At 37.3% G+C, this 72,089-nt stretch overlaps 1 protein-coding gene across 1 annotated transcript; it reads left to right on the top strand.

Moving 5' to 3' along the window:
* Nucleotides 1–12,134: 12,134 nt before the first annotated feature.
* vipr1b (vasoactive intestinal peptide receptor 1b) lies at nucleotides 12,135–63,193 on the top strand. Its single transcript, XM_066717105.1, has 13 exons — nucleotides 12,135–12,430; nucleotides 22,947–23,043; nucleotides 25,860–25,967; nucleotides 41,497–41,609; nucleotides 42,514–42,608; nucleotides 47,956–48,088; nucleotides 53,189–53,342; nucleotides 53,658–53,718; nucleotides 57,095–57,161; nucleotides 57,454–57,545; nucleotides 58,633–58,762; nucleotides 59,844–59,885; nucleotides 61,614–63,193. The coding sequence occupies exons 1-13, from the start codon at nucleotides 12,377–12,379 to the stop codon at nucleotides 61,803–61,805; spliced, it is 1,338 nt and encodes a 445-aa protein (XP_066573202.1). The 5' UTR covers nucleotides 12,135–12,376; the 3' UTR covers nucleotides 61,806–63,193.
* The last annotated feature ends 8,896 nt before the right edge of the window (nucleotides 63,194–72,089 follow it).

Here is a 72,089-nt window from a genome sequence, read left to right as displayed (position 1 = left end):
AATCCCACCCCGACCCAATCTCTCTTCAGAATGACCATCCTTTCTCCCTTCTCCCTTCCTCACAATCCTTTGAGCTTGACCCCGCTGTACCCTACTCCCAGCACATCTCCACTCTGACACGCATCTGCTGATTCTTCCTGAGCAACAGTCGACAGGTAACACTTCTCAGCTGTTCACTATTCCTGCCACCGAGCAAATAATAATCCAATCATTTTAGGCCCTGCGATAGTTCCCTGCGAATGGCCTCCATTACAATGCACAGCTCTCACACTGTGAGTGGGTAATTAGGTTTGACAGCAGAGCTTAAGAATGGTAAAATATAGCTTTGCTCAAATTTCAAACAAAATAAAGGCGATACTTCTTTTGTTCATGTGTGGTTCGATATTCCTGTGGAGGGGAGTCAATGATACATCATGAAAGACAGCACAGTGTGGGGTCTTTCTTTCATACCAGAATAAGAGCATATTTAGAATGTACTCCATATGAAAGGGTTGTGGTAAGTCATGAGTTCCTCACAGCAAGTTAGGTCTAGCTTAGTTGTAACGTTTGCTAATGTTGTATCTAGACAGAAAAATCACTTCACATATCGCTATGTTTGTTTTACATAAGAAGAAGTACCAAAAAAAATTTTGATATTTTTTTTCACTTTTTGCAGGGCATGCAGTACACAGGAGGATAAATGTGAAATAGAGTCATTTTTTCCTGTACTTTAATATCAATTTAAGGGTATTTGGAATCACCTAGAGTATAGAATTTTCTTTCCCTGAATGTGGAACTTGAATAATTTCCAATGAAATGTTGTGACTTTTCTGTTCTTTTCAATGATGTTACATTTCTGGTAGATCTGGTCAGTTTGTGTAATCCCTGTACATAAAAAGATAGGCCAATTTAATTTTTTTATATCTTTGAAGAGGTTCCGGATCTAAAGTTCGAAAACTGTAGGGAAACCGAATGGTAAAATATTAACCTACTGTATTTTCCTTGCACCATGAGCAGATTGCTTGACTACTATGTTTTATAGCCGGTAGTGATGGTTGTGTCAAACAGGTTTCCCACCAATCTAATCATTTATCAAATTAACCAAAGACAACTTCTAACATATTTCACTTTTGTCAATGTTATTTACTGGAAAATGGTGAAGTTGCATGCTGGCTTTGTGATGAAAGATTCCAACTGTGAATTTCCCAATATAAACTATCGCTGCTGTCACTCCACACCTTTATTGACTTGCCCTATGAACACCCAAATATTCTGTATACTCAATCAAAAATACTTGGACTTTCTTTGAAAGGTAAACAAGTTCCTGTCTTATGGAGGATTAGGGTAAACAGAAAGCATTCATTTTGCTGTGTGGCAGTTAAAGGTGAGGCTCATAAAGCTACTGTAATGATAAGCACATATGATAAGCATGCTGCACATGCATATGCTGAAAGCTTTTATGTTCAGTCCAGCCAAATACATGCTAAAAAAGATGTTGTTTTCTTGTTTTTTGTTTTTAAGCATTATTTTATTGCTCGACTTCTTACCATGTAATTATACCTTGGTAGACGTATTATTAGTTAAGCCAACAGATTGGAAAAATATATAAGAAAGCATGAAATTATTGTTTTTATTATGCTTTCTAAGGAAATAATATAAATAATGATAAAACACACAGGTGCTGCTTTGTTATGCAAATTGCCCCCAACATCAATAACCTGATGTAAAAACCCACAGGTTCCACTTGCCTTGCAGACAAAGCCATATGTCAGCCCGGCTGACCTTTCAATTGGTCTTCTTTTTGAATAATTCCAGGTGGATAGGTCCCCACTTGGTGCTAAGAATAGAAAACACTCTGAGATTAGATGATATGTGTTATGATGGCTCCACAACACATTAAGTAAAACAAAATTACTGCTCGTTAGCAAAGCTTTAAGTACATGTATACAGTTTTCTTCTACAATTGATTGTCTGACTTAGCAAGACTGTGAAGCAGGACTCATGCCACTGTGAAAAGGGCTATTCATTTCATGAAAGTGGATAATTTGGACTTATTTAGAACATAATTATTTATGTAATTCAGCTCTATAAATATTTAGTCTGCAAATGTATAGTTATTTATCTTTAATACGCAGTTCTAGTAGATTGGAAAGTCATCATGAAATCAACACATGCATTTAGTTCATGTTTTGTTCTAATTTGTATTTTCTGTTTTCTATTATCCATGTACTCCGGATTTTGTGCCTGCAGTTTATTACTATAAATCAATGTCTGTCGTTTTAATTACCTTATTATTATGCAATTAATAAGAACTAGTAACTTTGGAGGAACATCATAAATACCGGATTAGAAAAGAATTTGAAAATGCTCTTAGGACATTCTGATAATTTCCAACAGCTGGAACTAGAATTAAAATATGCACATTGGTGTCAGCATTAGTGTTGCTGTACTGACCAGTGGTGATTAAACCACACTCCCCAAAAATAATGTTTCTCTTCTACTGAAATTATAAAACAGACGGACACACAACCAGAGACTTTCAAGGAGCAGGGCAGAAAGATTTTAATGGTTTAACAAATAAAGCATTTCAGTTTTATTAAACCCAAGATCATCAATGTTTCGGTCGGCAACAGATCTTCATCAGGACTCCTCTGTTTATTTTTTTATGCATGATAATAATATCGAGCCCACATCTGAGATTGTCTCCAGCAGAAAAAATAACCCACTCCTTGTTGTGAGATGGAGTCCAAAATTCAAAATGATATCAGTCTTCCTAGTACTAGAAGACTTGCAGTCATTAATTAGTGGTGTTCATATACTGATATATATTTCAGAGGCTAAATATATAGTTTATATGTATTCTGCATAACAATGGTATATTTACTAACAATAGAGTAAATCAAGAATACATGAGATCAAGGATACAGTACATCACACCAAAAATGATTGGATATAGATATATATTTTTATTCTACTGTACTCTTTTAGTAAAGCTGTAAACCTATAACCTACTTAAATCTCTAATCAGGTCAGGAGAGTGTTGAGCATTGTTGAATCTCACAGGGCCAGGAATCAATCTGTCTGGGAAAAAGCCTCCACTGAAATAAACACGACTGAGTGATGGAAAATCTTACCTTCCTGGACAAGCAGTGAATGTCTGCGGGGATTAGAGGCAGATGGTAACATCTCTTTTTAGTAGTTGCATGAGGTGTTACAGCCTTTAAAAATCTGTTAGAAAAAAGTGTGAATGCTTTGAATGAACATAAACTATCCTTCAATGGCACAGACTCTATTTAATTAGGTTCAGTGTGAAGTTTATGTATATGTATAAATTCATGCTGGCACCTATTTAAAGATCTTATATAAATAAAGATGAACATATAGATTCCACTGTACTTGATGGCCTAGAGGTTTTCTATTAACCTACATGCTCCCTCATATGTTATATTATTGAAAGGTGACATTCTAGCATTTATCTGAGCAAAATTTCTGATGTGTAAATAACACAAAATAGAAAAGATCAGTTAGATTGAAAGTAACAGCCTTCAAAATGATCTCTTCCCAACAGTCTTTTGTTGTTGTTGTTTTTTTCTTAATGACAAAGCTTGAGAAAACTGTAGTGCTAATATTTACAGTATGTTTTTAACATAAGAGAGAATACAATGGCAGAACATTGTACATTTCCTCTGTGTGGTGTGGCGGGGAATGACCTTACAATGTACTGATAACTATTTGAGTCAAGAACAGTAGGGTCTACTTCCATGGGATTGTATAATGGAGACTGTAATCAATCCGTTTTCATGGTTCGGACCGGAATGTTCCAGAATATGCATGTGATTTTCATTAGTAAAGCTTTTTAAAATAAAAATGATAGATGTGCTTCGCCAAGTAATGTTTAAGGTCAGACCAACATCCAGAATTTTCCAGACATTTTAAGTGCCTGTAGTCAGTTGCATTACGCAGACCATGGTCCCGATTAAATTGAAACTTTGATCCATCCACCAATCAAACATTAAAAGCTCACCGCTGTATACAGGCTTTTGCTTCTAATAATTCACAGCTTGCCTAAAGTTCTATTCTGGTACTATCTGATTGTGCAGTACATAAAGGACTTCACATAATTTTCATTAGTCATTTGTTATTTTCCGTCAGTAAACAGCACATATATTTATTTTACCCTCATTCATTTACCCTCTAAAGTAATCCTAAACTCCAAATTACTTATCAGAAATACAAATAAAACTTAATCACAACCACAAGGTTATACGAATTTTGTGGAGGAACAATTATTTATAGGGAGCACATTGGACCAAAATGCACAAAACAAACAAAAATGAAAATCTAAACTAAAACGCTTTGGGAAGACTGTGCTTGTGTTTGATATAACATTCCAAAAAACACTGATTGTTTAGTTTAATATGAAAGTGTTTGTTAGCCTTGGTAATTAATTAATTAATTATAAAAAAATACTTTTATTTAAGCAAACAAAACAAAATCACCAGCACTTGAGCCAGAAATGACAAAACAGCACTTAAAGAAAACATTTCTCCATGGTCTCTCGCCGGCCAGCCAGCCACACTCACAACTCCCTGACCGGCTCTACGTAAGTCAGCAGTTTTGTATTCTCATACTGACCAATCAGTCAAGTATGCCTCCCAGATCAGCATACCTAAAAAGTCTCTCGGTCATTGTGGCATATCATTAATACAGTGCCTTCCTACCAATAAATTCACATTTTGATGAATTACAAAAAATGTAAACCATTATTTTTACTTGAGCTATTTTATACTGTTATATGTAATTAGGTTAAAATGTCACAAAAGCCTGCAATATATATATTGCCATATGTTTTCTGTTGCATTCGAGTTTGGACTGTGACTGGGTCACTCGAGGACATTCACATTCTTCATTTTAAACCATTCCAGTGTTGCGATGGGCTTTGGGTTGTTGTCCTGCTGAAATGTGATTTATTCGACACAGTATTGATTGTTGACAGACTCAAGCAGGTTTCCTCTAGGGTTCGCCTATATTTTGCACCATCCATTTCCCCCTCAATCCTAACAAGCAATGAGAATCTTACCTATATTGTAATCCTGCCCCCACCATGCTTGACAGCTGGGATGGTATTGACTGGGTGGTGGGCTATATTGGGCTTGTGCCATATGTCATTACTGGCTTCGCAGTGGCATCTCTGACCAGTGTCCTGCTCGCCTGGCTGCTCAGTTTCGAAGGACGGCCTAAATTGGGGTAGGGACCTTTTGGTATGAAACACATTCCACTTCTTAATGGTCTTAACCGTATTCAGTGACTGACATTTTCTGATCTGGGTTTCTCTGCCACTTTCTTCCTGACTTGTTTACAAAAAGCCTTGGTTTCATGGTTGGTTTGTCACATCACAACGCGAGTTGTGGCTTGAAATTCAATATTTAACTGAGGAAACTTACAGAAGCAGTTGAATTCACTCTAAAGTCAAGTTTAACCACATTGATTACACACTTTGCACTTTGCACTTGAACTGATTTAGAGTTGCTGTAGTAAAGGGATTGAATAGTTATGTAATTGTGAATCTTCAGTATGTATGTATATATGTATGTATGTATGTATGTATGTATGTATGTATGTATGTATGTATGTATGTATGTATCTTTGTATGTATATATGTATATGCCATTATTCTAATACCAAGTTGAGATGCCAAATGCATAATAGCAAGGCATATCCAATTGATCCTCCACAAATAATCAGTGGAAGGCATTAGGACCATGGGAGTGGCCCAGGGAAGTCTCAGCACTATTTTCTCTCTCCCGAGTTGAGTTTGGCTGAGATGGTTGTCTTTGCTCAGCTAATACAGGTAATTAAGTGTAGGGAGATAAGAAGGGACTGGGGGGTATTAGTCATCATTGGCAACCAAATCAGAAAGCCAATAATACAAATGCAGTTCCCTCCATGTTCAAAGGCCTGAGCTTATTTATTTTACATGTTTTTCTTCCCAGCAAAGTTATCCAGACATTTTATGAAGAAGTCATACAAGTCTTTAACATAAATGATAAGTGTTTGGTCTCATTATAGGAAGTAGCTTAAACTGTTATGTTCATAATTATGATTTCTACACTGATTGGCCCTTTTAGAAAATACATGACACTTAAAATAATATAATAAAAACAGATATTATATATATATATATATATATATATATATATATATAACAAATAGAGAATGCTAATATATTCTATAAAACATGAATTCATTGTTATGAGTTTTATAAAAGCACATTCTCCGACTCTTCATTTTGAAGGCTATTTACTGATGCATTTTATTTTCTCAGCAGTCGGTGGATCACAGACAGTGTTAATGCTTGGTCAGTTCTTCGGTTTGCACTGAGCCTGGGGGGAATTGGTAAAAGCATAGCAACAGATTAAAGGAAACTGATTCACAGAATGATGAATAAATGCATTTGTATTTACTTTACAGATTATAGTGTTGCTAAAATAAGCTGCTTTTCAAAGCACTCACGTGGTTAAATATGCTTCTGTTTTAAGGATACTTCAATTGTTTGTCAAAAGTAGCTATGTGGATGGAGACTACTGGATGGAGGGGATACCAGAGACATTGTTATCCCAGCTGCAATTTAGTATTATACATTATCAAAAACTAGTTTGGGATCACGGTTGTAATTTTCTTGGTTTTCAGTTTTTGTTTACAGTTGTATTTAATTTATTTTAGACTCAGTGATTGTCACCTCATTTGAATTCAGTGTTTTCCTTGCACTGAGTTTTGCTTCAGCACAGTTTGTGAATCATATGTATATCTCACGTCTACAGCACCAAATGTACACAGAAATCCATCCTGGTTCCATCACCCTACAGTTCCAACATCTGCTTCCTTTAGGACATACCAAACTATTACTGTAAATTGAAGAACATAAATTATATATTCATTCAGGAAACAGTAATACTGGTGTAATACATCTTTCTTTCTAATCTTTTCTCATTTTGCACCCACTGTTATTGTACTGTGTTCAGCATTCTCCTCCTCTGTATTTACTCTGCAAGATAGGAGCTTTATGTCAGCCAAAGATGTCAACATATATGAATCTAAGGCGTATTTTTAATGTTGTGCTCGGAGTTGTATAGCGCATGGAGAAAGACATGGTTTGGTATGACCTATACATGCCTGCCCAGTCTCACATTTTACCCATGAGGCTCCCGTTTTTCAATCCTCTCAGAAGTCTCATGACCGTGTAATACACTTCTCTCGGTTTATACGGTCTGTCCAACCATAGCCTGTGTAATGTGGTTCATCCATCTCACGGCACGGACCGACCTCTCGCCTGTTGGAGAACCCGGTGACAACTCCCCCTACGCAATTTGTCCACCAACACCCCCCCCATCCACGCTCAATAATTCTACCCCTCCTCCACATTCAAGACCCATTTTTGGAAATCTTCCAGGTTCTCTTCATGCAGGGTTGACAGCAGGTATGCTTATTTAATTGTGGCCTGGGTCCCCCTGATACATTCAGGTCCTTAAAATGATTAAATTAAGCTCAATTATGTTATTTCACTTTCATTGTAAACACTTTAAATAACAGGATTCCTTCAAATTCTAGTCTTCACTGAGCTGTACACGTGACTCTGGCAGTCATAATGTGCTTGAACTCTCTGTTCTCGATCGTCCCTGAACTGCAGCATCTAAGTCTCTCTCAGGTGAAACACTATATGATAGTTTCTTCTTGCAAACAGGTTCTCACAACTGAGTTATTACACTCTGTAACAGTAGTTTCAGACCCAGTGCTGGCAAAGAGTCGGGCTGTGCTTCAACAGCTGCCTTATAAGTATAACCTCAGCTGTAGCTAGAGGATTTTTAGTTGCCAATTTCCTCCCAAAAATGTCAGTTTGACAATGATTTATATGAATGAAAATCCAATGTCAAGTCTTTCTTTATACTTTCTCTTAATCGAAATGTGAAAAAGAGATGTGGCAGTAAGTATATACAGACATTTGCATTATACATAAACATATATACATACAAATATAATACATAAGTACATAACTTTTACATATCAGATGTTAATGATCATGAAGACAATGTGGAATTAATAAATAATAATAACAACAATAATAATTTAATATGTTGTAGTTAAATTACTGAATGCTGGGCACAGGGTACAGACACAGGGCACAGACATGGCACAGAAACAGGGCATAAATGCAAGGCACAAGCACAGGCACAGGCACAGACACAGGATACAGACATAAGAACATAAGAAAGTGTCCAATCGAGAGGAGGCCATTCGACCCATCGTGCTCGTTTGGTGTCCATTAATAACTAAGTGATCCAAGGATCCGATCCAGTGTTTTTGAATGTTCCCAAATTTCCAGCTTCAGCCAGATCGCTGGGGAGTTTGTTCAGATTGTGACGCCTCTCTGTGTGAAGAAGTGTCTCCTGTTTTCTGTCTTGAATGCCTTGAATTTCCATTTGTGTCCCCGTGTGCGTGTGTCCCTGCTGATCTGGAAAAGCTCCTCTGGTTTGATGTGGTCGATGCCTTTCATGATTTTTGGATCAAGTCCCCACGTACTCTCCTCTGTTCCAGGGTGAAAAGGTTCAGTTCCTCAGTCTCTCAGTAGGACATTCCCTTCAGACCTGGAATAAGTCTGGTTGCTCTCCTCTGAACTGCCTCTAGAGCAGCGATATCTTTCTTGAAGTTTGGAGCCCAGAACTGCACACAGTATCCAGATGAGCTCTAACTAGTGCATTGTACAGTCTGAACATCACTGCCCTTGTTCTCAATTCTACACTTTTGACAATATACCCTAACATTGTGTTTGCCTTTTTAATTGCTTCCCCGCATTGTTTGGATGGAGAAAGTGAGGAGTCCACATAGACTCCTAGGTCTTTCTCATGCGATACTTCATCTAGTTCTATTCCTCCCATAGTGTAATTATAGTGGACATTTTTGTTACCTGCGTGTAATACCTTGCACTTGTCCACACTGAATTTCAAATAACTCGAATAAATTAGTGAGACATGATCTGCCTCGTCTAAACCCATGTTGACTATTGCCAAGAATATGGTTTTCATTAAGATGCTCCTCTATTTTCTGTCTAATCATTTTTTCCAACACTTTACAAGTGATGCAGGTGAGACTGATTGGTCTGTAATTTCCTGTCTCAGTTTTGTCCCCTTTCTTGTGGATTGGTGTGACATTTGCTGTCTTCCAGTCAGTTGGCACATCCCCTGTTCTAAGTGTCATGTGGAATATTTGAGTTAGTGGCCTATAAATCATTTCACTCATTTCTTTAAGTACTTTTGGAAATATACCATCTGGCCCAGGTGATTTGTTTGTGTTTAATTCTGCTAGTCCCTTTAGTACCTCCTCCTCATTTATCCTGATCTCTCTTAGGGTTTGACTGGACTGATTGTGAATGTGTGGCATGTTTTTTCATTTGTAGAAACCTCTGAAATACTCATTTAGAACATTTGCTGCACCTTCTTCATTTTCCAAGATATTTTGACCTGTATCTGTTTCACTTCCTCCTTTATTGTCCTCTTGCTGTTCTAGTATTGAAAAAAGCTCTTTGCATTAGTTTTAGCTCCAATAGCTATATTTCTTTCTATTTCCCTCTTTGCTTTCCTGATCCCTTTCTTAAGGTCTCTTTGCAGCTCAACATATTCTTTGTATTTTGTTTCGTCTCTATCCCTTTTGTATGCGCTATACAACATTTTCTTTCTCTTGATATTTTTTTACATACTTCTATTAAACCATTTTGGCCAATGTTTTTTGGTCCTCAATTTGCTAAGTCTTGGTACAAATTTCTCCTGAGCATCAAGTAGTATATTTTTAAAATATAACCATCCATTTTCAACTGAATCTGTATCCAGTGTGCTCCAGTCTACCTCTTCTAAATGCCGCCTCATACCTTCAAGGTTTGCTTTTCTAAAATTGTAGGCCATTGTTTTTTTAAAGTATGCCTCAAAGCTAACCATATTGTGATCACAGTTTGCCATTGCTTTATAATCTCAGCCTGTCTCCCTGGCCTGGCACGTGGTACCGGAAGTATTTCAGAGAAAACTACCGTGGAGGTTCTGTTCTTTAGTTTCTTTCCTAACTCTTTAAATTTGTCTTGCAGAATCTCTGCCCTATCTTTTCCTATGTCTTTTGTTCCAATGTGGACCATGACCAGTGGATTCCCCCCAGCTTTGGCCAGTAGCCCGTCTACTAGTTTAGGGAGATCTGCAAACTGAGCACCAGGCAGGCAAGATACCATGCGTGTCTCCTTGTCACTAGAACTGTGTGATCTACGCCTGTAAGGATTGAATCTCCTACTATAACTACCTCCCTCTTCTAGGGGGGGAGTGGGCACCATGGTGCTCTGGTGCTCAACTGCACTCCCATCATCCTCAGAGCTGTCACTGTCCAACTCGGTGTCCAACAGTTGGAACCTGTTGGGCATTTCTAGCTCTTGGGGTGTCTCTAAGGTGTGTGTGCGCACTTTTCTGTGGTTATGACCTACTGTAACCCAGCAGTTCTCTACGCTGTCCTGCTCTAAGGTCTCATTTCTTTGGACTCTTGGTTTATGTCCCCTGGTCAACTGCTTGACTTTTTTGTCACTGAGAAACAGGGCAGCTCTTTCTCAACAGCAGCTTTAAGTACCCTATTTTTCTACTTGCCTCCAATTCACACCTAAATGGCTCCAACTGGATCCACCCGGCACAACTCACTTAACTGAAATCCTGCTCGTCATAGACTAAATCACTTTTCCTTCAAACTATTTACTTTCACCAACTCAGCAGCTGTACTGAATTGATTTAAATTAAAGCAAACTACAACTTAACTTAAATTAAGGCAGTTAATGCTAAGACTAGGAAGGCGCAAGGCACTAGCACAGTCACAGGGCACAGACACAGGATTACAGGCGCAGGGCACAAGCACAGACATGGCACAGTCACAGGGCACAGTCACAGGGCACAAGCACAGACATGGCACAGTTACAGGGCACAGTCACAGGGCACAAGCACAGACATGGCACAGTTACAGGGCACAGTCACAGGATTACAGGCACAGGGCACAAGCACAGACATTGCACAGTCACAGGATTACAGGCGCAGGGCACAGGCACAGACATGGCACAGTCACAGGGCACAGTCACAGGGCACAGGCACAGGATTACAGGCGCAGGGCACAAGCACAGACATGGCACAGTCACAGGGCACAGTCACAGGGCACAGGCACAGGATTACAGGTGCAGGGCACAAGCACAGACATGGCACAGTCACAGGGCACAGTCACAGGGCACAAGCACAGACATGGCACAGTTACAGGGCACAGTCACAGGGCACAAGCACAGACATGGCACAGTTACAGGGCACAGTCACAGGATTACAGGCACAGGGCACAATCACAGACATTGCACAGTCACAGGATTACAGGCGCAGGGCACAGGCACAGACATGGCACAGTCACAGGGCACAGTCACAGGGCACAGGCACAGGATTACAGGCGCAGTGCACAAGCACAGTCACAGGGCACAGGCACAGGGCAAAGTCACAGTTCACAGGCACAGGGCATAGATGCAAGACACAAGCACAGACATGGCACAGTTACAGGGCACAGGCACAGTCACAGGGCACAGACACAAAGCACAGTCACAGGGCACAGTCATAGGGTACAGTCACACGGCACAGGCACAGGATTACAGGCGCAGGGCACAAGCACAGACATGGCACAGTCACAGGGCACAGTCACAGGGCACAAGCACAGACATGGCACAGTTACAGGGCACAGTCACAGACACAGGGCACAGACACAGGGCACAGTCACAGGGCAAAGCCACAGTGCACAGGCACAGGGCATAGATGCAAGGCACAAGCACAGACACGGCACAGTTACAGGGCACAGACACAAGGCACAAGCACAGTCACAGGGCACAGACACAGGGCACAGTCATAGGGTACAGTCACAGGGCACAGCCACAGTCACGGCACAGTCACAGTCGCAAGGCACAGGCACGGCAGGTGGTATCCCCTCCCATAGAAATCTGCCATTGGGCGGCATGTGAACACAACAGAGCTCCCATTGGCCACAGCTGTGTCAATCAGACAAACCCCCTGCATTATGAATGGAGTGGGAAGTTGAGGGAAAGAGCCGACGACAGATGAGGACAGAGCGGCTGGGACTGCAGCTGAGTCTCTCAGATATCTCACACTTGTCCGGGGGAAGCTTGTCGGTCCTGCTGGCATTTGGGTTTTGCTTTTGGTTTGTTTTCACACTTTTATGGGGAGAAAACAGTCGGAATAGTGCGGTGCCTTAATTTCCTTGATTTTCTTTGTGGATTGGAAATGATCTTCACTTAAAACACTTAACAAGAACTACTTAGACCTGTTCAGACCTCAGCGACATGGATGCTTCAAAGATGATCGTGTTTATCTCTCTGAGCTGCTTCTTCACCGGTGTAAGTATCCACTGTGGTCCGTACTTCATTCAGATAACTGCTGTCTGTTAGTATGTCATTGTGTAATGTGTCGTTACTTTGTATTCAGTGATGTGAGCGTAAAAAGGGGGAAAATAGCAAAACGCACGGATGCCTGATAGGAGGTTAAATAAGACTTTGTTTTACTTAGTTTTTTTGTTTTGTTGAATTAATCAAACGCAGTGATTTACAGGCAGTCAGACAGGTGACTGAAAACTGCGCAGGTTTACTGTGGGAAACAAAGTGTATCTTACGTTTGTTATCAATAAACCCAATTAGTCATTCAGATTGGAAAGGCAAATAAGAACATATTTAATAATATTATTTAATTATTAATTGTATTTAATATACCACTGCCACCCCGCTAATATTAAACTTATTTTACAAACGCACATATTCCCACATAAAGTTGTAAAGAGAAAACATGTTGTGGGCATATTAACAAGACATAGCTGGGGTAGTAACGGGGTTTATGTCCTCTGAGACCGAGATAATCGTGTATAACCTAAAAACATGACATCCTGTTTGTACATGGATAGATAGACTGACCGCACATTCATCTGCATTTTAATACATACATACGCTGGTGCGTATAAATATTTTCATTGAAAGCATGTTTGACAGACCAGGCAGCTCTACAATTAGTAACTACTACTACTACTACTACTACTACTACTACTACTACTACTACTACTACTACTACTACTAATAATAATAATAATAATAATAATGATAATAATAATAATTTATTTTTTAAAAGAAGAGGAGAAAATGTGTAATCTTTTCAAAGGCTTTGGAATAAGAATAACAAATAAAGTCTAGTCAAGGATTGTCAATTTCAGTTTCCCCAAATACCTTACAAAGCTTGTGTCAACAGTACCTAAAAAGATTAAGAAGATTAAAAAAAAAAGGTTCAGCTTTTGGCCCACACTGCTAAATGGCAAACAGGATATGCAAATATACAAATATGCAAATGTAACGCCAGTGACTTTATAGCTATTCCTGACCCTGGTTTTACAGTGGCAAAAGACAGAAACACTTATATTATGTCCAGTCTGTTTTTTAGCAAACACCAGTCTTACTTTAACAAAGTATTCACACCAGTGTCTATTATATATGCTAGTTAGTAGCCTGCTAATGAAACATGATTATTATTATATATAATACATTCGGGAAACATATGGAGCTATTGTATGGATTTTTTAGTCAACATGGGTTTTAGTCATAGTTGTTGTCCATTGTATACAATATATTTGATTAAACATACATTTAATGAGTTGAGCAATTGTATGCTAAAGTGGACATCCATGCTGAAATTACAAAATACCTGTTTGACTATTTTGGTGCTCTAATAAATAAAATTAAAGGATCCATCATTAGTTTAGTGTGGTATGGAAAAGAGCATCATATTCTTGCCCTGTATAACATGTAATGCATTAGAGCCAGTTATTGTTTAAAGGCTGAACCAAGACCATACATGGCTCTAAGATCAGTCTACTGAAGGCATTCCTGGTAGCAATTTGTGCTTCTGTCTTATTTTAATTTTCAAAATTAGAACAGATGATTGATACAATGTTTTAAATAATTGTCTTACTTTCTCAAGAAGCTCTTTACAGTTCTAAGGATTACTGATTTAGTTTTGTTTTAGTGACGATGTGAACTTTCCCTCAAGGGATGTATTTGCAGCTGTAATGTTGAAAACTGTTGATCTATTTTTAACTTTGTTAATTTGTTAAGGATACTATCATTGAAGTCATAGTGACATACTTTGTTTGACATTTTGGATTTGTTGGGCTACTAAATGCAGTATCGAAAGATCAGTTCACTTGATGCCTTTACTTCAAGTTATAAAAGGTTTCCCCATAAACTATGGATTTAAATTCTATCCATGTACTTCACAGTACTGACACCTGATTGGTTAAAGTGATGAAAACTATACCTTTCTATTGAAACCTCTGTTTTAGCCTTTTCCCCATATTTATATTCATATAAACATCTGTTAGGATGTATATATATTTAAAACTGATCTGTTTAAAAAGCATGATGTGACTGCTTTTTAATGTGCTTGTTTCCCGAAACAAAGCTTTATCTTTACAAGTAGCTAAAATACAAATGTATCTGCAATCAAGCTTTAACTACGCAATCAAATCCAACCGCTTTAGACAGTATTCAAAATGAACGCAGTTACGGATGGTTCTGCGAATGTGTTTGTTGTGTAGAGAAGAAAAACCCTTCTGGGTGTCCTGTGTAACACATATGAAATCACCCAGTTTAGGGGTTTGAAGTTACTAGTAATGCAATACAATGTCACATCAAATATGCCACAAACTAATGTTGTAATTCGGTTTCCATGCTATTCCAGAATAGCCTAACAGATATGGGTCCACGGTTTACAAATTATAAACATTTAAAATATCGCTTTAGAATGTTGGCAAATTTAATCAGATCAAAACTCTTCCCATTTTGAAGTGAAAAAATATACCAAATAAAGATATGAGTAATTTCTATAAAGGTTAACTTCAGACTTGCTTGGTCTCACACTTTGTTAATGGTTTGAAGTGGCAAGTCTACAAAAAATTTATGAAAGATAGACTGATTAGCCCAAACTGTATGCTGTAAGCCACATAATATGAATAAAGTATAGCACTGTACATCTTTTTATGTACTTGGCCTTTTTGATCATTATCACATTTACAAATATGTTTTTGTAAATAAAGTATAGATCAACAATTCCCACTCATGGTCAATATTTTTTTAGTTACATGGGTACATTACAATACACAGACGTTACAAGGGAAAATTATCAAAGGAAATTGGGATCTGTTCCCCTTCTTAAAGGTTTAATTTTGAGTGTGTCCAGGTTTTTGCAATAGACATTTAATAAGACACAAAACAATCCTATACTGAATGTTAGTTTAGGATTAATTGTAAGTATGCACCAATAACAAATCTGAAAAGGGTTTGAATACCTTACTTTGATATCTTTGTGGGAGGTGAGGGTTTGGGGATTTAGTCCCTTTGACCATTTATCACATTTACGTTGTGACTTACTGTAAGTCTTACCCTGAGTTTTCAGCAAATCTGTATTTCCCGTAGTTCTCCGTTTTCATTTAAAATTGACCTCTGTGACAGTTGGCTGAGTGGGAAACAGGGATTGTTGTAGTGGGGTTTAAAACAATGTTAGGACTAAATCTACATCACAATTCATCTAGTGAAATATGAACTAACATTTTGGGTTGATTTTTAAAACTTTGTACTATAATGGATGTAACTGAGTATTCAGAATAAAACTATGTAACTTGGGAGTGATTTAAGGACAACACTATATATGCAGGCTAACATTTACATAAGACAATATAGAAACTGAAATAGCATAGTTCTCCTCACTTCACAATGCTGCTAATACTATTAGTAGCAAATGTATGCATTAATCAAATACAATATTACAGTGTTTTTAGAAATAAAATGTGTTTTTGATACATGCTAGAGTGTAGAGTATGCTGCATCCTTTCAGTTGAGAGTCATACAAACCGTGTTACTCCTCAGCTATGATCTACGCACCATTTCATTGCATGCTTTGTGTAGGTTCTGCTAAATAATACTAAGATGTCATACTTTTACACAAAACCATGACAACAGCCTTGGGCATGCAAGAACCATTTTGTCCATTCAGTGATAACCTTGGCTAAACAGACATTTCATTAAATAAAGTACCAATGTATGACTTGTGAAGACATTGCAGCAAGATGAGTATTTGATTTAAAATGTTACCTTTTATTCATTAATCTTCACAATGAATGCCTTGAGGCTTAACTGTTTTGAAGTGGTTGAAAGAACATCTACTATAAGGACAGACATTTAATCAAAGACTGTTCACTGTTTACATGTGTGTTATTCTATGTTTGTTAATACACATTTTCTAGGATCTTATAAGATTGTTAATTAAATTATATACTTGTTTATCAATGCTATACAGTGCCACTAGGAAGTATTCACCCCCGTTGGACTTTTTCACATTTTGTTGTGTGACAACCTGACATTTGGAGGAATTTAAATGGAATTTGATTCACTTTAATGTACACAACCTACTCAAGACTTTGAAGAGGCAATGAAAAAAAATCCTTGGTAGAACCACCTTTAGCAGGAATTACAGCTGTGAGTCTTTTGTGGTAAGTCTCTTCCAGGTTTGCACATCTGGATTATTCCCCCATTCTTCTTGGCAAAATTGTTCAAGCTCTGTTAAGCTGGATGGGGATCATTGGTGGACAACAATCTTCATGTCTTGCCACAGATTCTCAAACAGATTCAGATTCTCTAGGACATTCACTTCCTTGTGTTTAAGCCACTGCAGTGTTGCTTTGGCTGTGTGCTCTGGGTCATTGTCCTGCTGAAAGATGAATCTAATCTCCATCTCAGTTTTAGCTCATTTGCAGACTGAAGCTGTTTTTCCACAAGGATCAGTATTTAGCTCCATCCGTTTTGCCCTCTACCCTGACAAGCTGTCCAGTCACTGTCAACGAAAAGCATCCCCTTAACATGATGCTGCCATAGAATGCAATAGGTCTCTCAGAGTTGTCATTGGCCTCATGGTGGCTTCTCCAACCAATGCCCTTCTTTCCCAGGTGCTCAGTTTGGGGGGACATTTTGCTCTAAGTAGATTCTGGATGTTGCCGTATAACTTCCACTCCTTAATGATCGACTTGACTGTGCTCCAAGCGATATCCAATGACTTTGAATATTTTTATACCCCTCTCCTGATCTGTGGCTTTCCACAACTTTACCCTGGAGCTGTTTTGAAAGCTCCTTGATCTTCATAGTTGTATCTTTGCTTTGAATGCATGACCCAGCTGTGGGACCTGACCAAGATGGGTGTATTTAACCTGAAATCATGAGAACCACTTTAAATGCACACAGATGGACTCCTTTCAACTTATTGTGTGAATTCTGAAGGCAGTTGGTTTCACCTGAGCTTTTTTAAGAGTGTCAAAGGAAAGGGTAAAAGGGTAAATACTTATGTAATGAAGACTTTTCAGGTAAAAATGTTCAATTATTAGTTTTTTCACACACACACCTCCCCCCTCCCCTTTTTCACACATTAACTGTGTGGAGTAGGTTATGTAAATGAAAGGGGGGAAAATCAAATTTAAATTCATCCACATTTTAATATCAAACTAACCCAAATTCCTACTGTGTACCCTGCTAAATAAATGTGAATTTTACTGTTAGAAAATCAAGAGGTTCAAATTGTGGATGAAATGTGTTGTGATTCTTATTGAATCATTATTGTGAATCATAGCTTGACAGAACAAAAGCTTGTGGACCCAGTAAAAGCTACCCTATCACTGCTGTTATTAAACATGTGAGACAGTGTTTGATCCTGCTCTTAAAGACCTGCTGTCTGAGGAATGCGTTCAGGCTTTTATTTGGCAAATATGTGGGTGTTACCAACTAATTTTCTCATTAATTTGCTTAGTCTTGGTTTGTTTATTCTTGATCTTTGATGTCTTAGTCTACAAAATTTTGCTCCATAACCCGTTTTATGTAACAGATCATCAATCCATAAAATATACTGGAATGCCACTGCGGTTTATTAACAATCAAGACAATTTTGTCAAAGTATGATGCCTTTAATAAAATCACAACTCAACTGGAAATGGGTTTAACTGAGGGGGATGAGTGATATAGAGTGATGAAAAGCAGACTTCATGAGTCAAATGTTTGTTTAGATTACAGCTCCTTTAATTTAAATGGCAGTTCGTTTACATATGGCAGATAACGCGCATGAAAGTAACACAAGAAGCATGAGGAAAGACAACATGTTTAATGTTTTTCCAGACGTGTTTGGTTACTACATACTTTAGCTATTTGTGTCATAATTTAGTAAGACACATTGCATTTAAGTGAAGGTTTCAGATAAGATGGAGCTGGTTAGCTCATCCTGCGTGTTTGGTTGCTAGTTCCTAATTGATTCAAGAATTAAACTTTGCAAATTGATAGAGGAATTTGAATGTGAGCTACAAATATGTGGCTGGGTATTTTGTTCCATATTATCACCACTATTTATTTAAATAACTACCTCCTTTCAGTACTAGAACCTCTGTTTTCATTTCCTCATTTGTCTTCATTGTATTTTTTTAGCCCAAAGTTCATTCATGGGTTGGGTGTGTCTGTCCCTTTCAGGATTTTCAAAACTTAGATAAAATCTTATTGCAATATTTTGTGTCCAACATTAAAGGGATTTGTTTCCTTTAAACTGCTAATTACAATCCTATGACACCAGGAATTATTCTGTTGGCTAATCTTTGACATCTCTGCAAGGCGCCGGTGCCCGTTTTGAATTGTGCAGATAAAATCTGAATGCAATATTCAAAATGTGACCTTTACTGCTGTATCATTTTAACAGCATCGTGTAGGTATTTGAAAGAGCTGATTTAGTGTGGCTGTTTGTACAGTTGTTGTCAAAAGTATATCTATATAAAAAACAATACACATTGTTCTTTACTGATTCTCATTCTCTTATGCTTATTTCTCATAACACAGTCTGCCTTTCTGAGTTTGTTAACCGTAACTTTATACCCTCCATTTAGTTGTTGAAAATCTACTAATCTAAGATACCAAGTGACCTCTTTGGCTTCCTCACCTTTGCTCCATTCTATTTTGTGGATAAGATGCACACAAGCACATTCATTGTGGGTTCCTTGACAACTTGGGTTAGAAAACAAATCATTATTCATTAATTTTATTATTATTAAAGTGTTCTGCCAGAATTAGATTTTTAGCTAAAGTTGTTGCTCTGGGGTATTATTAGGCATTCACCAGTTCTGTTTTTGATTTTTTTGTCTATTTTCACTTCCTTGATTATTCCCTCTACATCCACAGCAATATTTCCAATAATTAATAAAAACATTATTCAGTGCTCTTCTCACATTTGCAAAAGAAATGTCATTGATCAGCCACACACAACAGCCTCAGGAAGGCAACTTGCTTGTAAAGTTTATTTTTCAACATGAGAATAACACTAAACACACTGCCAGACGAAACATAACTGACTTAAATCAGGAAGAAGAACAATGTGTTCTGAAATGGATGTGTGAGTCTCATTAGTCATCTTACATTTACACTCTGCAGCCGACGTTAATGTGCCCTGTGAGATTATTAGTGCTAAATGCAAAGGCAGCATTGCTGACACTACATTGCTGAAGTTGTTTGATAAAATGCCAGTGTGTGCAGCTGTGTTTGCAAACAGCTGGGGGTATTTTGATAAATACATGTTTTCAGTAACACAAAACGTGAACTATGTTGCATCTTTTTCCTGTTTGTATTTGTATCAGGCTCCATCATTCTGACAGCAAGTCTAAACATGTTTTCTTTTTGTATTATTTGCTTTGTTTTGCATTTATTCATACCTAACATGTGATGCTCCACTTCTGTTAAAGAGGTAGGCTATATCTCCTTAAATTGACATGGCATCTGCTTGATCCAGTAAGCCGCAGGGATACAACATATAATTTTTACCCATATCATTGAAAAGTCACCAGCAATGCTTTTTGGGGGTTGTAATTTTGCTGAAGTAGTCTCCATTGCCTGGATAGGGACGTGACGGACATACTGAACTGATCTGTGATTATACCTGTGTCTATATTCAAGATATTCATTGGTATTATATCAGCATAGAATACTGTAGTGTGTGAAAAGGGTTTTAGAAGAAGATTTCAGATCTCTGCAACAGTAAACATTGGGAACTGATATACATGTGGTTTATTTTTGAAATATATATATTTGTTACCAGAGTAATATCACATTCAGCTGCAAAGAATTTCAATATTATATTACACATCAGTTTAGTACCTTTTCTCCTTAAAAAGAAAAGCAACACAATGTCTTTATGTGCCACATACATGATTCATTAGTTTAGTCCCTGTAGGCACTTTTATTCAACCATTTATTTTTGTCTGTACTGTATGTGGCAAGAGTATTGGTCCATAGTGTCTGTTTATAAAAGTGTGCCAACAGTTGTCAAAGCCCTACACATAATTGAAACAGTTATTTAATACAAGGACAGCTGGCATTGTTTCTATAAGCAAATGCTATAATGTTGTCATTTTGTGCAGTATTCCTGGAGGAATGCTTGAGATCTCTCATGAGGATTTCCTGTATCAGGTCTACATTTCTAGGTATCCAGCAGTCTAGCCAGTGGCTCTATTCACCCAGTTAAACTCTTAGTCATGTGGTGTTGATTTAAAACCCCCAACACACGGGGACTGGAATGAGTTGCGTGTTCCCACCTGGCCTCATGCAGTGCGCTGTCTTGTTTAGATAACTTTCCAACCCAATTGGTAAGACCATTGTGTTGACAGCAGAGCTAACAGCAACATTTGTAATGCCACTGTGCAGGAAGCTTTATTTATACATGCTGTTGCTAATGTTTAATTGAAGACAGAGCCTTGTCTGTTCTTCCTGTGGTTTTGTGTTTCTCCAGAGTTTGTTGGAACACAAAACGCCACTGCCTAAATACGCATAGGAATATATTTGTGATAACGCTACTTATTACTCTTACCAACATGTCATATTGTAGTCCACTTGTATTTTGCTTATTACATTTAGCTTTTATGCCCATCTACAATTGATTGTTGAAAATATGAGGTAAGATAGCTGGGATTTTAATAATTTAGATGTCCCTTCACAATAATATTCACAATTACATCATATCATTGTAATGCCATGTAGCTGTTTATTTTACTTTTCAATTTTTACATTTTATGAAAGAGTTTTTTGTTTGTTACTAATGTGCACTTCAGCATGTATTGTCTCGTGAAAGGACACTGTCTTGATTTAAAAGAAAAAACAAAACAATATTCAAACTTATTTTTAATGTAACAATACCCACTGTAAACTATTTTAAATCTCTGTTTATCCAGAGGCATCTTTGTGTACACTTCGGAGTGCATATTTCGACTTGCTATTCTTATTTTAATAAACATTTTACTCTTGAATGGTAGCTCACCCAATATTTTGTTATTCAGACCTCATTTATTAGGTTCATGGCTGCTAAGGGAAATGTTAGGGCATTTTCAATGTGATTAAATCAATTTTATTTCATTTTCAGCTAAAGGCTCATAAGTATTAGTCTTCAAAACTGTGATTATCCTTTTTTTTATTCACATTTTTTCTTAGTGATGGTTGTTCTGTTTCATACTTCCCAACTTGGAAATGCCAGTTATTTTTCGGTCCCTGGTGCAGCCCCTGCACTAACCTGCAATAGGAGAGGATTTAAGACTCAAGCATGCTCTGAAATGCGATCGGACCAGTCCTCTTGTTTTCACACCGTGACGCCACAGCGCAGGCAGCGGAGCTTGATCATTTTCGGGAGGACTGATGCGGCTCTCACTGATTGCATGGCAAGCTTGCAGGCACCCAGTCAACCATCGTACTTTAAAGCATAGTCTCGATTCGAAGGGCTGGGTCTTTGCATAGCATGTATGATAAATGGAAAGAAAGACAACCTTGAATGCCTTTATGTTAAACTCCTAGGGTCTTCTCTCTCTTTCTTCACCAACACAATTGTGAGACTTAATTATACTGCTGGATTTGTTAAAAAGGCAGGACATATCATCAGGAGAGAAGGGCCCTAAAACTTTGCTCCCTGAAAGTGATTAGCTTTCTCATTTTTATTCTTAAAAGATATCCTTATTTTATTGGCTGTGAGATGGATAATCAGGCTGCCAATAAGTACGCTTGTATGGTGCTCTAGGTTTGCGTGACAAGGTTGCAAATTATAAGGTTAATACATGTATTGCCTAGGAGTATATGTCTGGTCCCTGCTGGACATAAATAGAGCAAATAAGCCACAGAAGCCTCCACTCCCCCTGCTGTACGCATTATTTGCTGTAGAAAAATACCTGTATTTATGCACTACATTTTGTTAAATGTGTTTAAATCTGGTTTGTATTGATCTTATAGGTAAATGTTAAGTGTGTTGATGTCCCTCTGTTCCCACCTCAGCCGTGATCTAAGAAATGACAGAGTAGCCGCCTGCAGCCGATGACTCCTGATTCAGACGTGTGTTGTGTTAAATACCTCGCATGATGGGTTTAAAATACAGACATGCAACCAAATGAAATTTAGAGTATTTATTTATAGACCATTCCGTTTATAGACCGTAACTTGGGATACAATAATAGCTCAGTAACAAGAGGATATTGCATTTTTTGTTTGTTTATTTGTTTCACATATAGCAATAATATATAATAATATAGCAATAATTTTACATTGAAAACGGGCACAAAATGCAAGTCCCCTTCATCAGATAATCATAGCAAGTGTTCATCTAAATAAATTCCCTATCTGTTTTAAATCTAATGCTAGGATTATTAGTAAGTAGAAATTCCCACGGCATCTCAGATGAATAAGAAACAGTGAAAGACAGTGTGAATTCCAAAGCCGAAACAGAGATTTGTGTTCCATCGGTGTGATGGGTTTTTGTGATTGGGTTTTGCAGGTGAAGACCTCTTTCGAGGAGTGCCAAATCATGATGGAAATCGAGAAAGAAAGAGACTTTTGTATAAATAAAATGGAATCAGAAAACATCACTTCAGGTAAGGTTCCGACATAAACTTGGGTTCATATTGAACACTTTTGTTCTCACAAACAATGTGGACAATATCAGAGAATTGCATTTGCTTGTTTCTCCCATACATGTGATTTTGAATCCACTCCTGAAGAACCACAGGGTCTTCTGGTTTTAATTTGACACCAGCTCTTAATTGAACATATTATTCCCTGAACCAATTTAACCATGTTCACTATAAAAAGTAGGGTAATGATGTGAGGACCTATAAAATCTGCCTTTTAGCACAACACCATAGATAGAATAATGGTCTACATTTTAGTGGTCAATAGCACATCTGAAAATAATCTGGAATTTGTATATATTGGTACACTTATTATTATTATTATTATTATTATTATTATTATTATTATTCCATTCATTATTAATCTCTTTGTTTTGTTTCACTTCCACAGCAATCTTTACTTTTAATGCTTCTCATGGAGGTTTAGTATCTTAATAAAATGAAAAAATAAACAGTTTTGATGATGTTTTAAACATGCTACATACAGATAACTGTGAGAAAGAAAAATCCTGTTATTATCAGTCAGGAGGAGAAATTATCATTCTGCATTTCAGTAACATTTAAGTATTTTCGTAAGTAATGAATTAACCTTGAAGCTCCGTATTCTGGTTAGGTGAGATCAGTCAAATGGTTTTCCATGTGTATGTATATAAAAAAGCGAGTTCTTGGAAATAAATGAAAGCAATTAAAGTAAACCTACCCAGGAAACGATCATTGTTGGGGATGAATGGGGATAATTAAGTTCAAACTCTTCCCACATTTTCCATTGTAGTGAAGGTTACAGATTTTCTTTGCAGCAACATTTCAGTGTTCTTTATCAGCCCTAACCCCCTGATCATTAATTACCACTATGTGACCCGGGGGTTGATGACAGGAAAGAACTGTCAAATGTATTGTAGTCGTCAAGTTAAAGGTGGCTGTTCAACATAACATCAGACAATTATAACTTATTTGTGAGTCAAAGGAAGCTGGAGTACTTCAAAACATGCGATATCCAACTCAAAGCCAATATCTAAAGTTATACAGGATAATGTGAACAAACAAAGGGTAAAAAACAATCCCAGCAATTTAGATGATCTTTGGTTACATTAACTTTTACAGTTTTAACAGTTTTACAAACCCTCCGCAGTCATGCAGACACAGCAGTGTGTATGTATACTGCTACACAGGGAAAGTAAAACTTTGTGTTCAATCCAAATAGCATTTATGCAAACAAAGTTAATCTTGTTCACATACCTACATTGATACATAACATGCAATATATACTGATATGAACTAAGAACAATTTCCTCCAAAACCTTTGAAATTCTAGGAACACCATCAAATAATTTTATGATGAACTTTTGAAGAATGGTATAATATAGGCTGATGGTGATGTGTGTGTGTGTGTGTGTGTGTGTGTGTGTGTGTGTGTGTGTGTGTGTATATATGTGGTCTTCTTCAAGGTTTTTACATCTCTAGGGATCTATTCTATAGCTTACTTTGTCCATCTTTATATACTTACTGAGATAGAGGTATTTTAAATGAAAAAAGTTGAGTATATATCAGCATTCATTGATACCTGTCAAACAAAGTATGTTTTTAAGCATTTAGCAAAAAACAGACTGTGCGAGCTCTGCAGGAGCCTCAGTCATGCTGGGGTTTATTGCATTTACTCTTTAGTTTATACATAATTTTTTTAAGCTACAGGGTTTCCTGGAATATTTTAATAATAAAGTGTGTTTTGCTATCCTTCCTAAAGCAGTTAAAAATGATTGAAGGTGTATGTGTAAGATAAAACACCATCCTGTGGGATCTGGTTTGTGTTTACTGCAGTAAAGGGGTTTTCTAATTGAATATGGCAACAATAGTATAGTGAGATTATAAAAGCCCACTCTTATTTACATTATTATACCATCCATACACATATCCATATCTGTCTGAAAATGAAGATTATACATTACTTTGCTGCCAAATATATATACCACATGTAAGGCCAGGGTATTAAAATTGTTATTCCTATGCATATATAATGCTTTATATTTTATAAAGTATATATCAACTTTAAAAGGAATGTAATGAACAGTTTTTAGTTTAATTTATTTAATTTTCCCCCAATCCATTCAATGTAGCATCCTGTACAATATTATTAAAATTTAAATACAATTAAAACATGTTTGTTATCTAAAAAGGATAATATGTCTACAGCTCAACAAGAATTGGGGTCAGACCATGTTCATTTCAGTATTATTCAGTTCACAGCAATGTAAAAATATGTAACAAAAGGCTTCCTCTTAAATCCAATGTATTTACAGCACTCAACTACATTTAGCAGGAATATGTATTCTAGTTCTTCAGAGACAAAGAATAGAGATCTGTCACTTGGAACATTATGGAAAATTGAAATACGGTATATGAAAATATATATTGAAGAAAGATACATTCATATTTGTGTGTGTGTGTTTGTGTAGCACACATGTATAACAAATGGCATGTGAATAACCATCTATAAAGTCCATTAAAAGCATTAAGAAATGCTGGTGAACCAATGCATGACAATTGTTTCGATGTTTTGTTGTTGTTGTTTCAGATTAATTATGTGCGTGTGGGTGTGTGTGAGTTTGTGTTTCTAAATATTGAAATGTCTGGTATAACAGGTTGAAAATATATGCATGACCACCACTCACTGCCTCTCACAGGGTTTTGGAATAAAACTAGTATAACTTAAGCATTCATGATATTGTTTCCTGTTGTTTTGGCTTCAGTCAAGTTGTCTCTAACGTGTTCTTTGATTTCTACAGGTGTCTGTGCAACATTATGGGATAATATCACCTGCTGGCCTTCTACCAACACTGGAGACGTGGTCACCTTCCCTTGTCCCAAGTTCTTAACAACTTCTAATAAAATAGGTAAATTACCATTTACATACTTTTAACAAATGAAGCCGAGGAAGAAGACGTCTGTCGTCCCAGTCCAGTGACAGTTTAACAAACGCTGAGAGAAAGTTTGAGGGGGACATGTCAAAGAGTGGGGGAGGGGGGATTGCACCAGCACAGTTAACAAATGTGAAACACAAACTGAATATCACTGACCTATTAGTTCACGCTGATGTAAACTTCGCTTTGGAATGAAACCACATCCTGTCACTACTCTAGATAACCCAATCACACAAAACAAACTGTGTAGGATGCTTTCGCAAGTGCAATGTGTGAGGAGATATAAAGTTCTTAAAATAAAATGGGTTGTGCCTGGTATTTATTTTTTCATCTTGCTAGATATTAGTATACACTTATATATATGTATAATTCATACACAATATATCACTGAAAGGAATGGACAAGGCCTCTTTAATTGGCGATTGATAGCCTTGCACTGTGTAGTGTGGATTCTTGTGAAAAAGGAAGCATGTATTGTTCGTGTAGTACATACATTTCAATATTATTTGCCTTTCCTGGTGAAGGACCCACACCCTCACGGTGACACCATGGCACAGAGCTAGGAGGAAAGCAGCGTGGTTCAAGCACGATAGCATGTGAATCGTTTCACCGCCTGCTCACAGTCCTGACCTCCTCCTCGATGACCTTGAACTGCAACGGTGAGCGAGGAAGACCACAGAGACCCGATTCTCTACTGCTCTAGAAACTGGGCTATGGGAGGAATGGCACAGTATTTCTCTGGCATCCACAGTCTAAAGAAAACCTACATCTCCCCCAGCACCGTGGGTGTGGGACACGTAGAAAGAACGGGTGTTTCAGATTTGCTTTCCAAGTTATACGAAATGTTTCTTGTTAAAATTAATTCATTAATTTGACCCACTTGGCAAAACACAAATTCCAGACCCATTACGTGATGGCAATTCCCCCTTGGTTAGATGTATGTAACCTCAGGAGAACAGCAAGTCAGTGCATTTGGATTTTGCAGTTGGCTGGTGGGTTGAGGTTTTGACTCAGTCCAGGCCAAAATAACGGTGTGAATATAAGCAATTATGGTACCTTTACATTGGAGATGTAATGTGTGAAGGAAGTCAGTAGTCAGTCGCGAGGGCAGCGTTTCTTTCACAGCTGTGGCTCATTTCTGATTATTCAAACCCAGCAACAATAAAATGCTGAAGAGAATTAATTCTCATACTTCTCTTTAAGAGGCTTATTACTATCAGTGTAATTTGGTGTTTGTTAAATGCACCATGAATGCAAATGTTAGGCTGGGAAAAGGTGGAGTGAAAAGCCCAGCACTGTACTGGTAGTTATGGAGAAGTATAAATATTTGCTTCAATGGACACTTAGTTGTTATTCAGACGGCTGATACTGTCTTCTGATTTATTCTCTAGCTATTTGGCATTGATGTCTCATAGTTTATGTATATAGACAACTTTTTTTAATGATTTACAACAAGAGTTACAACTTTCTGGGTATTAAAAAAAACTCTGAAAAGGTGGATCTGTAGTATATTTCTATTTGGTAGTTCGAATGTGGTGTTTGTATCTCTTTTTGTTGAGGATTTGTTGATTTAACAAGTTGTTTTTGCTTTAATGGAAATAAGTTTTAATTTCCTCACGGAGCCTGAGCAAACATTACATAAACAAGAAGAAAGAAAGAAAGAAAGAAAGGGGCAGAAAGAAATAAGTTTGCTGTTGAGGTTATACAATCGTATCTTTAGATAAATACTTATCTACCCAAACACTGGACATGTATAGTCTGTAATCCCACAGTAAACATCATGTCAGCTCACCAAACAAGACCTTCTGAACTGTTTCTTTGTTTGAAGGGAGAAGCCATTTTCATCAGTTTGAAAGTCATTTCTCTTTATAAGAGCTGGGCAACTGTTTTGTTCATGCATGGACAGCCATTCTTGTTTTGTTTCTTGTTATCTTTCCTTGGGACAGAGGTACTTCACTACACCTTCATTTTCACTGTAGAAAACAAATGACTGGACTGCAACTGAAACCAATAGAGCTATACACTCACCTAAAGGATTATTAGGAACACCATACTAATACTGTGTTTGACCCCCTTTCGCCTTCAGAACTGCCTTAATTCTACGTGGCATTGATTCAACAAGGTGCTGAAAGCATTCTTTAGAAATGTTGGCCCATATTGATAGGATAGCATCTTGCAGTTGATGGAGATTTGTGGGATGCACATCCAGGGCACGAAGCTCCCGTTCCACTACATCCCAAAGATGTTCTATTGGGTTGAGATCTGGTGACTGTGGGGGCCAGTTTAGTACAGTGAACTCATTGTCATGTTCAAGAAACCAATTTGAAATGATTCAACCTTTGTGACATGGTGCATTATCCTGCTGGAAGTAGCCATCAGAGGATGGGTACATGGTGGTCATAAAGGGATGGACATGGTCAGAAACAATGCTCAGGTAGGCCATGGCATTTAAACGATGCCCAATTGGCACTAAGGGGCCTAAAGTGTGCCAAGAAAACATCCCCCACACCATTACACCACCACCACCAGCCTGCACATTGGTAACAAGGCATGATGGATCCATGTTCTCATTCTGTTTACGCCAAATTCTGACTCTACCATCTGAATGTCTCAACAGAAATCGAGACTCATCAGACCAGGCAACATTTTTCCAGTCTTCAACTGTCCAATTTTGGTGAGCTTGTGCAAATTGTAGCCTCTTTTTCCTATTTGTAGTGGAGATGAGTGGTACCCGGTGGGGTCTTCTGCTGTTGTAGCCCATCCGCCTCAAGGTTGTACGTGTTGTGGCTTCACAAATGCTTTGCTGCATACTTCGGTTGTAACGAGTGGTTATTTCAGTCAAAGTTGCTTTTCTATCAGCTTGAATCAGTCGGCCCATTCTCCTCTGACCTCTAGCATCAACAAGGCATTTTCGCCCACAGGACTGCCGCATACTGGATGTTTTTCCCTTTTCACACCATTCTTTGTAAACCCTAGAAATGGTTGTGCGTGAAAATCCCAGTAACTGAGCAGATTGTGAAATACTCAGACCAGACCGTCTGGCACCAACAACCATGCCACGCTCAAAATTGCTTAAATCATCTTTCTTTCCCATTCAGACATTCAGTTTGGAGTTCAGGAGATTGTCTTGACCAGGACCACACCCCTAAATGCATTGAAGCAACTGCCATGTGATTGGTTGGTTAGATAATTGCATTAATGAGAAATTGAACAGGTGTTCCTAATAATCCTTTAGGTGAGTGTACATTAGTAATGTTTTTTTGTAAGAATATTTGCTTGTACCCAGGGTTGGGAGGGTTACTTTTAAAAAGTATTCCGTTACAGAATACTGATTACCTTGTTTTGAAAATAATCTGTAACCTAATCCAATACATTACTCCAAGTAACGTAATCAGAATACTTTTAGATTACTTTTGGAATACTTTTTTCAACTAGGTTGGGGTACTGCTGTTGTACCCTTGAGTAAGGTACTTTACCTAGATTGCTCCAGTAAATGCCCAGCTATATACATGGGTAAAATGTAAAAAATAATATGATATGTTGTAATAGGTTGTTGTAACAATTGTAAGTCACTCTGGATAAGGGTGTCTGCTAAGAAACTGGGAAATAATAATAAAAATGATGGATTGAAACTATTAATTTGTATCCACAGTACAAACAATTTAAATGTGTCAGTTACATTTTCTTGCATATTTATACTTTGCATTTTGTAGTATTGGATGCATTTTTAAACAAGTGAAACTGTATTTTGATACCCTTTACATTTGTACAAACCAACATAAATGAGACATATCAATAATGTGTTAATGTCAAAGAAGGTGTATCAGGTTCACAGTCATTTGAATGCAGGCGTTGGTTTCCGTTTACCACTACGTAAATAGGTACCTTGTCTATAAATTGTAAGTATGTTTAATGCTTATAAAGACTACAGTTTATTTTGTTCTATCTGTGGAGATACACAGATCAAGCAAATTGCTGTAATAAAGGGGATTTAAATGCATTGCATTATTCTATCCATGAGAAACACAGTCGCTGGTTTCAATACACCAGCACCGAAAACACAGATTGAAATCAATGCAATTAGGGCATTATTTTTAAGAATCAACAAGTGAGTAATGTAATGCATCTTGTTTCCCTGAATGCACCTTGTTAAAGAGCACGCCACGCCACGCCATGCCACTGAGGATTAGTTCAGTCAGTGTGTGGTCAGTGTGTGATTTGTTTTGTTTTAGATAATAAACACTTTGTATGTCATTATTTTTATTATATCTTTCAAGTCTTTCATTGTTTTATACTATGCCTGTGCTGCCGTTTTGCTTAATATTATGCTTTAATAAAAATATTTAATTATTAAATCGAATTTATTATAATTTGTATTAAAATGCATATTTTCTACTCGCATGTCAAGCATACCTCCAGATGCTTTTTCAGGTTTGAAGTAGAGCCCTAGAAGCAGACATCGCAGACATTCCATTTTCTTTCTTTGGAAGTGACCAATTGCCTGTACTTCCACGAGTTCAATCCCTGCTCACACACAATGTTGCCACAACGGCCACAGTTGTAGAGTTGTGTGTTACTATCTGGGATGCTGACTAGCAGCGTCCTGTGCCTGCTGGTTGTAGAATGGCACCGAATCACCCACTCTTTGGCTAGAGACACAATAAAAACAATGTTGCAAAAGTACTACACGTGGGCCCCTTCGGATTGTACAATTGTACAATTTCATGTAAATGATGTATAAGTAATCAGTAATCTCTTACTCTTTTAAAATCCGTAATCAGAATACTCATACACAGAGTAACAGAAATACAGTTATCGAAATTCTGTAATCTGACTACGTAACGATGTTACTCCCCAACCCTGCTTGTACCGGGTAGTGGCTGTACCGCAGATACAAGCACTGAATATGATACAGAGCCTCTCTCTTATTTCCTCCCTGTATTTCAAATTATTGTTTGTTGTTGTTGTTGATCACAATGCACATCTAATATAAAAAAATACACACCCACTACCGTTCAGTAGGATATTAGAGTGCAATGTGGAAACTGATTCTGCAACGGCTGCTAAATATCCACTTAAACAGAAGATCACTTAAAAATGAAATAGAAAAATGATGATCAATCAGTCCCATTGAGGGCTGTGTTTGTAATAAATGAGCTCTTACTCTCAGTAGTAACAATTCACGTTTACTCACAGTCCACACACATATTTAAACCTTATTAGTCCACTTACGTATCTTTGTTGGAAATGGGATGGAAAATAATTACGAATAAATTGCAGGATTTAAGTGAGGCTGATTATAGTTCAGACAGAATTCCACTTCAGTCCTCGTGTTGTTGGCTAGTATATTTAACCCCTTTACTGCCTAAATGTTGTTGACCCATTTCTGTCAGTATTGTAGATGCGCAATCACTGAAACAATAATTTTCATATCTTTTCCTAAAGAAGAAATCAATACGCTTTTTAGCTGCTCAAGTTTCTACTCCTGTGAAAGCCAGTTCATCAGTTACAATCTCCCTGAGTGGCTGTTTTCTCACAAGGGATGTGCATTACTATGAATTTTAAGCATATGCTGTTTTAGAAGTAATGTCCAAAGCATCGCAGCACAGCGAATGTTTGGGTGTAAATAATGGATGTTTTCTGAATGGTGCAGTTGTGCTTTAGGCTCTTGATATATTTTTCTCATTAATATTATCTCTGGCTTGAAATACCTTTATTCAGTGTTACTGCAAACATGCCCACAAGGGAAAGAAATATATAGGACAACCGCTAATAGCAGATCATTTACTTCTTTAGGTAAATGGCAGAAAAGTGGGTCAATCTTGTAATTCTGAGAACCTGCACTCATGTTTCTGTTCAGTCCAGATAGTTTATACTTAGAAACAGTCTTTATCTTTCAAGTCAAGAATAACACCCAAAGGGACATGATGCATCATGTTACCAGTGATTATTTGATATCAGAGCTGCTCATAGGCTCCTGTGCGCTGTCAATCAAATGGATAAGTCCAGGCGATTGGTTCACTGTGGTGGATCTCTGGGGGCTTCTTTTCTTTGTGAGTCTCAGCCTCTATTTGTATCATCACTCGTGACAGCTTGGGTACAGGGTATCCCATAGTCTCCTTGGGTATTATCCTCAACTTGACAGATAATGATCATATGCTACCCTGTTTATCTGAAAGTGAGAATGACATCCAAAGTTGTGAGGCAAGCAGAAGGGGAGGGGCTTACCTACTTGATTGACAGCGCAGGGCCTATCGGCAGTTCTGATTAAAATATTCATCACAAAATTTGGTAAATGACACACAAGCATATCCCGTAGTCCCTTTGGGTATTATTCTCTCAGATAACTATTGGTTTACTTTGTGAGCAAAACATGGCTTGTTACTTTTGTAGGTGTGCACAACACAAGAGAAACACGAAGCTGTGAATATGCTTATTTTAAATAATACAAATAAGCCAAATAAATTTGCAACTTTTTGTCTACAATGCCAAAAAGTGTTCTAAATATTTTAATTTAATAAGCATTGTTTCACTACTACTAAAAAAACATAATGTTGCATTAATGCCGACCACTTCAGCTGTGCTATGCTTGTGATGTGCAAGCCCACATATTTCTTTGTATGTCTCACTATAAACTCCTCTCACTATAACAGACTTTAAAGATTACATTCGGAAAAAGAAAGCAGTAGATTCAATAGATAAAACTGAGTCTTCTTATCCTAATGCCATTTTAATCCTGAGTATAGTACCTTTGTGTGGAAATAAATCTGCCCCGAGAAAGCTTTTATACAGATTGTAAAGTAACTTTAAAACATGTCAAGGAAAATGTGTGTGTGCTTTTTATAACTCTTAACACTAAGATGCGACTTGAAATTAGGACTGTTTTAAAACCACTTTCCTTATCAGTTTTAAATGATACATTAAAAATGCTAGCTGCTTTCTTTTGCAACATATAAAATCCATTTACTTTTTTTTTTTAATGTAGCAATTAAACCAGGCGCCGCCAACAGCCTGACTCTATTAATACATTATATATGGTTTTAACCTATTTTATGACCTTTCTACATTTTCTAATATATGTGAACTTTTTACCTTGGATCTGTTTATGCGCACACACATCATCTATCACTGTATTTGTGCTGTTAAATTCTTAAATTGAAAGCACAGCATTCTGGCTCAGCCTCAAGTTTTCCATCAAAGTAAGTGAGTTGTTTTCATTACATTAATACCTATCTCTGTGGTATTCACTTGGTATTGGTCCATGGATTTTTGGTCTTCTTTATGGAAATATTGAAGATGAGGTTGTAATGATTTCTTCTTTCCTGAATTATAACTTTTTAGTGAATTAACTGCATCCAAATACTTCTATCAAATGGAGAGCTCTTATTTGCAGAGAGTAAATTATTCTGTAATCAAACAAAAAAACTCTGCAGACATGTGTAGAAAGAAAATCTGGGTGGAAAAACAACAATAAATGACAAAAACAACACAAGGCGAGGACCTGTTGAAAGAGAAAATATACATTCATGTATATGGTGTAAATATTGGAATCATAATATTATTATCATCTTGCATCAATTAAGTACTTGTGATCTCAAGGGATGCCTGAAATATACATATTTGTATACAATACACCAGGTTTGTTTAATCCTTAGTCATTGCCTTTTACATTGTGAATATATACAGTGTGCATAATCTATTGCTTGTTTAAAGCAAGCAGACCATTTGCCAGAATTTGCTTTAGGCTACACTTAAACATTCATACTTTACAATATGATATGCGTTACCTAAAGTTATATATAATTTTTGGGCAGACTTGTATATCTTTTTATACGCAATTTGGAAATGAATGTTATTGTATGTGGACTGAGTTTATTTTAAATGAAAATATATGTTTTTTAATTATTTAATAATACACCCAATCAGAAAAACAACCTGCCAAATTACAACACAATGCATTTCAAGCCCTGTTCACACAATCAGAAGCTTCCATTTATATTCACCAGGTACTTGTCAAGTCAGAAACATTTTCAGACCATAGATAATAGATTATATGTCCTGACAGTTATCAGAGATGCCTTGCCTGGGAAATGTAGAAATACCTGAAATTATACACATTGTGGCCTTGCACAGCCCATGAGAATACAAAGATAAAAGAAAAACAAGAATGATATGCTCACTACCCAAAGGATTCAGTATTATGTCTAAAAGGAATACAGTACAGGTAAAGTGCATTGCCTACGGCTTAATTTATAGATGTTTTATGCTATTCAGAACTCTGACATTTCCATAGTATTGTGCTGGGCTTCATCAGTTTCTCTACTGAGAATAAGAAACAGATGGAACAACTGTTTAACCTACAGATATGTTTGTGTTCAGTCTTAAAGTTGCACACTTTTTGTCCATTGTGCAAAAACACATAAACGCACACAAGCTCAACACATTACGATCATAGACTTCCATATCATATAAAACATAAATACATACATTTGATTGACAATGTGTCATTTAAAGTTTTAAAATATTAATACAAATGCATGCATTTAACAGATTCATAGCCAGTGCTAACGTTTTCAAATCTGTGAAAAATCTGTGACAACAGAACTCATTGGAACTCATCTAATCACAGTCTGTTTTGAATTAAAGCGTAATTTTTCAATTAATATATTGAATGTTTTCTGGTCATGCAGTTCACTGAATCTCTGCTTTAGAAACGGTTGGCAGATTGCAGATCGCTGCTCAACACGCTGTAATGGAATTGTTTACTGAGATCCTATAATTCGGCAATCCATATGCCTCGCCGGACACCCAGAAGAATATCACCAGTGAGGGAAGCACAGCTATCCCCTGTAAATGTCTTTATTCACCGAGTACTGTTGTTTGTTTTTACTCACAATAGTCCCTCTTAAAATACTTGTTAAAACTGAACCTTGGCTTCGATGAAACTAAAACATTCGCTTCCTTCAAATTCATATACCCTCAGGGCCCAACATGCACTGCGCTCTAACGATGAAAAAGAAAACCCAAGAATGTTCAAAAACAACACGCGCAAGGATGATTAACTCATTTGTGCACTCAGTGTCTTGACAGATAACTCTAGCATTGTCGATGGCTCAGTTGTCTACTCTCTCTTCTTGGTTGATTAAAGTGCTTTAAGCAATCCTTTTCCATCTAAATGTATTCCTCAGCGACACAGATGAGATGTGACATGTGTATATGTCCTTTATTGCTGCTTTTTGAGGAAATAGCCTACATTTTGATTTCCTGTCTTTGACGTCCAGTTGTAGTACTAATAAGACATTTGTATGATGAAATGGGGCGGAATACAGCTCAAAGTTTCTAATTTAAAAAATAAATGTATAATACATATAATTTCAGTTATGCCTAAAATGTAACAAGTATTTTAATATACCTGTTTTCCTACCCTTTAAGAACTATGAAGTAATAAATGCTATCATGAAATTGCAGTACCAGAATTAAACAAAAGGTATTAGAACATAAGAGCATAAGAACATTTACAAACGAGAGGAGGCCATTCGCCCCATCGTGCTTGTTTGGTGTCCATTAATATCCTATCCATCTATCTAGGATCCTATCTAGTCTGTTTTTGAATGTTCCCAAATTGTCTCTTCAGCCACATCGCTGGGGAGTTTGTTCAGATTGTGACGCCTCTCTGTGTGAAGAAGTGTCTCCTGTTTTCCGTCTTGAATGCCTTGAAGCCCAATTTCCATTTGTGTCCCCGGGTGTGTGTGTCCCTGCTGATCTGGAAAAGCTCCTCTGGTTTGATGTGGTCGATGCCTTTCATGATTTTGAAGACTTGAATCAAGTCCCCGCGTAGTCTCCTCTGTTCCAGGGTGAAAAGGTTCAGTTCCTCAGTCTCTCAGACTAATTAACTGACAGTTTCAGGAATAATATCTCGCATAATCTCCGCAGGGTCCTCTGTATCAAAATGAGAAGCATCCAAATTTGAAGGGATTGGCAGATTTCCTGACACCTGGAGTCTACTTAATACAAGCAAAAAAAAGGCTATTACATATGGGTTAATGCATGATGTTCCGGCTTGTGTTTCTTTCGCATACACAGTGTGCATTTGTTTTGCAGTGTTTGTTCTGCTGTGGCTTCCTCTCTTTTTTCAGAGGCACACAGGCAGTTGCATGTCTTAATTTGGTAATAATAAAGAACGAATCCAGTCCATACAAACAAGTCTGTCAGCCATTGTAGGCACTTAACATGAATTGCTTTGAAGAATTGGGTTCGCAGAGAAGTGCAAGTGTTTGTGTATCAATGGCAATACTTTTGACCAGGGGTGTTAATAGTGTCAAACAGAGAAAGCACAACCCTTTCAACTCAAACATTAGCTAAATCTAGGTTTGAATCCGATGGACTGGCTGGGAACTGTGAGCATGTTACTTGTGAAAATACATTTACATTTTAAATGCAAAAGAAAAAATCCTCTTGGAAGATGTTACTGCTGCTTGGATGTGTGGGATCCATAGTTGCCAGACAGTGAAGAGATTCTGGACATGTTTATTACTGAAAAATATTCAGCAACAAAATAAACAGTATTTCTGCTGGTTAAATGATAGTCTTACTTCTGCAATGTCTACAGTGTATCGTATACAGGACTGTTTTCCCTTTCATTAATTTGTTATTGATTATATCGAGTGAGTTTCAAGATATACAGAATATATTTGTAGTCATTGAATAATTTAAAGTTTACAATAGAATACTTTTAGCAATCAGTCTATTAGATCGATCGAGACCACACTGTGTATATATATTTTCTTCTTCTAAATTTCTATCATTCCTTACATAGCCCATTCAGCTCATTCGTCAATATGATGTTATGCCATGTAAATCAAAGATTTTGCTAAAAGCCAGATCGTGATGTTTCATAGGAGAAGAGAAGGATTTGGCTGCTCATATTTATGGCCAATAAATTCGCAAAAATAAAATGGAATGTAGAAATCTGTCTACGAAATCCCTTCTCTTTTCCAGATACGTCAGCAGCTCAGGTTAAATTTTGTATTCTTTGGCATGTATTTGTAGTTTGGAGGAAAGACTTATCAGCTGTGCTATGGTCTAAAAAGAAACAACTTATAGTCAAAATGTTCCAAATTATTCAAGTTTTTTTTTTTTTTTTATCCAATCCTCCTTGCAAGAATAGTTGTTTGTACTCATCAGAAATGTCAGACCCTTTTTAAAGAGGTGATCCATTTGGTCTATATTTAGTATTTGATCTCATGCAGTACAACTGAACACTAATTGTAACGGGGTCGGAGTCATTACAGTTCAGTTTTAGCTAACATAAATGGATATATATTCAGTTCCTCAATTTAAAAAAGTATGTAGTATGCATAAAATGGGAGGATATCTCCTTTCCCCTCAGTTTGTTAATAGTTGTTTTCTGTCTCTTTTGGGGAACTTAGAAACACACAGACTTGTCTTCAGAACAACCCTGTCCAATCGCAGTTCAAAATGTCCTTACTATTGGGTCTTACAAGTTAAACTTTGATTTATGATGCATATAATATGTTTTCTCGGGATTTATTTGAAGCCATGCATTGGAGTTTCATCATGCATGGAGAGGGCTGTTCTTTTCCTTTCTTTGTGCTGAGTAGCTTTCATGATAACAAGGATGAAACTGATTACAAGCACGGGTTCCCTCATTGTTTATACAAGGTATTTCTAGACTCGGCTAAAGCATATGTGTTTCATAGCCAAAGAAAACATAGCATACTCTTCATATGATGATGATAATTCTGTCAGTATAGGTTTGACTTCATAGCTGGAACCTCAGCATGCAGAGAATGTCAAATATGCAGAACTGAAAAAGGGATGATCCATTGAAACTTTGCTGTAATCTAACATCTTAACAGGAAATCTATATGATATTTTAAAGGGGTGTTGACCATTCAGGGTAAGGCTTAATTTACAATCAAAAGTGAGTAAAATACTTTCCTGTATATCCTTTTTATGCATGTTGTGCATTAGAAATATTAAATGCAACATTTATCGACAGATGTTTCATACTGTGGTGCCTTATTCCTGTTGTACAATATCCCACTTAAATGTAAGCTAAATTAATTTTAGATTTAAGTTAGATTTCCTTGCCTAGGCATTACCCAACCATAAACATACATCGGTGGACTAGAAATACTGAAATTAGAATGATAATGGGAGGATTATATAGAATTAGGCGTGATACAATATTGTTCTATACCAGGGATTACGCTAAAGCTACAACTCTGTTCTCAGTGCAGGATCATTTTGGTTTAAAATAGAAAATATGGTCTTAAGAATTTCTTAAGGGAGAAAATGCATTTGTTATGGGTGTGGTTAAGTGCATATCCACAAAACGAGTATTTGAAAAGAATAGTGCAGTAACCAAATACTGAACAGATTATAACATGGGGGGAAGTAAACGTGGCTTCTTGCACATACTGAAAAGAGAAATATGCTACAGAACAGCATCATGGGTATTTAGAGGTCTATTAGGGGGTTTGTATTAAACCTACAATTTTAAAAACAGACTAAATCTATTTTGTGTGGTTCATGGCTTGCATGTTCTTTTAAATTGAGATCCACTTTCAAATTAATGTATTGTATACAATTTCAGATCTTAATTGCATTGTATATATTCCCTAACAGCCCAGGCAAAATATTTCAGATTGTGGTTTTTTTACAGTTAATGATAATTCTCCTTTTCCAAGTGCATGATGAAAGAAAAGCCAAGCATTGTATTATCCTAAGAGTTTGTGAACTGATGGAAATGTACAAATATATTTCACTCAGATTCTTTTCATTTCTAAATATAAACCTATTTACTAGGGTTTAACATGGCTAAATAAACCATTATACTAATTATAAATCTGATGCTTTGTTTAAAATGGTGCATTGGTTAATAAACTGTTGTAGCACCCCTCTCTCTTGCACGCTATAGATGCTTATTGACACAGCAGATATCTTTGGTGGTTAGCCTAACCTTATATTGTTCTTCCTGCGCTAACTCTTATCAGCTCTTTAACCAATAAAAAAACGCTGACAAAACACGACTGAGACTAGATTAAAAGTAGAATGATACCGCCTGGCATTCGATCTTAAAAAAAGAAAACCATGTACTAGAGAACAAATGTGTGCTTCTAACATTAACATTGTACTCAAAGGTGGTTTAAAGTATGTAACACTTCTAGCTACCTTGAGCTAAACTGACTTCCTCTTGAACATGTTCAATGTGGTGCACAAAACATCTGAGTCAAAACATGGCCTCGGCATCCAAGCAACTGCATGAACGTCTCCGGTTATTTTCAGGTCCGCCTATTCATCATGTCTTTAGTTTGTAGCTGTAAAAAAACAAAAACAACTTATTGACCTTTAGTAATACTTTAAATCATTCCTCATCATCTTAAGGCAACCCGCTGTGACTCTGACCTCAGTAATTTATTCTTCTCATTCATCAGCACCAGCAATCCCCCTGTCGGTTAAAGCATCTATCAAAGCTGTATGTACACTTCCTGCCTGGATTAATTTCTCCTTTCCAGTGTGTGCCTTAAGAATACAAAATAGAGAATTGTGTGTCCTTTCAACTCTCCAAATTAAGAGCTTTAGAACACACATTTAAAGTGGCAACATTTGAAAGACAGAGGTGAAGACTAAGAGGAAACCTGGAAAGGACTGAGGATTCATCTTCATCCCCCACACACTTGTTTAATCAATACAGCTTGTCCCTGAACTTTTAAGCACAGTTTCATGTAGCTTTTTCCACTAATATTGATGTCTAGGAGGACTCGCTGTCCTAGCCAACCACTGTCTTTCTCACCGGTGCATCAATGAGTAGTGTGGTTGCCATGCATATTTACCATTCATAATTTCCTCCAGCGGGCTCCCGGGTGCGTACGGTACACCACACAGTGTGCAGGTGTGCGCTGCATGTGAAAAAAACCCTGCCTACAGCCCCGGTTCCTCAAATGCTCAATTTGATCTGATCTTCCAAGGATGCTTTTGCATTCAGTTTCCCTCCCCCCCACAGGCTGTTTACAATAGAACAGCTGACACTGAGCACAGAGTACACTAAGCCACGTGAAACAATCCTTTAGGTTTCACTTACACAGTGCCATCTTTAAGTTAGAGTACTTCGCTGTAAAGTGCAACTGATCGCCAGATGAGATTTGCTTCTCTCTGTGGATCATTAATCATTTGAGAGTTGTGTGGAAACCTTGGTCACTAGTCTTTTCAGAGGAAAACCTTAAATCTATATTTTAATTAGATGCTTTGGACACAGTGAGATTAATTTGCTGCCTGGGTATGTTTGTGGACTATTGTATGATGGAGTAACTTTACACAGAACAGCCAATGAAATATGTGTCTTTTCAATCTGTGCGCATGCCCTTACCCAGGGTGCTTAAGACAAAACAATGAGACATACATAGAGTCCGGTCATAATAAAATGAGCATGCAAACACACTCTTATTATTGAAAGCAATGCAGACACTTAAGAGTCAAGAACTGCAGTGGGGAAAAATGCTACTGACAATAGGGAATAAGATGTTTGGGAACAAAATCGGAACAGCGTTTTCCTAGTCGATAGGTAAATGCTAATTATGATCTGTCCTGCTGTTCCTTATATGAATGGGAGACTTACTCTGGTTTGTAATTTGAGTGGGATCTGGGTGGCAACAGTAATTTAGCACCTGGAGCCTTAATCTAATAATCTTTGTTTGGCATAGTAAGAATTTTCCATTTAGCACAGAATAGTGAGATGAAAGTCTTATCTTTGTGGTCAAGGACTGCAGACGTGTGTTCAACAGTCTGTTCCCTCACCACATCCACTTTCTGCTGAGCGCTTTCTGTTCATTAGTTCTTTCTCGGCCCAGTTCTACTTTCTTATCGCTTCAGACAGCTAATCAGAAACTACAGAATTGACGACTTCGGGGCTCTGTTACCTAAACGAGGCAATCTGCATCTCTCATCCCAGTCTCAAATTAGAAATTCCTCTTCTAAGTAGCTAAGCTCCATAACCTGGCCCAATTAAGCACTAAACACAAGCCAAGTATTTAGTCAGCCTACCTACGATATTCATCTTGTTTTCATGAATTATTGGCCAAATGAGACTAAACAAAGCTGAACTGGACCTAAGAAAAATGTACACAATGTTTTGAGTGGGAGGGATGATTTTGTGAGGGGGAATCCCTGTTCGCTGCTCCTGTTAATTTGACTGTTGTTGACGAACCCACATCAAATAACGTGACTAATGTGAATTATTGCACAAATGCTTTCATTTTAGATCTGTTGTAGTTGGAGAACTGGAATGTTTTTATTAAAATGCCTTTTGAGATTGTACACTAAAAGGATTGTCATAGAAAATGTTGAAAATTAAAATGAAAATATAAGGTGTTCTTTGCAATATATTATTTCAAAACTGACTTAAGATGAATGTTGAATTATGCATTTCATTACTTAAACCTCCCGAACAAAATCATTAAAATCTCCTTTTGTTACTCAGGTAATGTCACAAGAAACTGTACCGGGGAAGGCTGGACAGAATTATATCCCGTCTCCTATTTTTTTGCATGTGGGTATGACCCCAACACCACCAACATCGCCAATGAGGAAGAGGTTTGTAAAGGAAAAGCTTTTTGTTTGTTTTTGTTTTTAGCTTACTTGTGTATACGTACCATATATGAATTCGCTGACTGCAAAACTCATATTTTCCAAGCTCGTTAGGTGTTAAAACTGTCCTTGGCAATTTTTATGATTGCTTTTTATTTGGATTGAATTATCTAATAAGTAAAACATCCAGAAGAGAAGTGAACAAATGCTGTTAGGTTTTCTGAATGTCATTGATGGAAACTTCACTGCTGTTAAAAATGTACTGTGCTTCTAAGAATTGTTCTTAAAAGTGCACATTGCAATTCACTGAACAGTAAACTTCTTTTACAAGGTGGTAAAAGCTTTCCCATTTTGGGCTCTCATCTTAAAGTCACTCAGGGCTCCTAATTAACATGCATCCCAGTGAGTCCAATGGGAGCATGTTAGCAAAAATATTCAAAAGGGTTTTGATGTTAAAACTATGTAGCTGTCGGGAATGTAGGTTATAGGTCTGTTTCTCTTCCTATAAGTAAAAGTAATGGTATATATAATATATAATATTTGCCAACCTAACTAAATTGCCGAAATATTAAGTGAAGTTTGAATGCAAGGTTTACGCAGACATTTTTGCATCATGCTTCATCTTGCAGTTATTTAACATGGCCCTTAAGTATCAATAATAAGTAATACACAAATATAAAGAGTTAATCTGGCAGGGACAGAAATTACAGCGAAGTGATGAAATTCAAAATTGCATGTTAATGTATTGCATTCACATTTTATAAATAAGCAATTACGGCACATTGAAATATAAATGCAAATACAATTGAAATGCAGTATGTTCGTTAAACTTCAGTTACTTCAGTTACTACCCCCCCAGTCTTGTTTATAAAAAAGCATATTGTATATCACTGTTTTTGTTTTTTTCCAGGGTTTCTATAAAATTGTGAAGATTGGCTACACAGTCGGCTATAGCCTCTCTCTGATTTCTCTCACTGCAGCCATCATCATACTGTGCATCTTCAGGTAAGGACAATTTTAAACTTGAAGACAAGCTTCCATGTATGCAAGAGTAGTGTTTTTAGTTTATTAGTTTTTGTTCAACTTATTGTTACATTTTATAACAGTATATAGTTTATACTGTATTGCTACAGATAATGGTGACTGATGATTATAACCCTTTTTTGACACACTGACAATCATGTTTAATATAGTCTGGCATTGTGGGTATAATCACAAACCTGTTCATCCTGTTTTTGTTTTAAATTTTGTTTGTTTTTTAATCCAATAACAATTATTTTACATTCATATTACAACACTATACATAAACCGCCTGTGCATTGCTTTTCATCAGGGGCGGCCCTAGTCTTTTGGGGGCCATAGGCCAGATAAGATTGTGGGGCCACCCACCTCGCTGAAAAACATTGCCCATCTTAATGGGAGAATGTTTAGGTAAAACTAAGAGACACACAAACATTTAAAAGTGCACATCACAGAACATTGGCATGTACATGTTGAAGAAATAGAGTTAGTAATAAATACAAATGTAAATAGTGCATTGTGAACATTGAAATAACAGCAATAACTAATAAACAGTTTAGGTAAAAAAACACCCACAACAAAAATACTCAGTCCTGAAAATACTTTATAGTACAGTGCACATTGTAAAACATAATAATAATAATAAATAATACATACAATACTATAAAAAATCATTAGCTGACAATTGGCAGACTATCTAATCAGTATCATCATCCTTTTGATGGCAACTGGCAGTAGGTTAGCTATCAAAGTGATGTGACCCTCCACCACAAACTTCTTAGCAACATACCCCTATATCCAACATATTTAAATAACTTTTAAATTTAGCTTACATATCCCTGACATGTGTGTTCCACATTGCCATTAACCATGAAACGTCCATCAGCAATTTACTTTACCTTGAAACCCCCAATAAACAGACCAGTTATCTTGCACGTTTAAAATGCGGCCATTTCAGGATATATATTATCTATATATATATAAATATATATATATATATATATACAGTGAGGGAAAAAAGTATTTGATCCCCTGTTGATTTTGTACGTTTGCCCACTGACAAAGAAATTATCAGTCTAAAATTTTAATGGTAGGTGTATTTTAACAGTGAGAGACAGAATAACAACAAAAAAATCCAGAAAAACACATTTCAAAAAAGTTATAAATTGATTTGCATGTTAATGAGGGAAATAAGTATTTGATCCCCTATCAATCAGCAAGATTTCTGGCTCCCAGGTGTCTTTCATACAGGTAATGAGCTGAGATTAGGAGCACTCTCTTAAAGGGAGTGCTCCTAATCTCAGCCCGTTACCTGTATAAAAGACACCTGTCCACAGAAGAAATCAATCAATCAGATTCCAAACTCTCCACCATAGCCAAGACCAAAGAGCTGTCCAAGGATGTCAGGGACAAGATTGAAGACCTACACAAGGCTGGAATGGGCTACAAGACCATCGCCAAGCAGCTTGGTGAGAAGGTGACAACAGTTGGTGCGATTATTCGCAAATGGAAGAATCACAAAATAACTGTCAGTCTCCCTCGGTCTGGGGCTCCATGCAAGATCTCACCTCGTGGAGTTTCAATGATCATGAGAACGGTGAGGAATCAGCCCAGAACTACACGGGAGGATCTTGTTAAATATCTCAAGGCAGCTGGGACCATAGTCACCAAGAAAACAATTGGTAACACACTACGCCGTGAAGGACTGAAATCCTGCAGCGCCCGCAAGGTCCCCCTGCTCAAGAAAGCACATGTACAGGCCCGTCTGAAGTTTGCCAATGAACATCTGAATGATTCAGAGGAGAACTGGGTGAAAGTGTTGTGTTCAGATGAGACCAAAATCGAGCTCTTTGGCATCAACTCAACTCGCCATGTTTGGAGGAGGAGGAATGACCCCAAAAACACCATCCCCACTGTCAAACATGAAGGTGGAAACATTATGCTTTGGGGGTGTTTTTCTACTAAGGGGACAGGACAACTGCACCGCATCAAAGGAACGATGGACGGGGCCATGTACCGTCAAATCTTGGGTGAGAACCTCCTTCCCTCAGCCAGGGCATTGAAAATGGGTCGTGGATGGGTATTCCAGCATGACAATGACCCAAAACACACAGCCAAGGCAACAAAGGAGTGGCTCAAGAAGAAGCACATTAAGATCCTGGAGTGGCCTAGCCAGTCTCCAGACCTCAATCCCATAGAAAATCTGTGGAGGGAGCTGAAGGATCCAGTTGCCAAACGTCAGCCTCGAAACCTTAATGACTTGGAGAGGATCTGCAAAGAGGAGTGGGACAAAATCCCTCCTGAGATGTGTGCAAACCTGGTGGCCAACTACAAGAAACGTCTGACCTCTGTGATTGCCAACAAGGGTTTTGCTACCAAGTATTAAGTCAAAGGGGTCAAATACTTATTTCCCTCATTAACATGCAAATCAATTTATAACTGTTTTTCTGGATTTTTTTGTTGTTATTCTGTCTTTCACTGTTAAAATACACCTACCATTAAAATTATAGACTGATCATTTCTTTGTCAGTGGGCAAACGTACAAAATCAGCAGGGGATCAAATACTTTTTTCCCTCACTGTATAGATTATCTCAGACAGTAGCATTTGCATGTAAACTGCAGGCTTTCATGTGAAAATAGGTGTGGTTTTGTCATTTTTACACCATTTACTAGAGTATATGGGATTGACCCTGTCCTTCTCTGTTGCTGTATACCTCGATTAAACAGCTTCGGGTTGCTCTGCTTGACATCACGTTTGACGAGGAAAACCTGAGCTTTATTTTGATACTAAACATGACAGTTTTGAGCACCAGTATGAAACACAACTATTAGGTTTATGTGACTGAACTTTGTGTCTTTTTACGAGAGAATCCATGTAAAATAATGTAACTACTCTTCAAGAAATGCCAAGTTTATAGCACTATATTAGATAACTTTTAAAACAGAAATTGATGTTTTAGTACCTGAAAACACTGGAAACTCAACATAATTTATATAGACAGCTTTGACAACTTTTCCCTGTATTAGGAATATGGTATGTGTGACTTCAGACTGGTTTTGTGGTGAAGCATCACATATTTTATTTTACCTTTTGCAAACATTTATTCTGTGTTCCCGTGGGTAGCGCTGGCTGAAAGGCGAGAGGCACCTGTATAGATGCTGAATTGTAGAGCCAACAGCAGTCTAAATGCTACACCAGCAAGCCCGACACCAATACAAAAAATTATTCTGCACGTTGTCCTAAACATTTAGGTAGACATGCAAAGCTTATTCAAGATGGTAAATGTCACCACCAGTGCCCAGTATCCAAAGCTTATTGTACTTATTGTATTGTAGTTATTACGTCAAACAATGACTCTGAGACTATCAAGGGTTGTGATTATAACCTGGACAAACATTGTCATTAATGTAAATTGATTGTTGCTAACTCCAACAGTTTCCAAAACCCGCAGAAACAATCCTGTCTGTAATCCATCTTTCAAAGATATGCTAGTGACCTCAGGCATTATGAAGAAAAACACTTTCAAATGTTGATGCTGGTGCCTCACAAGTCAAATGTTTTTGTACAAGAATAAAGCATATAAATGGTACAACAATGGGGTTTATATGCTTATACTATATATAAGCATATATACTATGCTTACTATGCCAGTTACGTTTTTTTTTCTGGACAGCAGAATTGTCAAGTTATTTTGTAATGGAAATCCTGATTGTATTTAGATGGACCTTCATTAACCTGTTTAAAATGTACATTGCAAAAGTTACATTGTGTGGAAAAAACATTATGAAGCCACTAGGGATTGTTTCTGAAATACAAGGAAGAAAGAATTGCAATAGGCTATTGATTTATATGAATATTTTGCTTACCGTCTCAAAGTAGGGAAAATTGCATACTGTACTACCTCCACAATTAAATTGAAAAAGTAGAAGCATTGTTGCAGCATTCAGATGTAATTGAAACGGCATCTTTCTGATTTCAAAGGTCTGATTAATCCTCACAACTAGTGTGTTCCTGCTTCTTTGTTTCTTATATCCTTATATCCATTTATATATATATATATATATATATATATATATATATATATATATATATTTCTGTACTATATATATAACTATATACTTTAACAAATTGAGTACACTATGGCAACCAATGTCAAGCAGAGCAGATAAAAGCTGTGAAAGCTGTCCATATGTAATTTGTTCTGCTTTGTAATCGTTGGACATCTCACAATCCTAAACAGAGGGGGGGAACAGAATGGATTGATTCATGTTGAGGACTGAAATACACCTGCCCCCTCCTGTATCGCACAGCCGGGAATAATGATCTGCCCCCCGCACTGCTCGGGCTTTGCTCCGTGTACAGATCACCGCAGACTGTCTCTCCACAGCCTGGGGAAGATCAGGTGAAATGAGGAAGTTGTGGAAGTCACGCCTACAAGAACAACATGCTTAAGCCATCCTGTTACGCGTGCATCACATTTCTTGACTTGGACAGCCTCAAAGTTAAACAAGTACTGTGTAACACTAACCATTGTGCAATCAGGAAACATGGATACACAAACGGGTTGACATTTTGCTCAGTGTTCCCTAGTCTAAGGCTTTTCTGAATCAAGAAACAGTTGTGATACTTAAATCAATTCAGACAAGATACACTAAACACAAACTGTTTAGACTTTGGAACGCAGAGACAGCTGGTTAAAAGTGTTGCTTAATTTGTTAAGATAACTTGTCTTTGCAACTTTATAAAATTCACACGAAACTGTGACATGCAACAGCATTGGTCGTGGTTATGAGTTTGTCACGGTGACGTCGTTCCCCCGGAGTCGGAGGGGGTGGCAGGGTCTGTTGCTAATTAGGGCCGTGCGATCAACACTCTGGCCGTAATCCTGGGTCTAGACACATACGCCACAAGTGAATTGATGCTGATCATGCTGATTGACACCTGGCAGTTGCTGGGTTTGCTTGATTGAAGAGTGGAGAGTGTAACTGGCCTCTTCATTCTCAGTGATTCTGTTACTGTGATTTCACATAAGGCGAACCTGACCATTTAGTGTAGGAGGTTTGGTGCTGGTTTGAGCTTCGTGAATTGGGCTCCCAGAGGTGTCTATCACAGTGTTTCAATTGGGTTCTGACCACATGTAGATCAAAGGTTTCTTCCCGAAATCGTATTGGATGTTTGAATAGCACAACCATTTGTGTCTTAGATTTCACAGACATATTGGAGGAATGAAGATGTATTGCTGAATTGGGACTCTTATGCAGTGGCATTGTTCCCTCAGACGCGGTGATCTCAGAGGCCTGTTGTGACGGTGTGTTCTGCCCTCTCCCCAGGAAGCTGCACTGCACGAGAAACTACATCCACATGCACCTGTTCATGTCCTTCATCCTGAGGGCGATCTCCGTCATCATTAAGGACGTGATCCTGTTCGGCTTTGAAGAGTCGGATCTGTGCCCCATGCCCTCTGTAAGTCAGTCATTTAATATCAAACACTACTTTCAGGGTTGCAACGATCTGCCCTCTCTGTAAACCGCTGGGCCGACACACCGCTCTCTCCCTGTCCGGTTACATCAGACTCGGGAAACAACCCCGCCCCTCCCAGCTCCTCTTTGTCCCTGTGTCTCTTTCAGGAGTTCGTAGCGGCCAGGTCTCTTCCTTCGGATTACATAATAAGCTGTGAAACAAGGGCATTCGCAAAGGTTGTAGCGGAGCAGTTACAGATGAGATTTGGTCATTTATTACTCTTACAAATTTGAGCTCCAGAAAGCATCTTAGTATTAGTGAGGAAATAGTTTTTCACTCCTGTGATAGCTATATTTTCATTAAAAACTGGCTGGGCTTTAAGATCACAGATGGACACATACTGCTCAGTGGAAAAAGTCAAGGAAACTTTGTGTGCTACAGGGACCCCAGGGGATTGGTCAGTGGATGTTACACCACAGTGGTTTTAAGATGTGGTCTACTGTACCGTCTGAGGTGAAGCAGCTGTTTCTGAGATGGATTATCATAGACAAGGCAGATAATTTATAAACCTACTGGCTGCTTAGCCACGTCCTGCGGTTTGTCATGCACACATGTGATGCATGTTTAACTGAGCCCCACTTAACATGTTTACTTTCTGCAAGAGAAGATTCCTCAGTTTATTTTCAATGAAGGCATGAAAAAAAAGATTAAATATCGAACACAGTGAATCCCAGTTATGACTATCTATGACTAAGGCCCTGCAAAATGTACTGGTCGATTGCATTGACTTCACGAACTGGGTGTCAGTCAAAAACTTTAATTTTTTAAAAAGCTTTAACAGGTTTTTGTAAAGTCATAGAAACCAATTAAATAAAATTAACATTGCTTTTTTTTTTTTTTTTTTTTTTTTACACATACAGATAAACCATTTATCCATTTATTAAAAACATAAAGGGGAATTGTGTCTCCTATAAATATAAATGTGGAAACTGTAGTGTAATTATTGAAATACATATTAAATAATGTTCAAGTTTTTGTTTTGTTTTTAAGCTGTAATACTAAAACTTGGCCCCTGAAGCATTTGGCGTGGTAAATTATCTCCTAAACAAACTGCAGTTTGAGGATTCTGAGTACTTTTTTGGCCTGAAAACAAATCAAGCGCAGAAAAATGTGTGCTGGCGTGAACAGCAACTTTGAATTGAAGGCCAGTACACTAAATATATGCCAGAGTAGAGTACAGTCCTACAGAGATACCTCTGGGCCAAAGTTTTTCATTTAGAAAACTCCATTTTTTAAATTCCGACTCTCAAAACAATATTAACAATTAAAGATTCATGTTCTGTGTATCCTCGATGTGGAAACCCATGGCAAAGAGCTCGTCGGAGAACACAAGTGCTCTGTCTAAACATTACCATCTGAAAGATTAACCGAAACGGGTGAGTTTTTGACAGCTGTGATACACACAAATAAGGAAAATGAATGATCGAAGCCAAAAAAAGTGGGAGTTTTGCTTATATTGTAGATCTCATGTTTACGGCATTATCTAAAAAAAATAACAACACAAAAAACAGATTAGAAACATAAATATATGAAAAAATATATATATATTTGATCCCAAATGTAAAAATCCCCGGAGTTTCAAATTCCATGTGTTTGTCACATATTGCCTACAAACAATCCATTAACTCTCCCAACTTCTGAAACGTTACATATTGAGATTCTCGCTGGGTTGTTCCACATGAATATATACCTGAGTGCTGCTGCTTTATTGTATCCTTGGTTTTTCACTGAAAGCCTTTTATTTAGGTTCTGTGTCATGTGTAGCTGGCAGTAAACACAGATCTCAGAACAATTTGAGATCATTTATCTGATTATCATCCAGTACTAATTTAAATTTGTACTTACTAGTCAATTGAAGTGGACCTCTTTAATTAACATGGATATTGTGTAATCATAGCCTGTGCCACACATTGCAGGCGAACAGACAGCTATGAATGTATTGTTTGGTCAGTCTCAAATTCAAGAACAGGACATGTTAACTGCAGTGGGAGTCCAGAGAGGGCTGACATGAAACACAAGGCAAACAACATAATTTGTAATGTAGGTTCCCGAGGTGTACATAATAGAAAAACAAATAAGATCTAACATTACCACGGCACTGATTCATACAGTTTTGTCTGCCAAAAATTACTATTGTAATTCAGGTTGAATAGTTATAGGAGGAGGGGTGGTTGCTATCCACATGCCAAATTAAATAAAATTCCACCTGTAAAACACAGTCCATTCCTGTGTTTGTTTGTTCCGCTCCGAGTTCCTCGCTATTGAATTGATCTCATTAATTTCAACTGGACAAAATCTTTCCCAAATCTTCAGCAGGTAATCTTTTCCAAAGACTACCAACCCGTGCATTACATATAAATATATATAGAGATAGATTAAGTATTTGTGATTGTTTTTACAAGTTCATGTGTTTTTTTTTTTTTTTAAAGATTAGGTCATATCTGTGTTAGATAAAAAAATAGAAAAGCTTCACCTTTTTTCAAATCAGTACGTTTTGCTGATATGCCACCTACCTATGATTCACCATGCTTGTATTTCAAAAACTCATTTGCTAGAGACTCCCACAGTTTATCCACTTGAAGTGACCGTCATGCTGGTTTGTTTCCTGCTTCCTCTGCACAGCTACGGCACTTAAGCGTAACAGTGAGAGGTATTTTGTGTCATTATGTTTCAAAACATTCACAGCTCAGTTGCATTGCATTTCTCTTTTCTACGGGCGATTGCAAATAGGAATTCATTAATGTCATCTAAAGTTCAGCGCTGCCCTTGAGTCTCCCAAAAAATAAAATAAAACCTACTGAAATATTAAACAGAAATTAGACTGGTCTCACTTTATTGTGTGTAATTCTTGCGTAAGGCATGACATTGATTAATGTGCGCAATTTCAAATTTTAAATTACAAAAATCACATTCTTCTTAAATTGTTCAAACATGTTATTATATGATAAATAAACACTGACCTTGGTCAGTTGATTAAAATTGCCTGTGGTTTCAACTCCAGGGTGGGCCATGTGTTTCAGTTAGAGGTAGGTTCCTCATTTGACAACAGTTGTGAATGTTTCTCACACTTCAGCACAGCCACGAGACAACAAATCATTTCTCAATAGTCTGTCAGAAAAAGTGAACAACAACCTTACATACACAGCCTAGGTTTATAAAGCTCCTTTGTAAAGTAATGGACTATGAAGTACAAGTCAAAAGATCACAATCTGACCAACAAAATGTGACAACTGCGCCCTCAGTCCTCACTCACTACAAGTTTAGCATGTTTCATTGTGACATCAAATCCATGGCCTAGTAGATCCTGAAACATTTGAATCCTTCCAACTGACAAGCAGAACCTAAGCATGGGTTTACTTTTGTCAATATCTGCTAGCAATAATCTCTGTCAAGAACTGTGGGCAATTATTAAACTGAAAACAGAGAAGAGGAATGAAGCCTACAATGAATACTTATTTATTCTCTCAGGATATTGCAAACCGTCACAGACAATGTGTTAAACAAGGCGATTTTCTCAGACTTAAATTATTTAGTTTCCTCTTGCCTGATCGCCTTCATGCCACTGACCTAGTTTACAGGTATAGATCTTAAAGCGTAACACACACAATTCATGTGTCTTTATGTGTTTCCCTAGTGTATAAGTAAGATGTGTACCACTCTTCCAGTTGTATTCTACCATTCAAGCTACTTTTTAAACTTAAAAATATAAAACATAGCAAATAACGGTGGACATCAAAACCCAGCACGCATGCTCCTTCAATGTTTCAGGAAGTGTTGTGTCATAACATCTTGGAGAACAAAGAAACAAAATCATCGTATTTGTCTTCCCTGTGGCAACTTGGGTCATTATCATCAAGTGTTACTGTTTCTTGCTCCATATTCTCACTCGTTGACAGTAATTATAGTTTCCATACACAACATGAAGTGTTGCTGTGTCCACGGCTATGGGAAAAAACTGAGAAGACAGTGTTATTATTCTCCTTTCCAATAGTTATTATAGCAAATAATCCCACAATCCAAAAAGGGAAAATAAATCAGCAATCTGCAGTGATCTATACTTACTATCAAGGAGTAAGAAACTGTAACAATCAATTGACTTGATAATAATGACTTGAGTTGCCGTGTGGAATACAAATCCGATGAATTTGTATCTGTTCTGCTTTCCAGGATGTTAAAACACAACACATTCTAAAATATTGAATGAGCATAAATGCCAGGTTTTGACATCCACCATTATTTAGTAGGTTTTGAATTTTAAAGTTTTTAAAGTTGATTATGACCGATCTAGAAGAGTTTACATCTTACTTATACACTTCTCATATTTGCTTTCAGTTTTCATTTTGTCCAGGTCATCCTCATGCTATATCCACTCATATACACATATATTCTTGAAATATTTCTCCCTACCCTTACTTACAAATATGTCCTGCTATCTATATCTACCACATAATTTGCAGAATTATTAATATTTACTGGTGTTACAGGGAAGCATTCCAATGACCTAAATCTAGTTTACCCTTTAAAAACCTGTGAAACAATTGCTGCTTGATATAACTGTTGTTCCTTTTGGTGTAATAAGATAAAAGGGGAGAAAGGTGGGGGGTGGGGTGGGGTGGGGTGGGGGGGCAGGAGGTTATGCAGTAAATCTTGGACAAGCTTATAGTGTTCAGTGCAAACAGGTATAAATCAAAATGTAATCATACTAATGTACACTACACTGTGACAGGATTACACCCTTTATCCAAACAGACGAGGGGAGAGCCTAGAATTGCAAATCACCTAGAGTGGCCATTCTTGCCTTGTCCTCGTTAAAGCATTTTATTATTGGCCAAAAGATTATGAATTTATGCAAAAATACTTTTACTTAACTGTTCGTAGCTACAACAGTGAGCAATGCTCAGATGTGATAGACTGAGCTTCTCTCCAATGGGAAGCTTTAACTCAAAGAAAATGTTAAAGGTTTAGTCTTACAATAGATGTGATTTAAATGTATTTATTATCTACATTCTAGACAGTTGAATTTGTATTTCATATACCCTATAGATTGGCTGCAAAGCTGTGCTAGTCTTCTTCCACTACTGTGTCATGGCCAATTATTTCTGGCTTCTGGTGGAAGGCCTTTACCTGCACACCCTGTTGGCCATTTCATTCTTCTCTGAGAGGAAATACTTTTGGTGTTACATCTTGATCGGTTGGGGTACGTTTCTCCTTTTTATTACCTTTTGTCAATGTCAATATATTTGTCTATATATATATATATATATATATATATATATATATATATATATATATATCAGTTCAGCTGATTACTAGTTACTAGTTCAGAGATTGTGTTAATAATCAAGATATACATTGTTGGTTTTCTCAAATTCTTTCTGGCACACCAGAGAGGTAAAAACGGTCTAAACGTGAGAAGAATTACAGTGCTTCAGGTTTCTGAACTCTTCTTCTTGCTCTTTAAACTTCCTGGTTTTACACTGTGTTTTGATTGTGTAATCTCTCATGCTTTCAGGAGCCCCATCAGTATTTATGACAGCTTGGAGCATCACAAGGGCCTATTTTAGTGATTTTGGGTAAGCTAATATAGACATTGTCTCAATCTATTCGATCTTTGTAATATGCATATACAGTGGCTATAGGAAGTATTCACCCCCCTGGGCTGTTTCACATGCTGTTTCCCTTTGATTTATACAACCCACTGCACACTTTCAAATCAATTAAAAATGAATACCTGAAAAGTCTTCATAAGAGAAGTATTTACCCCCTTTGCTTTGACACTCCTAAATAAGCTCAGGTGAAACCAATTGCCTTCAGAATTCACACAAAAAGTTGAATGGAGTTAATCTGTATGCAGTAAAAGTGGTTCTCACGATTTCAGAGTAAATACACCTGTCTCTGTAAGGTGCCACAGTTGGGTAGTGCATACAAAGCAAAGATACCATGTAGATCAAGGAGCTTTCAAAACAACTCAGATCAGTGGAGGGGTATTAAAAGATTCAAAGGCACTGAATATCCCTTGGAGATGAGAGAAACTGTGTCAACAGCTCAGGTACTGCCCAAATCTGACCTGTATGGAAGAGAGTTGCAAGAAGGAACACATTTCTAAAAAAAGCCCATGCAAAATCCAACTTTGAATTAGCAAAAACATCTGGCAAACGATTCTGTGGTTGGATGAACAAAAACGGAACAATTTGCCCTTAATGCAAGGTGTTATGTGTGGCGCAAACCCAACATAGCACATCACCCGTGTAACAGCATCCTTAATGTGTAGCATTGCAGTGGCAGCATCATGATACAGGGTTGCTTCTCATTGTCAGGGACTGGACAGCTTGTCAGGGTAGAAGGCAAAATGGATGGAGCTAAATACTGATCCTTGTGGAAAAATTGCTTCAGTCTGCAAATGAGCTAAAACTGAGACGGAGATTCAGTTTCAGCAAGACAATGACCCCGAGCACACAGCCAAAGCAACACTGCAGTGGCTTAAACACACGAAAGTGAATGTCATAGAGTGACCCAGTCATAGCCCGGACTCTAATCTGATTGAGAATCTGTGGCAAGAGATTGCTGTCCACCAACAATTCCCATCCAACTTGACAGAGCTTGAACAATTTTGCCAAGAAGAATGGACGAATAATCCAGATGTGCAAATTTGGTAGAGATTTACCACAAAAGTCTCGCAGCTGTAATTGCTTCTGAAGGTGCTTCTACCAAGTATTGACACAGGGTTGAGTACTTCTCTAACCAACATTTAGTTTTTTAATGAACTGTTGTTTCACATTAAAACAAATCTTGCCTACTAAAAGTGTTTAGTAGGTTGTGTAAACAAAGCCCCCCCACACCTGGCCCAAACACAACAAATTGTCTTTATGTAACACAACAAAATGTCCAAATATGAATAATTCTTATACCATTATATATATATATATATATATATATATATATATATATATATATATATATATATATATAATTATTCACTTTTAGATTTTTTGTTATCCTTTCTACTGAGAAAGTCTTTAAAACATTAAAGTTCACAGGAAAATCGTGAGTGATGGATTTTAGCACTAAACTCCCATTCATTAAAATGTGTTCTTTTTAAACTGTAACAATAATAAAACCTTTTTAGCCTGTAATAACACTCAGGATGTTTTATGGTCTGAGCCAGCAGAAGAAAAGATGAGAGGCATAGAATATCAAATAAAAGACATGTTTTTGGTTTAAAAAGAAGTGGTGCTTTATTAAGTGACGTTTATTGATGAACCAATTAAGTTTATAAAATCCATTGTAAACAATCGCTCACTTTCAGCTGCTGTATTAATGATGAATATTTTTTTTTAACATATATGTAGACAAACTTATACAAATGTAAAAAGCAACATTAGATTAATACATAGATGAAAATTAAATCATGTGTAACTTGTGGGGACGGAGCGCCCCGCTCGGGATTCAAACCGCTCACCACACATTTCAAATCTACAGTAAGGGAAAAAAGTATTTGATCCCCTGCTGATTTTGTACGTTTGCCCACTGACAAAGAAATGATCAGTCTATAATTTTAATGGTAGGTGTATTTTAACAGTGAGAGACAGAATAACAACAAAAATATCCAGAAAAACACATTTCAAAAAAGTTATAAATTGATTTGCATGTTAATGAGTGAAATAAGTATTTGATCCCCTATCAATCAGCAAGATTTCTGTCTCCCAGGTGTCTTTTATACAGGTAACGAGCTGAGATTAGGAGCACTCTCTTAAAGGGAGTGCTCCTAATCTCAGCTCGTTACCTGTATAAAAGACACCTGTCCACAGAAGAAATCAATCAATCAGATTCCAAACTCTCCACCATAGCCAAGACCAAAGAGCTGTCCAAGGATGTCAGGGAGAAGATTGTAGACCTACACAAGGCTGGAATGGGCTACAAGACCATCGCCAAGCAGCTTGGTGAGAAGGTGACAACAGTTGATGCGATTATTCGCAAATGGAAGAATCACAAAATAACTGTCAGTCTCCCTCGGTCTGGGTTTCCTTGCAAGATCTCACCTCGTGGAGTTTCAATGATCATGAGAACGGTGAGGAGTCAGCCCAGAACTACTTGGGAGGATCTTGTTAATGATCTCAAGGCAGCTGGGACCATAGTCACCAAGAAAACAATTGGTAACACACTACGCCGTGAAGGACTGAAATCCTGCAGCGCCCGCAAGGCCAACTACACGAAACGTCTGACCTTGTGATTGCCAACAAGGGTTTTGCTACCAAGTACTAAGTCGAAGGGGTCAAATACTTATTTCCCTCATTAACATGCAAATCAATTTATAACTTTTTTGAAATGCGTTTTTCTGGATTTTTTTGTTGTTACTCTGTCTCTCACTGTTAAAATACACCTACCGTTAAAATTATAGACTGATCATTTCTTAGTGGGCAAATGTACAAAATCAGCAGGGGATCAAATACTTATTTCCCTCACTGTATATATGTATGTTGTTAAAACACGGAATGTTCCATACTTCAAATTATTTACTAATAAAATCTACATTTCACAACATCAACAATATATAGTGCATCAGAGGTTGATTGATAAATTGTTTCCATTAGTTATCTCTGAATTCTTGTGGTTCTGCATCACAGTTTTGAGAATTACGTTTCTGACAAACGCATTAGTCAATATTTCAAGACAATATGTGTGTGAAAGACAATGTGTGTAGATTTGTTATTTGTTGATTTTGAAAAATGTTTGGTCAAAGTGAAATCAATGATGTTATTAGTCCCAAACATGAACCATCTTTAAGGAGTTGTTTTAGACCAAAGCATTTAACACATTTTCACTCAGTCAGGAAATCAGAATGATGTTTTGATATTAGATTTTCATTTTCATAGGTCCCATTTTACCGCTGAGTCTAACCCATTAATGTTCTCATTGCGGCTGTTGTATTTTTTTATATATCTATTCTAGATGCTGGAATACTATAGTACATCCATACTGGTGGATCATAAGGGCACCCATTGTATTATCAATATTGGTAAGTTCACATTGTTGATGAGATGGAAAATGTTTTTTAAATAGAAAATGACATAAAATGTATAACCTAGGATAAGATTAATGTGCTTTGGACCCCTGATAAGTGGAGCGCTGTGCTTTTCATTAACAACAATAACCTTTCGCAGATATAAAAATAACCTTCACAGATATATCATATAAAAAAAAAAAGTCGAAATTCATGATGCCAAGCAATTTCATAACTTTTCCTCTTTACAATTTTCAATCTAAAATATTTATGATGCATCCCTTAATATTGTTCTCCATCATTCCAGGTAAACATGTGTCTGTTCATTTGCATTATTCGGATTTTGGTCCAAAAGGTGCATTCTCCCGACGTGGGAAGGAATGAATCGAGCCAGTATCTGTAAGTGAATAATTTTGTTTGTTTGTTTGTCTGTTGTTTTGTGTTTTTTTCAAGTTAACCTTAAAATATCAGACCCACGTGTACCTGAAATTGTTAATTAATCAATAACCAGAATGGGGGCAAGACCATAGGCATTTGCTCTCTGTGTTTAAAGTGACCTTTAATATGTTTGCATTGGATTGATCGTCAGGCATTACCATGAGAGGGAAAGAATGTATTAATTTGAAATAGAAATATCATAATATATTAGATATGTTTTATGCATTTGTCCAAAATATTCTTTAAAAACCCAGTGTAAAAGTGTGGACAAGCAGGCTTACTGTTCTGAATATACTTTTTTGTGGATTATTGGGATTTTTGTGCAATTGAATGATCTAAGAACAATTTCACATTGTTCCCATCTGGTAATGCAAGTTTTAACATAAGAAAAAAAATTAGTGAGTCTAAATATATATGCAAAGTGACAATAGGTGTAATTTGAATTGCTCATGGTGGCTGTAGTGTATAAAGAATTTAGCATACAAAGGGTTAAGCTATTTTAAAAGTTACATGTTTGCCTGCTATTGGTTTGCATATTAATAAGTAGGGAAACCTTATTGATGTTTTATTGGCTACTGAGATAATTAGGTGATCTAAGGCTGTAACCTGTATGTTGTATATATAAAGCTGTGGACATTTCTAGAACATGACGAGTAAAATGGAAGCTGTAGTGTAAACGCTACGCCCTGCCGCAGTTGTAAGTTTGTAAATAAAGCCGTGTTTTTGTTTCTTGCAAACTCTTTTCTTTTACTTTTTTCTTCTGTTGAATACACAACAGTGGCCATCTTGTTTTATGAATCAATTTACCTTGAATAAATCCAATAGAGGAATCACCAGTCGTGAGTTTCTGTTCAGCAGTTTTCATTTTATGGTCATTTGAAAAACATATGGTGGAATAATAATAATAATCTGACCAATTCCAATACGTGTTCCAGCCACTTTGTAGCTTGGTCAACTAATAATAGAATGACAGCCTATTCTGTTATAACGTGTGATGTTCGTTTACAATATCCACGGCACCTGACAATGATGTTCTTTGACGTTACAGACGGCTAGCGAAATCCACGTTGCTGCTGATCCCCCTCTTCGGGATACATTACATTGTATTCTCGTTTTATCCCGACAACTTTGCAAAGAATATCAAGTTCATCTTTGACCTCATCCTCGGTTCATTTCAGGTAAGTGCAGGAGGTGATTCAGAAACCCCTGCCTTAACAAATAACCTCCCCGTCTCTCCGAATGGCCTTTCCCTGAGCCGAGAGGGAGCTGTCACGTCCCCTTACTCGAAATGTCAACAGACTGCCTGATGAAGCAGCGAGCCCAAGGCAGTAACTTGAGGGTGGTGACATTTCCGACTCTGCCTAATATTTCTGCTTAACGTTCCTCATTGCACTGTGTTAACGACTAGGCTCACCTAAACAGCGGCAGAGAGAAGTAAACTGTGAACAGAATCGAAGAGTATTTGGGTGACCGTTTCTGTTTTTGTTCAATAATAACAAGATTTACTTTTAAGTAACACAGATATGTTGGTGATTAGCCAAATTGCTTCAATTCTGTGTTGATGAGAACATACCCTGATGGTTGGTTTCACAGGCTTCGATTAACTAGGACCACTCTATCTAAAATTACATTAGTTAGCCGGCGATTAGTGCTAATTTGGGTCTGTGAAACCAGCCCATGAAGTTTAACCCATGTCCAGTAACTGACACTGACTCACCAGATGGGTGCTAAAGCATGGATAGTTAATCACATTAGTGGACAGTCTCTTTGCTCACACCTGTGTCTGGCTTCGGTGCCTTTTTGCTCACTGAACACTGTTTTGCAGTTTCTATGTATATAAAATGAAAAGGATGTTTGTGTGTGATGCAGAGCTGTGTACAGCAGCTGTTCAAAAGAAACGCATTTTAAAATAGGCCTACAACGTAAATTGAAAGCTGTGAATGTAGTGTAGGTCTGGGATTTTAAACTGCTTTTCATTGTGAAATCAATCATTAATTAAATTTATACTTTCATGATTTTTCTTGTCTAAACGGATTATATAGTGGTTCTGTGAATTCACTCCCTCTGATTATACAAGTATTATTGTCAGGATATGAAGAAAGAGCAGTGTGTGCCATTTGTTGTTTTAACTCTAAACAGAAATGTATTTTTAACGCCAATATAGTACAAACATAAAACTTGTTTAGATAGGGCTTATTGTATTGAGCTCTTAAACAAGGTCAATTCTAATCACCTCTTTTGTCTCATTGTCTTTTTCAGGGCTTCATTGTAGGTGTCCTGTATTGTTTCCTGAATGGAGAGGTAACACATCCTGTTTTGCAGTTGTTAATTTGAAATATTTCAGAGTGTCATCCTTTTGCGTCTTTCCTTCGGTACAGGATCAGGAAACACTAACTGTATTTGGCTCATTTGAAGCAGATGTTTTATTCACCTCAAAATGTTTATTTTATATTTCTCTCAATTTGACCATTTAGCAATTCACTTCCTTATGACAGTGGAAATTCTGGCGTTTCTCCTGTGACCTTCCAAATGATGGTCAGTGATATTCCACAGACGCCTGCCCGTGGTGGGCTTAATGCCATAAGAAACAATTTAAGCACCTAGAGGTTTAACATGGTTAACAGTTTGTAAAAATAAACAATTACAAATAGCTACCAGTATAAATCATTTGATTGGATAACCACAGGGCTGATTCCCTTTCTTATTCTCAAAATTTAGAATAAGCTGTATCTTCTTTGCTTACAAACAATACAGTATACAACATGACCACGATTAATTGTGTACAGTGTTATGGTTATGGACTACTTAGTCTGCATCAAAGACACTAAACTCTGTTTTCAAAACTTTTATCTCAGGTGACAGTTGACATTGATGAGATTGAATCATTGCCAGAAGCAGAACCACATATGGAATTTGAAATTAAAGAACTATTCTTGAACATCAGTGAAGAGAAAAGTCCTTTTACAGGCAGTATATTACAAACAAAGAAAATGAAATGACAAGAAACATTGATTTTAGACAACCTTTATTGTTTTGGTTTTCTCCTTATGCTAAGTAGTGCTTTAGTTTATGCTGATTTATTATGACATTTGATTCTTTTTACTCTGTTTTTGCAAATGGCTAAGATTAAATATTCAAAGGAAAATGTATTTCTCCATTTAGAAAGAATCACAAATGCAGGGTACTGTTATTATAGAAGACAAGGAAACAACCCCCAGAAACACAAAGCTATTTCCTTTAATTATACTTCAGTTTCACAAGATTATAGGAGAAGATTTACATATTCCAATTAAAGAAATCGTACAGATATATATGTATATGTATTTGTGTATACATATATACACACACACATAAACAAGGTGATGGTACAAGGATTGATCGTATATACTAGTGAGTCTGAAGTGACAGTCAAGGCTTTTCTTAGACTTTATTGACCAAACTCTCTGCTCTGTTATCTCAGGTTCAAGCAGGAATAAAAAGGAAATGGCGAAGGTTAAGTATTCAAAGGAGTCTCTCTCTGTATAAAAAGCAGGAAACAGATTTTCCGGAATGCCGATTACAAAATGAATGATCTTTTAATTGATCTTTAGACGGGATCATTCATTTTGTAATTGGCATTCTGGAAAATCTGTTTCCTGCATTTAATATAGAGATTGACTTATTTTTCTCTTACTCTTTATTTCTTCAAAGGATTCATGCACCTGTACTAAACAATTGTTAAGAGTGCAGTAACTTCTTTGAGGCTATTAAATATTCAAAGGAAAATGTATTTCTAAATTTACAAAGAATCACATATAAAGGGTACGGTTATTATAAAAGACAAGGAAACAACCCCCAGAAACACAAAGGTATTTCCTTTAGTTACACTTCAGTTTCACCAGATTATAGGCGAAAATGAACATATTCCAATGAAATAAATGTTATTTATATCTATATATGTATATGTATTTATGTATACATATATACACACATACACATAATCTAGATGGTGTTACATTATTGACCAAATTCTCTGCTCTGTTATCTCAGGTTCAATCAGAAATAAAGAGGAAATGGCGCAGGTGGCATCTGGAGAGACTGCTGGGCACGGACACGAAATACCATCACCCGTCCATGGGAAGCAATGGCACAAACTTCAGCACTCAGATCTCCATGTTCACAAAATCCAGCCCGAAGGCAGGACGTGCGTCTGTGTCCCACGCCGATTCCTCCCTGGTTTAACATCTCTGACTCTGTTTGCAATGCTCTGTTTTCTGCTGTGAGGGACGCTCCGAAAGACAAAGTGAAGTGGCAGTGAAAAAGGGAAATTATATATTTTATAGAGCTATATTATTCCACATGGAGCTGAAATGGTTCTTTCACGAAACTGCAAAAGCCCAGTTGGTTAGACTCGTGGGGTCAATTGCTCTGAACATTCGGAGTTAGTGTGCAGACTTGGGGTGTACAACCCTGGGGACAGCTAGTGCCATAATTTCATGAGGGTCCCCCCCCCCAGCTGTGCATAAAAGTTGTAGTCATTTTAAACAGTGTGTGGACTCAAACACAGTCATTTTATTACAAAGATACCATTCCAATAAACGAGTCATGGTTTATTTTACATCTCAGCAAAAACACAAGCAAGAACCGGTTGTTTACAGCCTGGAGTGCCAGGCTTGTAGGATACCCTCCGCTTCCTGTGAGTTTTTGTTGAACAAAATAATGTATTTTTAAATACAATACCATTCCCAAGTGGTAGTAGACATGTATTTTTTCCTTTCCTGGGAACTCCACTTAATTGACTGACTTTAATCGCTTCCCGTTTTATGAATCACATACTTCTCGCATGTATTTGTGTTTCTAATTTTTCTTCTGCCAAAATATTAAGGCATTAAACACTACACAAATGTTTTAAGGCAACAGTGTCTGCCTTCTGGGTCAATGGGAACAGGCCTCCAAAATGGCAGACAAGATTTTTTAATGTTGTTGTGTGTCTAGTTTAATTTAGTCTGCTGTATCGGGAATGACTAGGGGGCAGCTGTTACCAGTCCACGTTTGTAGCAATTGTGAACATTTTATTACGCAGCTGGGGACTATGTGGTTAGACAAGGTTCAATAGTTGGGACTATTAATTTAGCCTACTCTTGAAGGACTAACCACAGGATCTGTCCACAGTTTGTACGTTTCATTTGTTTTTTGCAATTGACCCATTAAACCAAGACATATGAATGTTCCTTTACACAGCTGGATATCAATGATAAGAGTTTTTATATTGAGGGTTTGAAAATTATTTATGTACTGTAAAAATGTATTTTTTTACAGTAATGTCATATACAAAAATCTGTAAATTCCAACTTAGTACAGCCTCCAGTTTTTTGTGGTCATTTGGGGTTTTCTGACCTGCCTGTAAAACACTGTCACCCAACAGTAGATTCAGAAAAGATGGAGAAATAGTAGAAGAGTCGAATTTGGTATTCCTCCATACATTAAATAAACCCTTTTACTGACAGTGAGGCACAGAGCTACAACATTCAGGTCAAAGTTAAAAATGTGACCTATCTCGTAATACCAAACTACAAACCTATCCTACTCAGTGTTGACTTGATTTGATTTATCTTTGGTTTGTTTTAGCACAGCCAAATAATATATATATATATATATATATATATATATAATATGTTTATTTTGCTCCAACAACCCCCTGACTTTTTTTATGCTTTTCATTCCTTTATCAGTGTAACACATTTCACGTTTATCAGTCGGTTAAGCTCTAAATTGGAGGACAATATATTTCACATGGGTCTAATCAAGAAACCACATCAGACAAAAGTGTTTTGAACACAAAATGATTACAGAAAACTGAAGGCACCAACTGAGGGTCTATGCCATTGCGATTAAACTTCTTCAAGTTTATTACATAAATGCCCTTTGCTGCACTAAAAGGTCTGAGTTGCAAATACCTTTTCTGACAATCCTCTTGTTTCTTAAAATTATCCTTAAATTGCCCTTTCCATGCAGCTGGTACACATACCAGAGCCAGGGTCTTACTGTCACTGCTGGTCATGAGCACTTCATATGGTGCTGGCGCTGGAGCAGATGAGGAAATTGATGTTGACACAATTGTTGAAAAAGCTATGACTGCATCAACTTTATATTTTAAAAGATAACTCACATTATAATACAATTTATGGAAAGCAGAGATTAAACCTTAAAAGTAGACCTGAAGTAAGGCTCAGACTCTGAACTTTTGATTTCACAGCCAAGTGATGATTCAAAAATTGTGGCGAAATCTCAGCCGACCCCTCAGAGCCCAGAGGCCACACCGGTGGGCACTGCTCAGCGTCAACGTATCTGCATGAGGCTTTCAAAGCAGCACCAGCTGAGAACTGCTGTATCAGGTGTTTCATGTCTTACATTTGTAATCTTAAAAATAAAATGGTGGTCACTGAAAGCAAGATTAGGAAAAAATTAGCTAGTTCAAAATGTTATATATGGAATAAACTGTGGTCCGAAGCTGATGTTTTTGTGGCCTGTGTTGACTAATGACTTTAAGGTTGTGGTATATTAGTATTGCCTTTAATTATACACTGTGAAGAATGACATATCTGAACAGAACTCTGTCTGATGATCCTTTAACGATTTGCCAGCTCTCTGCTCAACAGTGGCAGAGGAATATTTGAGCTTCTTCATCTGTGAACGCTAATGGCATCAGTGTGCTCCTGGTACTGCTGTTCTTATCGGTTCCTGTTGTCCTGTGGCCTCGCTTAACAAATACTGATTTTAGTTCAGTAGGCATTCTTATCTGCTCAGCCATTTTAATTATTGCTCACTGTAAAGTACAAGTCATCTGTAACCTGAGACTGAAAAGGGGTATAAGAAGCAGAACATTAAAATCATTCCAAACTGTTTCGAACTACAATTGATAGAAAATATTCATCTGATGAAGTGTGATTAAGGGCTAAAGGAAACAAAACTTTGAAGCCCCTGCTAATAGAAAATTACAAAATTGTACCCAGTCGTGGCTTAATTCTTTATTTTTTCAGTTGTTTATTTCTTCTACTCATAATTATAATCCACTGCCAAGATCAGCTTTGTAATTTGCTATTGGTATTTGGCTATTTGCTAGTAGGTCATGGTTTTGATGTCATCTGGCCCTAAGTCTAAAATGCTTTGTCAGTTTACAAACCCCTCGTATTTCTCATCTGGCATTTCTGGTATTTAATTGTGCTTGAGGGCCTCAGATCACTGTGTAGGCTATAAAATTAAATGTAATATGAATTAGCTGCTTTTGTCTCAGAAAACGTTATAAAGAATGTACCTTCAAATCGTGTTTAAGATGTATGTATTGTACTGTATGGTTTCACACTTGTTTCATTACTGTGATATTGGATATTTTTGGCAAGTGCTGGAATGATGTGTTTAGTATGTGTTTTGTAAAATGTGTGGGACCAGTTTCAATTTCTTCTCTTAGTAATTGTGTCCTCAGAAAATATTTTATCCAGTATTATTTGTTTTGTATGATATATTGGTGTTTTCAAATCTAAATATTGTCATTAATAGCTGAAAAACTGGATGTTATGCTATTAAACAATATTTCACTTTGAGTTATATTTTTTTGCATGTTGGTGCATGTTGGACATCACATATTGGTATGTTCTTGTCAGATAATTAATTAAAAATGAAAACAAAAACTTTTTTAGGATTAAATTATGACCTTCATTTGTTTAATGAAAAAAGTTTTTTTTCCCAGCCTTGTCTGCAGTCTATATGGTACATTTTTATTTCATTTCTTAAATGGAACATCTATTGTAAATATTTTGTAATGCAGGGGACAATTTGTGTTTGCTATTAAAGTAAACATCCAATGCTTTACATGAAATGCTTTTCAATCAAGACATTGGGGGAGGGGAATTGTTTAATAATTTAAACAACTTAAAATAAATAATCTACATGTTTTGACATCTGCTAGAGTCTCTGAATGCTGGTTGCAGATACCTTAATGCATATAAAAGCATTTAATACAAATGTGTATTTTTCCAGCAAGAAACTTTATTTAAAGGTGACAACATGATGCCTGAAGAAAATAACATAGTGTGTAAACGCCTTAAACAATCATAGCAACCCACGCTGAGTCTATTCACAATAGATTCCTATAGAATATAATGTAGACTTATCCCAACGATCATCTTTAAAATAACCAATTCCAATATCAAGAGAAGTTTCCATTCAGCAAAGCAACTTCAAGTGCTAAGTGCACAGTGAAATCAACATCTGACTCCCTTCAAATCAAGTGGTTTGACAAATTAGCCAGTACATTTTTTTTTTTTTTTAAAGATTGAGATCTCTGAGATAAGTAAACAGACATATATCAGACATTCACAAGGCAACCAGACAACAGACAACACCCACAACACATGTTTTATGCATCTAAGTTAGCAGCATATTTGGCACAGACTGGCTTAGCAGAGGGCTGGTAAGCTGGTCATGTGGACAAGGTCTGCCAAACCCCTGGTACGGAGATCCAGTGGATAAACAGAAGAAAGAAAAGTTTCGCTTTTAAGATTGTAGTATCTTTATCTTTCAATTCTTACATTAAGGTTATCCAACATGCATTATAGAACACTTTACAGACATCCTTGTGTGTCTGTGTTCCTCTACTTTAACATATTTTATCAAACTCAAAGCATATATAGATGAATATGCGCAATTGAACTAGAAAAGCAATGAAGCAATTAGAACAGATTTTGTTTTACTTTAAGCAATGGAAATGCTCTCAGATATTTAATCAATAAGGAGCATTAACTTTAATTTCACCACACAGCAAATATCTTTATTCTTCTTTCAAAGGCAATGGGATCAGCTACATGTACTTTTAAAATTACACAGAAAAAGCAGTGTCATCTTATTATTATTTTTCATTGTGTACTTTAAACAACTTTTGTTCAGTTGGGACCAAGTGTAGTTGTTTGTAAATGAACTGGCAGTGTAGAACTTGTTTCTGTTTTGAGGGGAGATGCCAGTGGAGCAAGGCCAACAAATTGTGTCGATCAGATATGCACAGCTCTCAATGAAAACTGCAATGTGTGTTTACCATGACAGCAGTAATCTGGTAGCGATCAGAAAATTTTTAACTACACACTTTCATGTTTGCATGTAAGCCCATCCAGTTTGTCAGTTCCCCAGGATAACTTTAGCCACAGGAAAACAGTAAATCAATGTACTATAGTTAACCAGAATGTGAGATAGTCTCACTGCTACTGTGAGTGGATAAGGAATTTGAACTGAACTAGATACTGCAAATAGCCAAACAGAGCAGATATTAAACTGCGTCATCAAATAAACTATGCGTATCCTGAGCTGCCTTTAAAGGTTAATGCAAGCACCATTAGTGGTTCTACAGGATGTAAAAATAACACACAAATGTCAAGAGTAGTAAACCAAATACAGATATGTTGGGGGAAAAAAACAGGATAAGTATTTTATATGTATTTATGTGTTTTTCTGTAAGCAAGTGCATCCTACTCTATCGATTAATTGTGCACCACTTTGTGTTTCCTTTTAGCTGTGGATAGGGTGGACTTTGCAAAGTACCTGTTGTGACTTCAGCAATCTCAGTCAGATCTTTATGAAGCCTTCCTAGTTCATCCCAGGCTAAAGACATGCACTATTAACTGCTCCATGTACGATTCGGTTCAGGGATTTATCACATCCTGCTCAATTCCACCTCACTCAATGGGAGTGTCAGCTTTTTCAAATACTAATGACAGACAAATTAAACATAAATCCATAACTCTTAGTGTCTACAGGAATATCAGTAGTATTTATATTGGTTTATCACCTTCTTCTGTGTTGTATTTAGTGTCTGTGTTGCCATGATGTATATGCTAATGACAGTCTTACAGCAATACCCATATATGATCCAAGGCAACAGCCAGGTTGGTTATTTGAACAGCTGACACATGTATAATGGAAATGAAACATTACAACAAGAGTTAATAAGTAAACACTGATTATGTGAAGACTGAGCAGAATTGAATAGGCATTTTGGAAGGGTGAGCTTTGTGTGAATAGGTTTCTTTACACATCGTAAATTTACAACCAAATAAGATAAATATGACATCAGCCAAGCCTACGTTTTGCTGCAACAGTAAACATTCAGATACGCTGTGCCGAAACTCAGGATGATAAATTCCTCATTGCCAAGGTATTTCAAAAGGGTAAACACTGAGAGCATTAACTGGCTTTCATGCGGTTATTTTATCAGCACAGTATAATATGCCAACAACATTAAAAGTTCACATGTATCACATGCAATGTGATATATGAAAAACAATGCTTTGCAATCCCTGGCTTTATTTGTTTTGTGTTGGTTTCTTGCTTTTTGAAACACATGCCATTCCTGGCATTATTTGTACAATTAATCCTCCCTGGAGCCAAATCAATTCCACTCTGGCATTGATTCCTGTGTCAATTAGTGAGTTCTAACCAGTATTGTCTCAGACACAAACAGATTATTTCATATCTTACATATTATTTTACTTTGTCAGTGGGAGAGATCGATACATAGTACATTCCTTTACTGGCTATATATTCACTTATGGCAGTTGAGCTCAATTATTGACCATGAACTACTAAATGCTATTATTTCACTACAGTGGCTGACTGTCACTTTCTTTCCATTGCCATTTATATATTTTTACATTTACTTACTGAATCTCTATAGATCTGACACCTTGGTCTGCTGTAGGATCCAATAGGGATCATGTAAATGAATCGCAAACCAAAGAAGAGGTCAGTGTTGCTGCGAGGAAATAATTCTCAGTCAGGTTTAATATTCAGTGTACGTGTTCAAATGATGTTAACAGGAAATACAATGAATGCTATTGGAAAAAGTATTTTCTATTTTTTTCTTTTGACATATATACTTCAAAATACTATCTTTTCAAAGCCACAGTTTGTAATGATCAAGGCGAAATTAGTAGCAATAGTGCTGTTTGGTGGTAAATGCAAATAGCTTGCAGCTCTTCTTTGTTCTCCTGTTATCTTTTAAATTAACAAAGAAACTGCCTGCCACCAAATATCTGGCACTCTAGCACAATGCTAAAGCACAAAGGTGCCTTCTTAAAATAATTAAAACCATTTAAAGGTTTGGAATGTGGGGATGTGTTATGAACAAAAGAGAGGAATCACAAAGCAGATGCACGCAGGGATGCTATCAAGGCAGTTATTGAAAGATTACAGTTATTTTGCTTTCACGAGATAGCTGGGTAGTTCAGATAAGCACCTAGTTTGGGATTATCAATTTTCTCTGGGGAATATAACCACAAACAATGTCAAATGGAAAATAACATCTCATCAGCGTTCATGACTGGCTTTCCCCTTATGTGGTTCCCTGGAGGACTCGTCTCATAGCTGTCAATCTGTCGTGTTTTTCTGATGATGTATATCAGTCTGTTGTTGAGTTTCGAGTATAGTCAAGATAAACTGCAAAATGAATAATCCCCAGCGGTGTACAGAACACAAGGTAGTTATTGATGTGTGCATTCACTCAATGACATGGTTTTTGATTGCAAGATCTTTGACATCAATTAATTCAATCACCATTTTACTAATCATAATTCGTTTTTAGTTTTCTAATTACTCAAAAGGCAATGTGTTGATTTCTTAATGGTGAATTAGATTACTATAAATTGAGTGGCTGCAGGGAGGCCTAGGGGAGTCAGGTGAATTGAAATAGAAAAATAATAAGTTGCATAGAATTCATTGGCCTATTTAAGTGTTATTGATCAAATCCTATCGAAAACTGAACACTCTAAAACATAAAGGTTTTGGGTTCTACTTAGCACCTTTTGGTTCTTGCTATCAAATTTGGAACTATTTCTCATAAATGACATTTTTAAAGGGTCGTAAATTGTATAAAAGTGTCAAGATTTCATGGGTATAGCTGCTTAATCACACTGTTTGGCTTTCGAGTTGTTTATTGTTACTTGATGAGATCAAAATGATCTGTCCTTCCTTAAATTAATCTTATACACTGATCAGCCATAACATTATGACCAGTGGTCAGTACCTATCAAAAGTGGTCCAAGGAAGGAAAAGTGGTGAACCGGCGACAGGGTCATGGGTGGCCAAGACTCATTGATGCACGTGGGGAGCGAAGGCTGGCCCGTGTTGTCCGATCCAACAGACGAGCTACTGTAGCTCAAATTGCTGAAAAAGTTAATGCTGGTTCTGATAGAAAGGTGTCAGAACACACAGTGCATCACAGTTTGTTGTGTATGGGGCTGTGTAGCCGCAGACCAGTCAGGGTGCCCATGCTGACCCCTGTCCACTGCCGAAAGCGCCTACAATGGGCACGTGAGCATCAGAACTGGACCACGGAGCAATGGAAGAAGGTGGCCTGGTCTGATGAATCACAAGTTCAAGGTGTTGACTTGGCCTCCAAATTCCCCAGATCTCAATCCAATCGAGCATCTTTGGGATGTGCTGGACAAACAAGTCTGATCCATGGAGCCCCACCTCGCAACTTACAGGACTTAAAGGATCTGCTGCAAACGTCTTGGTGCCAGATACCACAGCACACCTTCAGAGGTCTAGTGGAGTCCGTGCCTCGACGGGTCAGGGCTGTTTTGGGACCTACACAATATTAGGCAGGTGGTCATAATGGTATGGCTGATCAGTGTATATTGTAGGGCATAAGGGGACAGAGGCATGCTGGGAATGGCCCTCCACAGGGAAACAGACCCTAGTGGACTGGGCTTGGGGGGGTTGTGTGGATGTTATTACCTGCCTGAGTTGTCCTGTGAGTCCCTTACCCCTCTGGTGTGCACATTGTCTTTCTCACCCTGGGTTTGAAGGAGCCTGGCATAACACCCTGCCTTGCCCCTCTGTCCATGTCTCTCAGTGTACACTTCTACATGTTCTTATCAGAGCAACTTGAGCAGATTCTGCATTAAATTAGTGGTTTGGTTCCTAAGTGAGAGTGTTCTTTGGTGTTGAACCTGTTGTGCACAGTAAGTGTTACAATATGTATAATTGTTTTCACTCATCATCACTTTGACTAAATTTCATTAATGAAAATCAAATGTTTATGAGAACAATAGACTATATTTGTCATCCTCAAATTGGGTACAATACAAATCTGACTTTCCATATGCTGTTCTTTATTCTGCACCTTTGTGTGTTGCTCAATTTCCATTTTACAGTCACTCATTTCAGTAGTTGCTATGAGTTAAAGCTTACACTATTGTATATACAACCATAATCCATCCATCCATCTTCGAAACCGCTTATCCTGGTGAGGGTCGCAGGGAAACCACAGCCGTTCCTGCAGGCATAGGGCGCAAGGCAGGAACACACCCAGAACAGGACGCCAGGCCATAACTGGGCAACACACACACACACACACACACACACATACCTACAGGGCAATTTAGCATGGACAATTAACCTAACCTGCATGTCTTTGGATGGTGGGAGGAAACTGAGTGCCTGGAGGAAAACCACACAGACACAAACCTGGGACCATGGAGCTGTGAGGCAACAGCGCTAACCACCGTGTCACCGTGCTGCCCTTACAACCATAATAATAATAACAATCACAAAAAAGTATTAAAAGTGGGGTAAAATAAAACAAATGCATGTTATAATTCAGCTTTTATGGGTGAAAAGGGTGTTTCACAAATAGCACCATACAGTGAGGGAAAAAAGTATTTGATCCCCTGCTGATTTTGTACGTTTGCCCACTGACAAAGAAATGATCAGTCTATAATTTTAATGGTAGGTGTATTTTAACAGTGAGAGACAGAATAACAACTAAAAAATCCAGAAAAACGCATTTCAAAAAAGTTATAAATTGATTTGCATGTTAATGAGGGAAATAAATATTTGATCCCCTATCAATCAGCAAGATTTCTGGCTCCCAGGTGTCTTTTATACAGGTAACGAGCTGAGATTAGGAGCACTCTCTTAAAGGGAGTGCTCCTAATCTCAGCTCGTTACCTGTATAAAAGACACCTGTCCACAGAAGCAATCAATCAATCAGATTCCAAACTCTTCACCATGGCCCAGACCAAAGAGCTGTCCAAGGATGTCAGGGACAAGATTGTAGACCTACACAAGGCTGGAATGAGCTACAAGACCATCGCCAAGCAGCTTGGTGAGAAGGTGACAACAGTTGGTGCGATTATTCGCAAATGGAAGAAACACAAGATAACTGTCCGTCTCCCTCGGTCTGGGGCTCCATGCAAGATCTCACCTCGTGGAGTTTCAATGATCATGAGAACGGTGAGCAATCAGCCCAGAACTACTTGGGAGGATCTTGTTAATGATCTCAAGGCAGCTGGGATCATAGTCACCAAGAAAACAATTGGTAACACACTACGCCGTGAAGGACTGAAATCCTGCAGCGCCCGCAAGGTCCCCCTGCTCAAGAAAGCACATGTACAGGCCCGTCTGAAGTTTGCCAGTGAACATCTGAATGATTCAGAGGAGAACTGGGTGAAAGTGTTGTGGTCAGATGAGACCAAA

The sequence above is a fragment of the Amia ocellicauda genome, chromosome 2 (genome assembly GCF_036373705.1).
Source record: "Amia ocellicauda isolate fAmiCal2 chromosome 2, fAmiCal2.hap1, whole genome shotgun sequence".
In the NCBI taxonomy this organism is placed as follows: domain Eukaryota; kingdom Metazoa; phylum Chordata; class Actinopteri; order Amiiformes; family Amiidae; genus Amia; species Amia ocellicauda.
This window is presented reverse-complemented; position numbering and strand designations above follow the sequence as displayed.

What these genes read in the sequence shown, in the direction of transcription:
- vipr1b (XM_066717105.1), top strand. Translation starts at nt 12,377, where the DNA reads ATGGATGCTTCAAAGATGATCGTGTTTATCTCTCTGAGCTGCTTCTTC. An exon ending in AACAACTTCTAATAAAATAG is followed by an intron (nt 25,968 to 41,496) that starts GTAAATTACCAT and finishes TTTGTTACTCAG; the next exon opens with GTAATGTCACAAGAAACTGT. An exon ending in ACATCGCCAATGAGGAAGAG is followed by an intron (nt 41,610 to 42,513) that starts GTTTGTAAAGGA and finishes GTTTTTTTCCAG; the next exon opens with GGTTTCTATAAAATTGTGAA.